A 72,089-nucleotide genomic window follows, 5' to 3' on the forward strand; every position below is an offset into this window, starting at 1 on the left:
GCTCCTGCACTGCTGGGGGGTGGGGGTGGTGGGAGACATGGGTGGGGGCCTGGTGGAAGCTGCCCCTGGTGACTGGGGGTGGGGGTGGTGGGAGACATGGGTGGGGGCCTGGTGGAGGCTGCCCCTGGTGACTGGGGGGTGAAGGTGGTGGGAGACATGGGTGGGGGCCTGGCGGAGGCTGCCCCTGCACTGCTGGGGGTGGGGGTGGTGGGAGACATGGGTGGGGGCCTGGTGGTGGGTGCCCCTGGTGGCTGGGGGGTGGCGGGGGTGGGAAACATGGGTGGGGGCCTGGTAAAGGCTGCTCCTGCACTGCTGGGGGGTGGGGGTGGTGTGAGACATGGGTGGGGGCCTGGTGGTGGGTGCCCCTGGTGGCTGGGGGGTGGGGGGGTGGGAGACATGGGTGGAGGCCTGGTAGAGGCTGCTCCTGCACTGCTGGGGGGTGGTGGGAGACATGGGTGGGGGCCTGGTGGAGGCTGCCCCTGGTGACTGGGGGGTGGGGGTGGTGGGAGACATGGGTGGGGGCCTGGTGGAGGCTGCCCCTGCACTGCTGGGGGGTGGGGGTGGTGGGAGACATGGGTGGGGGCCTGGTGGTGGGTGCCCCTGGTGGCTGGGGGGGTGGGAGACATGGGTGGGGGCCTGGTAGAGGCTGCTCCTGCACTGCTGGGGGGTGGGGGGGTGGGAGACATGGGTGGGGGCCTGGTGGAGGCTGCTCCTGCACTGCTGGGGGGTGGGGGTGGTGGGAGACATGGGTGGGGGCCTGGTGGAGGCTGCCCCTGGTGGCTGGGGCGTGGGGGTGGTGTGAGACATTGGTGGGGGCCTGGTGGAGGCTGCCCCTGGTGGCTGGGGGATGGGGGTGGTGGGGAACATGAGTTGGACATGGGTGGGGGCCTGCTGGCAGGTGCCCCACAGTGCTGGGGGGTGGGGGTGGTGGGGAACATGAGTTGGACATGGGTGGGGGCCTGCTGGCAGGTGCCCCACAGTGCTGGGGGGTGGGGGTGGTGGGGAACATGAGTTGGACATGGGTTGGGGCCTGCTGGCAGGTGCCCCACTGTGCTGGGGGGTGGGGGTGCAGGGGTACATGAGTTGGACATGAGTGGGGGCCTGCTGGCAGGTGCCCCACATTGCTGGGGGGGTGGGGGTGGTGGGGAACATAAGTTGGACATGGGTGGGGGCCTGCTGGCAGGTGCCCCACAGTGCTGGGGGGTGGGGGTGCAGGGGTACATGAGATGCACATGGGTGGGGGCCTGCTGGCAGGTGCCCCACAGTGCTGGGGGGTGGGGGTGCTGGGAGACATGGGTGGGGGCCTGGTGGAGGCTGCCCCTGGTGGCTGGGGGGTGGGGGTGGTGGGAGACATGGGTGGGGGCCTGGTGGTGGGTGCCCCTGCACTGCTGGGGGGTGGGGGTCGTGGGAGACATGGGTGGGGGCCTGGTGGAGGCTGCCCCTGGTGGCTGGGGGGTGGGGGTGGTGGGAGACATGGGTGGGGGCCTGGTGGAGGCTGCCCCTGGTGGCTGGGGGGTGGGGGTGGTGGGAGACATGGGTGGGGGCCTGGTGGTGGGTGCCCCTGCACTGCTGGGGGTGGGGGTGGTGGGAGACATGGGTGGGGGCCTGGTGGAGGCTGCCCCTGGTGGCTGGGGGGTGGGGGTAGTGGGAGACATGGGTGGGGGCCTGGTGGAGGCTGCCCCTGGTGGCTGGGGCGTGGGGGTGGTGTGAGACATGGGTGGGGGCCTGGTGGAGGCTGCCCCTGGTGGCTGGGGGATGGGGGTGGTGGGGAACATGAGTTGGACATGGGTTTGGGCCTGCTGGCAGGTGCCCCACAGTGCTGGGGGGTGGGGGTGGTGGGGAACATGAGTTGGACATGGGTGGGGGCCTGCTGGCAGGTGCCCCACAGTGCTGGGGGGTGGGGGTGCAGGGGTACATGAGTTGGACATGAGTGGGGGCCTGCTGGCAGGTGCCCCACAGTGCTGGGGGGTGGGGGTGGTGGGGAACATGAGTTGGACATGGGTGGGGGCCTGCTGGCAGGTGCCCCACAGTGCTGGGGGGTGGGGGTGCAGGGGTACATGAGTTGGACATGAGTGGGGGCCTGCTGGCAGGTGCCCCACAGTGCTGGGGGGTGGCGGTGGTGGGGAACATGAGTTGGACATGGGTGGGGGCCTGCTGGCAGGTGCCCCACAGTGCTGGGGGGTGGGGGTGCAGGGGTACATGAGTTGCACATGGGTGGGGGCCTGCTGGCAGGTGCCCCACAGTGCTGGGGGGTGGGGGTGCTGGGAGACATGGGTGGGGGCCTGGTGGAGGCTGCCCCTGGTGGCTGGGGGGTGGGGGTGGTGGGAGACATGGGTGGGGGCCTGGTGGTGGGTGCCCCTGCACTGCTGGGGGGTGGGGGTGGTGGGAGACATGGGTGGGGGCCTGGTGGAGGCTGCCCCTGGTGGCTGGGGGGTGGGGGTGGTGGGAGACATGGGTGGGGGCCTGGTGGAGGCTGCCCCTGGTGGCTGGGGGGTGGGGGTGGTGGGAGACATGGGTGGGGGCCTGGTGGTGGGTGCCCCTGCACTGCTGGGGGGTGGGGGTGGTGGGAGACATGGGTGGGGGCCTGGTGGAGGCTGCCCCTGGTGGCTGGGGGGTGGGGGTGGTGGGAGACATGGGTGGGGGCCTGGTGGTGGGTGCCCCTGCACTGCTGGGGGGTGGGGGTGGTGGGAGACATGGGTGTGGGCCTGGTGGAGGCTGCCCCTGGTGGCTGGGGGGTGGGGGTGGTGGGAGACATGGGTGGGGGCCTGGTGGAGGCTGCCCCTGGTGGCTGGGGGGTGGGGTGCTGGGAGACATGGGTGGGGGCCTGGTGGAGGCTGCCCCTGGTGGCTGGGGGGTGGGGGTGGTGGGAGACATGGGTGGGGGCCTGGTGGAGGGTGCCCCTGCACTGCTGGGGGGTGGTGGGAGACATGGGTGGGGGTCTGTGGAGGGTGCCCCTGGTGGCTGGGGGATGGGGGTGGTGGGGAACATGAGTTGGACATGGGTGGGGGCCTGCTGGCAGGTGCCCCACAGTGCTGGGGGGTGGGGGTGGTGGGAGACATGGGTGGGGGCCTGGTGGAGGCTGCCCCTGGTGGCTGGGGGTGGGGGTGGTGGGAGACATGGGTGGGGGCCTGGTGGAGGCTGCCCCTGGTGGCTGGGGGGTGGGGGTGGTGGGAGACATGGGTGGGGGCCTGGTGGAGGGTGCCCCTGCACTGCTGGGGGGTGGTGGGAGACATGGGTGGGGGTCTGTGGAGGGTGCCCCTGGTGGCTGGGGGTGCAGGGGGACATGCGTTGGTGGGCAGTAGTGCAAGTTGACATGTGGGTTGGCTGGGGGGCATGGCCATGGTGGATGGGGTGCCTGCAGGATATGTGCAGGGTAGGCCCCTGTGGTGTGAGCCACCTGCAGGGGCCGTGGAGGGTGTAGAAGGAACACCTGGGAGGGCCCACACGTGCAATTCACGTGTGGTGCTCCCCGCGCACTCCTGTAATACACGTACCCTTATGGAATCACGTGTTGAACTTCCCCCGCACCCCGAAATACACGTACCCTGATGGAATTGCATCTGGAACTTCCTGCGCACCCCTGGAATACACGTACCCTGCTGATATCGCCTGTGGAACTTCACGCGCACCCCTGAAAAACACGTACCCTGCGGAAGTCACGTGTGTAACTTCCCCTGCACCCTGAAATACAAGTACCCTGCTGATGTCTCATGTGGAACTTCACGCGCACCCCGAAATACACGTACCCTGATGAGATTGTGTGTGTGACTTCCCGCGCACCCCTGAAATACACGTACCCTGCTGAAATCGCATGTGTAACTTCCCCTGCACCCTGAAATACACGTACCCTGATGGAATCGCGTGTGGAACTTCCCGCGCACCCCTGGAATACACGTACCCTGCTGATTTTGCGTGTGTAACTTCCCCTGCACCCTGAAATACAGGTACCCTGATGGAATCGCGTGTGGAACTTCCCGCGCACCCCTGGAATACACGTACCCTGCTGATTTCGCGTGTGAAACTTCCCCCGCACCCTGAAATACACGTACCCTGATGGAATCGCGTGTGGAACTTCCCGCGCACCCCTGAGTTACGCGTACCCTGCTCGCACGGGCCCAATCGCGTGTGGAAATTCCCGCGCACCCCTGAAATACACATACCCTGCTGGAATCGCGTGTGTAACTTCCCCTGCACCCTGAAATACACGTACCCTGCTGATATCGCGTGTGGAACTTCACGTGCACCCCTGAAATACACGTACCCTGTGGAAATCGCGTGTGTAACTTCCCCTGCACCCTGAAATACACGTACCCTGCTGATATCGCATGTGGAACTTCACGTGCACCCCGAAATACACGTACCCTGATGGAATCGCGTGTGGAACTTCCCGCGCACCCCTGAGATACGCGTACCCTGCTCGCACGGGCCCAATCGCGTGTGGAAATTCCCGCGCACCCCTGAAATACACGTACCATGATGAAATCGCGTGTGGAACTTCCCGCGCACCCCTGAAATACACGTACCCTGATGGAATCGCGTGTGGAACTTCCCGCGCACCCCTGGAATACACGTACCCTGCTGATTTCGCGTGTGAAACTTCCCCCGCACCCTGAAATACACGTACCCTGATGGAATCGCATGTGGAACTTCCCGCGCACCCCTGAGACACGCGTACCCTGCTCGCACGGGCCCAATCGCGTGTGGAAATTCCCGCGCACCCCTGAAATACACGTACCATGATGAAATTGCATGTGGAACTTCCCGCGCACACCTGAAATACGCGTAACCTGCTCGGACGGGGCCAATCGCGTGAGGTACTTCCCGCGCACCCCAGTGATACACGTAGCCCGCTTGCTGTGCTGGTACAGGGTTAGCGCAGCCCTTTGCGCTGGATTGGGTATGTTGATGGCTTTTCCCTGCGCGAGAGGCGTTCTTGGGGGCGTAACTGGCGCTGCTGCAGGGTCGCTGCGCCACTGTGCGCCACGGCTGGTTTTGGTGGCTGGAATCCATGAATACGCTGTGCGCGGAAATGGATTTTGGCGCACGCGGCTGGCGCAGGGATTCGCACGCGCACACTGTGCGCCAGCCGCGTGCGCCACTTGTGCGCTGAATTCTATGAATTACCCACTAAGTGGTTCTGATTGGCTCTCCGAAGTGAATCCCTTTTCCCAAACCTCTGGGCAGCTTCGAGTGCTGGTTTGGGCTGGCCGGTGAGTACTCGCTTGATCCCACAAAAACACTGAAACCATAGAGCAGGATCTGTTCAGACTATATCACAGTTACACAAGACAACATGTTTTACTGAGGCCAGGTGTGTTTGATAATGTAATAATGTATACTTTTTTAATCATAACATCTAGATCTAAGAAGGGAGAAACAGTTAATGCAAGGGAATTTATGGTTCAGCTAGCAAAGACTCACTTGCTCCAAAATGTGAATCTATGCCCTAAATTGTAGAAGTACCTTAAAAAATAAGCCAATTGCATCACCAAGCCAAGTCACAGCGCGTTCTTTCTCTAGTGAATTTCTTAATAACTTTTATTAGCTGTCAACAAAACGTAATGTTATTTATTTTTTCCCAGCGTGATCAGAATTTTCTGAATTCATAATTGCAGCCTAAAGAGAAATGGTGCCTATAAAGAGAAGGCTTGCAGTAATCAGTCATTGCAAAGGGTGCACCCACTCGAAAGACGCGTCATGGAGTCAGTTTCCAGCTGTACGGAAGAGCAAGAGGCAGGCTACAATCCAAACATTTTCTTAGAGACATATTTTTCAGACAAAACTGTTCTTAACAAGCACGAGATCTTCTGGTTCCCACTCCACAACCTACAACAGGTATTCAAACCAGGTAAGTGTGGCGCAGATATTTTAAAATCAGTAGATTTAATTAAGGGTTTCGCATATTCATCATTGTAAAATTTTCAGTGTCATTTGCTTTTACCGTCTCCCGTCTCAGAACTGGTGATTCCATCGGAGTCTGGAGGAATTACTGCTGCTGCCAATTCCGGCATTGATCATTTTCTCCATGTTTTGGTGGTAAGGTGGACGAGAAAGCATCAGTAAGGGGCCTCAATACATATTTGGTCGGATTGTGGTGGTAAATCTGCCAAAATACCACTTAAGCGAATTACTGTGACCACTACTTGGTCCTGGGGACTTACTGTGTGGTTGCAAGCGGTGGTAGGTGGTGTAATTCCCCATTTTCTTGAGTCTATAGGACTCCATAGGGATTTCAGCTGAATTACAGCCATCAGTAATTCTGCCGATGTTGCCAATTTTTGGCAGTAAGGTGGTGGACTTACCTCCAGCATTTTGCTGGAGTAAAATCCTCCACCTTAACACCAAAGTTGTGGTATGGCAGTATGGGAATACAGCAGATTGCAGTAGCATCAGTTATACCACTGTATTACAACCATGTTGTCACACATTGCCAAACTCAATATGAGGACCAAAGTGATGGAGAGTTTTCCTCCATGCTCCCTCCAAACTCTGAATTTGGTGGTGCGACAAAAAAATGCAGCAATTCTATTACCACCACTTTTGTACCTCACCACCATATTCGTAATTTGGCCCGGTTTGTTTGTTAGTCCATCATTTCTACCCCTGAGAATAAGGACTGTGAACGTGCTCAGTTCTCAATGGTATGAGCGCTGTATGTTGTCATGAAAGAAAGAAATTATCTGGTGGACACCAAAGCTTTATGCGCTTTGAAGCTGCTGCTTTTCAATAAGGTGTTTTATTAAAGAATTAAAATATATAATAATGAGGATATGTCTCTTTGTCTAACTGGGTTTCTGTCAACTCGTCTCTGTTCTTGCCAGTGTATCTATGCTTGAGCCCAAAGGCAATATGTTATGTTGGATGCTTGTATAGTTCGTGTACTGTGTCAAAATGTTTTCGAAGTGTTGAAGGAGAAGAACTACGTCAGAAGGGACTGGACGGGTGTGCTGGAAAAAGTGCCCAGAAGTGGGAAATATTCAAAGTGTTTTCAACTGATATCTAGTTATATAGTGCTTTGGTCACCTCAAGCACTTTGAAGCACTTAGAAGTATCAGTGGAAAGACAGTAACAGACCGTTGAGAGGATAGAGGCACGCAGTGGGCCTGTTAGGGAATAGTTAGGGAGTGTGCATGTTTGCTGAGGGTGTACACGGCTCTGTAGTGAGCAATCTGATGGTTGTGAGCCTCTGGGTGTATGCAAAGCTCTGCTGGATGTCCTGTGTGGGTGTGGTGTTTTTGGTTATGTTATTGTGCTTACTTGTTGCCCTTGTGAAACAACGTGAATATCTACAAGTGCCCGCCCTTGGAGGAGACGCTTGGGGTTCGGGTTGGGGGGTGTGCAGGACAAAGACCTGAAGAGCCATGAGATGAAATAAGATTGAGGGTTTTCAATGAAGCATATAGAGAAAAAGTGGAGAAGTTGACAGGTTTCTGGGTGCAGACTCTATTTATTATTTACTATTTAGTAGCAGCCAAAAGGGCATTATAATCAATAAATTTCAGTTTCCACAAATAAACGCGGTGGCGCAGTTCTTCGAGTGTGGAGCATTTTTTCTTCAACTGTTTCCTCAAGGGGTAGGGGTCAAAAGCCCCTTTGTTGCCCCACATCAACTGCAACATCTTTTTGAATTGTAATACTTAACCAGGCGCATGGAAACGTTTTCGTAGTTGGTACAAAGTAAAACCCCACCAGTGCGGCATAATCTATTTAGTAGAGAGCACGTTTAAAGTAATCCAGAAGATGTTGGGCTATGCTATGCTATATTATGCTATGTTGTCTCGCTGTGATTTATACCCCGCACAACTGTCATTTGCTCTGCAGTTGCAGGTGCTCATAAACTCTTTACCTAGCATTTTTTTTTGCATTAACATGTTTTTCTTAAAGGCCTTGATCAGTACAGATATAGCATAGTCCAGAGTACTATAATACGTTTTAACCATTTTGTATGAAATTTCATCCAAATAACATAGATTACTGACATAAGGTATGATGTATTGGGTTTGGACCCTGCAAGAGTAAAAGTGAAAAGAGTAAGACTAGCCTTTATAAAATAGGGGGGGCATGTAACATACATGACAAACAAAAAGGACCTCATCACAAGTTTGGTGGTAACCCTTAAATGTGGCGGTAGCGCTATTACCGCCGCATTTAAGGGTCTGCCAAATCACGGCTTCGGCTGATTTCCCCCCCAGCTCTTAGCTGTGGGAAATCCACCAGAATTTCGCCCTCATACCGCCGGCGGGAAATCCGCCGGCGGTAAGAGCGCAAAATGTCCCCATTGAGCCCAATGGGGAATGGGGCATTCCTGAATGGACTCAATGGGGAATGGGGATTTCCAGTTCCGCCAAATCCGTGATCCGGCACTAATAGCGCCGGTGGGTTTGGCAGTAGGGCAGATAACGCCAGCGCTATTAGCGCCGGCGTTACCGCCCAACTCGTGATGAAGCCCAAAGTGAGGTAGTGGGAAGGGTCAGGGGGTAGGGGAAGAAGGATTTGTTAAGGGTACTGTTTTGAACCAGTCTAAATATATCATTTTAAAGAGTATAATTCTTTGATGTTAGAAAATCAGAAAACATTTCCCATTGCAATTCAAATGTATGATGTAATGATGGGGTTGAAGCAATACATCCTCTAGTCGATGAATGCTGCATAAGGAATTCCACCATATTTTGTGATTAATCTCGTCAAACTTCTTCCAATTAGTTGTGATAACTTGAACAACAATAAAAAAAACAGATCAAATACATGTGAAGTATGTATGTCTAAATGAAGTGTAAAAAGAGCACTTCCCTGATATAGAATCTTAAAATGAAAAGGTTCATCTACTTTAAAAATACATTTATTAATGCGCCATACATTATCCCAACATTTTTCTATATACTTACATTCCGAAAACACATGTTTGAAGCAACCTTCAGAGTCATGACAGTTACAGCATTTGTTATCAAAGGATATCTTACACTTAAAAGGCATAAGGTAATAAAGATTCTGGGCCTCATCACGAGTTTGGAGGTAACCCTTAAATCCGGCGGCCGCGCTATTACTGCCGGATTTAAGGTCCCTGAAATCAGGGCTTCGGAGGATTTCTCATCAGCACTGAAGGGGCGGAAATCCACCAAAAATGTGCGCTATTACCGCCGGCGGGAAATCTGCCGGTGGTAAGAGCGCGAAGATTCCCCATTGAGCCCAATGTGGAATGGGGCATTCCCGAATGGGCTCAGTGGGGAATGGGGAATTCCATTACCGCCAAACCCGTGATCTGGCGCTAATAGCGCTGGGGGTTTGGCGGTAGGGCTAACACCGCCCAACACGTGATGAGGCCCTCTGTCATGAAAAAAGAAAAGAGTTTGGGTAAGTTTAGCTGACACGGGTATGGTTATGGTCGAGATTCTTTTCCAGAATAATGGCCAACTATAATCTTCCAAAGAGAGCAGTCTTGTTGCCATTTTTGCAGCATTTTGCTCTGAGGATTTTCCACCATATCATTTGTAAGTTCTTTGTAAAAGAGAGAGGCTGAGAGCTATTAATTGTACATAGGATTCTGTTGGACCACACATGTTAGTTTGAGGTATTCCATCAGTAGTTCCAAATTCTCTATAATAGCATCCATTTATAGAGTATTGGTGATAGAAGGACTTATGAATGATGAATTTATCTCTGAATTCAAGGAATGTCAATGGTGTCTCTTGATTAAAAAGTGAATGTACATATTTAATTCCTTTAAGTATCAAATTTTTCCAACAAAAAACCTTTCTGTTAATCCGTATGAGATTGTAAACCATATGAATGGTACTATGAATTTGGAGGGATTTGTAGAAGTAAAATACCTTCTAATCTGTTTGGCCGTAAAGTGAACATTCTTACATTTAATAAATCTATATTTAATATCAAATACATTACAGTCATGGCTTTTCTCCATACCATGTTTGAGCGGGACCTGCGGATGCGTTATTGAGAATATTATTGCAAACCGTGCATTTTAAAATCTGCTTGGTAAGCCACACTGGCTAAAACGACCACCTACACAGTGTGCTAAGATATTGATCAGGTCCACATTGACCCACAAGCCTGGCCCATACTGCCCTCCCAGGCCAGCCTTCTGGTCATAGTTCTGTGCACCACGCTGGACCTGCAATCACCATTCCAGCAATAACGTTACCACTACTAAGCATTCAGCGCATAATGGATAACAGGCATGAGTCGTAGACAATCTCTCCACTCATAGGCAGCCATTGATATCACCGGAATCCAATGTGTCCCGAGTATGCTACACCATTTGGGATTTTAATGAGAGTAATTAAATCAGTTCCCTAAAATGTCCTTTGCCACTTGGCCTGCTGCTTACCTTTGGTGAGTATGGCCTACTGGTACAGTGCCTATGAAAGCCTGATTCTGGCACGAGTGCGTGTTCCAGTCCCCTTTATGTCCGTACCTAATGTTCTCCTAATTGAAGGGCATACAAATCGAAGACAGTATCATGATGATGGTAAAGGAATGAGATGGCACATCGGCTCAGCACAGGAATGGCACTGAAAATCCATGGCCTAATCTTATACATAGTTCCCAATCGCATGCACCATCCTTCTGCCACCATTGCTGTGGTCCCCATACAGAACATTTCTTCTTCACTGCTGAACCAACATGCACTAATCTACTCATGTGGACATGGCTGAGCGTACTGGCAATATGAAGAATGACTGTGGCCATCTTGTTTTTTCTTTTTGTTTTATGGGCGATTGGCCATGAGCAAGAAGTGCACACCCCATCGCCCAAACAAAACAAAAAGATTTAAACTCTTCTCATCCCAGACAAAGCAATTTGCTTACACCCCCTTATGTGTAGGCATGTAGAGCCGGTAACGGCACTGAGGGACTCATTATGAGTTTAGCGGTGTGGCCAAAAATACTGGCAATGCAGGTGTAACAGAGTTACCGCTGCATTACCGTTCCATTAATGCACCTCTGAACAATGGGTTTAGAGGCAAAATGTGTCAATTTTGGCAGAATTACTGCCGGCGGTAAATTCCCACCAAAAAATCCCAAAGAAGGGCTATGGACTCCATAAATGGGGATTAACAATGCATACTGCCACTTGTAATCCGGTGGTACATGTCAGTAAAGTAAAATCCGTTTGGTGGTATCTCGTTAGATTTACTGCCAAGATACCACAAAACTTATATGAAGCCCTGAGGGCCTCATTACGAGTTTGGGGGTGTGGTCAAAAACAGTGGTAATGCAGTGATAAAAGAATTACCACTGTATTACCACAGCATTCCCGCACCGCAAAACTATGGGTTTGGAGGTTATGTGGAGGCAAATCCTCCAGCAAAATGCTGGAGGTAATACCTCCACCATACTCACATAAAATATTCATTTCGGCAGAATTACTGCAGGCAGGATTACCGCCAGTGGAAATTCCACCAAAATCCCCACACAAATGGCGACTAACACCACCATACAACCACTTGTAATCCGTCTGTAATTCTGCAGGACCAAGTGGGGGTAACAGTAAATCTGCGTGGAAGTTTCTAAGCAGATTTACAGCTGACATATCACCAAACTCATAATGAGGGCCCCAGGTGGGTCCTCACTTAGGCTCTTACTTCATTTGGGCTTCCTTAGGCTGGGGCGGGAGGGCCTTTACCAGGCGTGTACGTACCCCAAACTGGGGGTGATTGCTATAAAGTGCTTAATAGGATTCACTGCAAGTCTGTCTCAGGCCAACTCCATCAAACTATTTCACCAAGTCCAGAAATAATGAAACAAAGTTAATGAGTGGCTGTGTAAAGCACTTTTAAAACAATTTCCATATATTTCTGAGACCATTACGTAAGAACAATATAAAGTGTTCATGCCACACTATTACTCCCCATATCTACTTATAGCAACACAATGCTGTGCCCTTACAAGTGGACCAACGGTGGGAAATGATACATTAACACTTGCTAAATGTTCTACTGGCATGCCACGAAGAAATGATCCTTATGCTCTGTGTAGATTTCTTGGATATGGTGGTTCTTGACATAATCCCAGTAATCTCGGCCCTTTGTGCCAATGAGTCAGAGCCCAACTTTTGCAAGTAGTTTTTGCCTTGCAATGAAGTGTGCATGACATGCTTGAAATATGTTTTCTAGGGGGTATGTTCATGTCTGTGCATACCAAAACACGCATGTGAATACGAGCAAGTCAGTTATAGACTTGCATAGATTTTAGATTGTATAATATGTCAATTCTAGAGGAGGATCTTCAGAGGTATTCCTAAACTGGGAACCATGAATTTTCCCTTGAGTATCTCCCCACTCCCATTACAGAGATTGGGACTCTTGCCAATCGGATCACCTGCTATGCTTCCTGTCCTGCTTTTAGACTTCAAGAACAAGAAGAAAATGTATTCTATTTGGATCTTTCCCAAATAAAAAGGATACAGTTGGAATAATTTAGAATTCAAAACAAATTGAATGCCTTCCAGATTTCTAGACATGCAATATTATGAGGTCTTCTTCCAAAGGCTTGCTGGACGTGCTGTCTTTAGGGGTCATACGGCATGGCTCTGAGTTGCAAGAGGTGTGGGAGGCAGCTTGGCATGCAGTGGGTCATTGGAACCTGATCGAGCATCATCATGGCAGAATTAAGAATATTGTCAAACCAGAGCTATGCGTTATTGTGAAAGGTCCTTTGTCCATAGGGTGCATGAGTTGCCACACATTTGGGAAACATGAGCGAGAAAAAGACTTCATTCTTGTGAAAACAGAAGATGAACTACAGGAACAAATGGATAAATAAACCTTGGCCAATTAACTTTAATCGTAAGAGTTTTGTTCAGTCTCAGTACTAAGGCTGCGTGTATTGTTCTTATTTCCTTTGCCAATGTTAAATGCAGATCAAAGTTAGCATATTTGCAGATATACCTCTTTGAAATTTGGACTAAAATGGATCTTCTTCGTTCCAGTCAGACAAATCTTCTGCTCAACCCTGTTTGGGAATTGGATTTAATTTCACGTGTGGGGAAAAATGAAAGAAAAACACCTGACCCCTGTGTTTGTTTCTTTCTTTCGTACCAGGTTTCATTAAACGGAAGGTCCTGGTCAGCATTGGCTTTGGTCCTGTGCTCTACCAACTCTTTTCCAGTTGTGAATTCTTTGAAGAAGTCTACATAGGAACAGCCACCGAGCTTGATGTTACGGAATGCAAGAAGTGGCTTACGAAGGAGCCTGGGTGCTTCGACTGGACCCCGGCTGAGAGGGAAGTTTGTACCTCGGAAGGTGACTTGTATGTATAGATTTAATTATACATTGTTTTCTCTTCTAGAAGATACACTCATATTTTATTCATGATTTTATCATTACACTTTTTAAGTCCACCGTCAAAACAATAGTCATAGTCATTCCAACGCAAATAGACTGGGCAGCAAGAAATCCATTTCTTTAGCTTTGATAAATGGCCATTCACAATCACACTGGCACTTGGGGATGTTCGTGTGAGATGAACTCGTTATGAAATTTACCTCTGCGGATTCACTGCGAGGACCATCATGGCTATATCATTCCAGTGAATAGGATGAGTGGCGTTCAAAAGCACAGAACAAAAGAATCCCTCCCACACCCCCGACTGGGTAGAAGACGCCCTGCCTCTAGTTGAAACATGTGATTACTACCTTATTTCTACTTCATATAAATGAGGTGTGCCAATTTCCATAATATGCCCAACCTCGCATTGCTGGTTTACGCCGCCAACGGTCAGCCCCCCTGCCAGAAACTAAAGTTTAATTGTAACCATGTTATAATGAGGTACCATGAAGAAACAACTATCTTTAAAATTACAACAATCCACTCAGAGCGCGTCAACTAACCCCTCTGCAATGCCAATGTGCTACAACACTACTTTTACCTGCCAGGATTTACCATCTAACAGGCTCCATCGAGGGATGATTTTGGGGTGTGGCCCCTAAGGCTTGTTGCTTGATCACTCTTTCACTTCTTTTTGATCGGGGTGTGCAGGTATGTATCTGCCCACAAAGACAACCATAACAAGGGGGTGAGGGGCATCACCATGAACTGACTATCAATTCCACTATTGCCAATAAAGTATCACAATTCTGAGTTGGACCAGCAGGTAAAAAAGGTCCTGCCTGGACTTACCAACTTACCATTATCAGGGCTCAAGCCGAGGGTACATGCGGGTGGACAGAGTCCCCCCACTTTTTTCATGGGGCACCTTGATATGCTAATTTCTGGTGACCCCACATTCAATTGGTATGTTAATGAGTTCCCCCACTTTTATATTTAGGACTTGACCCTGAACCCGCTGTGGAGCACCTTTTCATAATGGCAGGACGCGAGCGTTGCTTGCTTCTGTAGTGCGGTCGATTTGTTGATCTGCTCAAAAGATCAAAAAAGGCTCAGTGACGTTCCTGTGTGTTGGGGTTGCCAATATTGCAGCACATGCACTATTGTATGACATGCTGGTTGCATTATTAAACTTATCAGTATCACCAGATCATCAAAAATCATGTTTGATTGCTGCCACGAGATGCCGGTCGGCGTTGTGAACACAGAAACCTGCATGATCTATAGCCTTTTAAAACTAGCCTGCATGATTAGGTGGATTATACAGGGAGCGCGTGCCACGCTGCGGCTCCCCACCACATTGAAGGTACTGATGCCAGGGTCCATATTTGTAGAGTGCCATATTAAAAAGGAATGATTCCCGAGGCATAGCAGTGGATGTTACTGTTAACTGCATGTGTGTGAAAATAAAACAGGGGGTGACTATTAAGTAATTGCAACAATTATTTTAAGAACAATATTACAAGTGCTCGCTTGGCCAAGGCTGGTTAAATATCCAGAAACTGATCAAATACGTGCAAATATCCTATCATTTATTTGAGTAAGAGGGCCAATGGAGTTCCTCGTTTAGGCCAATGTTATCCGTGTGAAGGAGTCAAATCCACACCGGCTATAATGTATGCAATCTGTTTGCCAGTGTAAAATTAAAATGGTCTGGTTTCGATTGATCAATGACCGTCCAGGTCATGTCATCACCGCAGTGATTTAATTGGGGGTAATGCTGCACTATCAGGGCTGCTTGTGTGCGATTTTGAATTCGAGAACAGTGTTCATTGTTTCTGTCCAATACCTTGTGGGTTGTCATGCTAATATGTAGCAGAGCACGAGAGCATTTAATGGCACAGATAACGTTCTCGCTGAATTACAATTGTTGAACTGTTGCACATTCAAGTTGAAGGAATTATACGTGAGCACAGTACTCTTAATGGTGAATACACAGACACTGTAACACCCACGTGGATGGTTTCCAGCAATTGTAAGGGGTTCATGCCCAGGCTGCCTGTAGTGAATTCTGGAATGTGTGGGAAAGGTTTTGGTGAAGCTTGAATGAATCAATGCATCACAAAGATTGGTTCCTCTTTTGAGAGCAAATAAGGGGACCTTAGAGGTGCACCCCGCGCTCAACACTAGATTTCAGTGTTTTTAATGAGTTTCTTAATCTGAGCCATGTGTTTGGAACACGTGGTGACACAAACCACCTGGTGCTGTTCCTCAGGGGTTTCTCTTAGAGTTAGCAGTTCCTCTAATTTTAGCCGCGCATTTGACGATTTTCCGTGGATACCCTCCTGCTAGCAATTTATCGGACATCCTTTGTGCCTGGTTTTCAGAGTCTTCTAACCAGGTGCAATTCTGTCTGATACACAGACATTGGCTGTATGGTAAGTTGTCTGGCAAGGCCCTGGGGTGCTGACTAGTATGTAATAACAATGTGTGGCGATCCATACTCTTGCGGTGTAATGTGGTATATAGGTGGCCATCCCGATGGCATATACATAGATCCAGGAATGGCATCCTGTTTTTGTTGAGTTGACATGTGAATTTAAGATTGACATTACATTGTATTAGCCATTCCACACATAGTTCTAGTTCTCCCATATTGCCTGTCCATACACAGAAAACGTTGTCTATGTTACGTTTCCCGTGAGTCAGGTATTCATTAAAAGGATCTGTGGAAGAAATGAATTTTTCTTCAAAGTCCAACATGTAAATGTTAGCCAGACTTGGTGTGAATGAAGCACCCACTGCCGCCACTTGTTTCTGAAGGAACAGTGCTGCATCGAAAGTGAAGAAATGTTTGCTCAATGCAATTTGCAAAGGTTCCATGATATAATTGGTGGGGACATTGTGTGAAATTACATGGTTGTTTAATTTTTTTCAATAATACTGAGAGCTTTATCCTGCGTTGTAATTGTATACAGCACAGCTATGTCCAATGTGACCATGATGTTGTTGTCTCTGTCATAAGCAAGCCCCTCAGAGGTGGTAATTGCTGCCATAGTGTCTTTCACAAAAAGAGTGTGTAACATAGGCCTGGGGCTGTAGGAAGTTATCGATGTACTGTCCGCATGGTTCCAAAAACGAACCACATATGGGTCTTTCCTGGAGGTTTTTGCAGATCTTTGTGAATTTTGGTTAATGCGCAAATAGCCGGTACCCAGCAGTCCCTGGGAGATAGACACATTGCCTCATTAATGGCAAGAAAACCTGCATCAATGCCTGATTGGCATAGATTCTGTAACTGCACCATGAGCCTGTAATTAGTAGATATGCAGGATGACAAATGGCCTTATTACGAGTCTGCCGGTCGGGAAAAAAAGGTGCCGGTAAGTTACCGGCACCGTTGTTACCGGACCGGCAGACTCTGAGTTCTGCGGGCGGGCACCCTCCCGCCCGCCAGGTCTGACATGGCAGACGGAACAGCACCCACCCGCAGACACTGACGCAGCACTGGCACCATTATGAATGGTGCCGGTGCTACCGTCCTCCCCATTCCAATTGAGTCCTACGGTACTCAAATGGGAATGGGGAGTCATTTATTCTGGTGCCCGGCAAAGTAGGCTGTAATGCCTGGGTAATTGCCCATTGGCGGTCGTCAGTAAAAAAATGACTCCGGCGGCAGCCATGCCATTTTTACCAGCACAGCTACGCCGGACTCGTAATGAGGCCCAATGTCTACCTAGCTTGTAATACAGACATTTTCATGACCTGATTCTGGACACATTGGGCCTCATTACAACATTGGAGGAAGCCATGCCGCTATTCGCGGCATGGCTACCCCCATTCCGGGTACCGGGTCCGGGTTCCCTGAATGGGGAAATACCGGGCCATTCCGACCTTGGAGGGCCCGGTATTTCCCCATTCAGTGAACCCGGACCCTGTACATCCCCATTCCCATTCGAGCCTCCATAGGGCTTAATGGGAATGGGGAGCATGCTAACAACGGGCCCGTTAATGACGGGCCCGTTGTTAGCATGCAGGACCACTCGCAGGACCCGCTAAGGACGCCTGGTTTTACCAGGCGTCCTTAGCGGGTCCCGTGAGCGGAACTTGTAATGAGGCGGTAGGGGGTTAACGCGGCTGGCAGCTCTACTGGCCCCATTAACCCCCTACTGCCTTCCCCGTAATGATGCCCATTGTCATAAGGAAGAATGCAAATATCTGCAGCAAGGGCTGCTGTTATCAAATTTGGTTGTTTGTGAATTATAATGCATCAGACGCCCAACTGAAAGGTCTTACCCTCTTTTCACTGCATGCAGTATGTTTGTTTTAATGAAAGACACGTTCTTAATGAGTAAAAGCCATGTGCAAGTGGTACATGATTGATCAGTAGATGATATAATAATCTCAGACCATGCTCTACTCTACCTGGCTCTTTGGTCAGCCAACATATCACTATGAAGAAGAAAAGAGTCCTTCCACAACTTCTTGCTCATGGGTGACAGGCTCACTGTGGAAATGGGCTTGGCTATTGACGTGGTCATCAAAAACAACAAAGGGAGCATGAACTCGGGGGGGTATAATTTGGGATGACATAAATGCATATTTGGGGGCTGCAATATATCCTGCATCTCGGAAAGAAGGAACGAGAAAGAGAAAAATGTGGCTAACTCAGAGAAGAAGCACACGTATTGGCTGTGAACAAATGAAAATGGTCCACCGGATGTATGAAACATAAAATTAATCGAGCCTGCTCTATGAGTGTAGTGGGGGAATGTCAGAGCCAGAGTTAGGATTCCTGGGACAACGTAGAGAAATTGTCCAAACTTGTGGCACATTGGCTGAAGGCACAGAGGACTTGCAACCAGGTCAACATCCTTTTCTGTTTGACTTTAGAGGTGATACTTAGTTTTGATGGAATCTGTCAGGAGTTCAGAAACTTTTATGAAGACCTCTATACAAGCAAAATTTTTCTAAAATGACTGACTTAAAACTTACTTTGGCAAGCTGAACCAGGGAACAATTGATACCAAGGAAGGGACAAAGCTACAGAAACTAATTGAGAAAGTTGATTTTGCTGTGGAATTGTACAAGCATGTTAATGGTCACCCCCTGAAGGTTCTCCAGAGGCTGTTCACTGAAGTTGCTGTAAAAAGTAAAATGCCAGAGTCAGACGGATTGGGGTTGGAAGCCTGTGGCTGAAATGTTTGAGGGAAAAAAGACTGAAAGCTATTTTTCCAGAAATAACTTTCAGTCTTCTCTCCCCTGAAGATTTCAGCCTTTGCCGTTGCCCCCAACCCCCTGCTTACCTTGTGGCTGACTCACTGTGTCCCTGCAATGCCTGTTCCCTTTCACTTCCGTGATTGGGAACCGGCGCTGCAGGGTCCTTTCCTTTTTTCTTTTTTTAAACCTTTTTACGGACTGGCTGCGGGGGACTCCCCCACAACCCCCACTCACAGAATAGTGAACAAGGGTGTGGGGGACACCCCAGCAGCCCCCACAGCCCTTGCCAACGAATGGGAGATTAGGCTGAACTTTTCAGCCATTCGGAATTTTCAAACGGCCGAAATTCGGCCAAATGTCCCATTCGGTCTTTTATTTTCAGACTTTTCCAAGTCAGACCACACGTGATAGTTAAAGTGATCCATCAAAAGGGTAGGCCTGAGGCAAACATCGATATCTATGTGGAATGTCGCTGTAGAATGTTGATAAATAGATATGTACAAAGGTACTGGTGACTGTCTGCAGGATGTAGTAAAAGCGTGAACCAATCCTGATCAAATAGGGTTCATTCAGGCAATGGAGGGCATTCACAGCACCCCACTACACATAGACCTACAAACAGACAGTGCGAAAATAGGCCTGAGCTGAGACGAGACAACATACCTGATGATGAGGAGGTATTTGACTGCCCGTGCTGCAGTTCCTATTTGCCAGCTTGCACACACGGAGTTTCAGACAAGGCATTTTTAATAGAATACATGAATTGGACAAAGACCCGGCGGCTTGTGCGGCAGTCAGTGGCTGTCAATCAGTTCTGTTCAAGATGAGTAGGGGTGCAAGGCCAGGGTGCCTGTTTTCACTCCTGCTCTTCAGTGTATAGATTGGAAGCGATAATGAAGGGCATCAACTCCAAACCCATGCAACATAAGGTTGCTCTCTAAGCTGATGATGTTCTGTTTTTTCTGATCTTGACATCACTTTTTGAGCCCTGTTCGTAACTCACAAACAATACGGGCAAGTCTATGGATATAAGGTGAACCAGGCAAAGACTGGGGCATTGCCTCTGTCGAACAGCTGCTGTAGAATTTGTTTGTAGAGCTGACTTATGAAGTGGGAGACAGACCATTGCAAGCATCTTGAACTATAAGTCTCATATGAGTTGTCAAAGACATTGGGAGTGAAACTAACCGCACGTCCTGGTAATCAGATGTGAGAGACTGTCCCTCCGACTTTGGGGGAAAGTGAACTGTTTTAAAATGCAAGCTTTACAAATTGCGAGTTTCACCTCTACATGTACCAGAGCGTTGCTGCATCAGAATTACGAAGCTGCAACTAAAGCTCTTACTGGGGCAAAGGAGCAGCTCAATGCTGAGCACGAGGAAGATGCAGGATCAAATTGATGCAATAGAAGACTGTCTTCACTGTATATTGGTGAATGACATATAGTTTGGTTGGTTGACTATGTCTTTAAAACCCAATAAACCTAATAAATGTATCTTTTGATAAAAATAAATAAAGTTTAAGATAGTTTTAAAATTGTCAAATGAATGTTGCTATTGTGCTGACATGTATGAAATGTAGCATGTGTTAGTTATGGTATAATTATCATAAAATCGTTCTTGGGTCTTTTTGGTTTAACCAGGCTCACCTTGATCATTAGTTATATAAAGGTTGTGCTGGGTTCTACATGGTTTCAGCAACAGAAATTATTGTGTTTTTTTTTTCCTTTTAATGGGGGGGGTCCTCCCGCTCCATCCTTGCCATCCCCTTTCCACTGTGAGAAACCTGAGGGTATGCTCGCTTCTACTCCCCCTGCATCCTCTTCTCAGGTGTCAAGGGAAAGGCCATCGCTTTTGGATCCTGACTCTGGGGGTAGAGAAGCGATGGAGGATCAAGGATATCACATGGGTGAAGGGGCCTTGAGGATTGGGAGTGAGGTACCTAAGGCAAGACATGGTATCCCTCTTTCCCTATTGAAAACCAACCTAAACCTCCCCCGACCTTTGTGGGCTATATTAAGGTATATCCCCTTATTTTCCCACACTTTACCTTTGACAGTACTGGGACGAGGAAGAGGCGTCTAGTTGTAATGAACACTAGTAACTCCTTTTACCACTCTGGTACTGGGACGAGGAAGATGCCTGCAAAGTAATGGGAAAGTCTGGCATGTCCCTCTAACTAGAATCAGGCAAATCCAATTGAGAAAGCACACCTGCAACCTGTCAAGCGGTTGCAGGTGTATAAAAGGATAGGCAGAGAACAGCATGGCAACGACCAACAGGAAGGCCTGTGTGGGAGAGACCAGCAGGGGACCCTGAGCATGAGCAGGCAGCCGTGGTGGCACCTGAGAAGAAGCCAGGATGCCGGCAGAAGTTCCATAGGACCTGTGGAACCTAGGGCAAGTTGGGCTTTTAGGCTTCCACAGGTGTGGGAGCCTCCCTGATTGCAAGGGAGCAGTGGGAGTTGCAGAGATAGAAGAAAGAATAAAGGATGCCATCCATGTCCGTGAAAGAGGAGCAAAGCTGCCGGCGTGCAGAGGGAAGCATCCAGAGTGCGCACAGGGCTAGCAGTGACCAGCCGCCACCCGGAAAATCAGAAAGGAAGCAGCAAGGCCACCGGAGAGGAATGTTGAGAACCGGTGATTGCGGGGAGGTGACACACAAAACCGGAGTGCTCCTAGGGGCTATGCATAAGAAACAAAATACTGAATGAAAACTTGAAGTAAAGCAAAATGATGCACATTGAATACCGAACTGAATGAAAACTTTAAATCAAGCATATTGAATATTGAACTGCATAACATCTTTGAGGGCAAAGCTATTAGTTGATGAAAGTGTAAAGGGAAAGTGTCCTTCTGAAAACAATCTATGAAATTGGAGTACACATATGAAAGAGTATAAAAAAAGGTGGGTAACAAAAGACACCACAACAGTGTGAACATTATGAATGGAAACGGTGCGGTAAGGCCGAAGACTGTTATGAGATGTGTGACACGTAATGGCAAAGTCAAGAGGCTAACCAGAAGAAGCCATGAGCGTGTTGACCTGCAAATAATGGCAAGAGGCCGACAAGAAGAGCTAAGTGAATGTGTGCACTAGGGCAAATACAGAAGAACCTTTGTGGGCTGACGAGCCTAGGGTTCCTGGTTGCGCGACCTGTGATGGGTGGACCATATGGTTTGACAACTGCACCTAGACCAGGGAGCACTAAAATTGTGAAAGTCAGAGACATTGTGAAACAAACCAAGAAGGAGCAAAATAGGTGAACCATTGATGCAATCCAGAAGGAGGGTCAAGTTGACCTGGAGTTGTGTTGCTGGAGTTGTGTTGAACCTTGAGAGACTGAAACAGTACAAGTTGCACTATGAAAACCTAGTAATCAGGGGCACTCCTAGATGTTATATGTAGTTCATTAAATTTAAATTAGGGGGATGCAAATGAGAATGACCGTCCCTGGCAGTTGGCGGTTACGTCTATGCAAATACAACAGATGTCCACCAACTCGTGGAACTCTCCGATCCCTCGCACACCCAGGTTGTGTATAATAACTACAAATGGATTTGTAAGAGTAATCGTTTTTTTATACATAAAAAATTGAGTTTTTTTAAATATACAAAATTATATGTACAGAACAAATCAAAAATTCTGTTTTCAAAGTGCATTCAGATTCACAGTCATCAAATTTCATACATTTAAGTGCTAAAAAATGAAAATAAATTCATAAATTCATAAATGCATAAATCAAGTAATGATACTATCATTTGATTATTGAACTTACATTTTTTGAAGTTAGTTCTATGCGTTTCGGGACTTTATTCCATTCTTCAGGAGCATAACATTCCTTTTGTTCAGTATTAGTCTTCATACTGGTTTGTATCTATAAAAATTTTAAAAAATAGCGATCAATTGCATGGTCTTACTTTTTAAATAAAATATATAACACTACACTGTCATCATCATTAATATATAATCACCTGGACGGTGTTCCTGTCTTCGTTCCTGTCGTAGAACAGGATACATTTAGAGGGTAATTCATAGAATTCAGCGCACAAGTGGCGCACGCGGCTGGCGCACAGTGTGCGCGTGCGAATCCCTGTACCAGCCGCGTGCCCCAAAACCCATTTCCACGCACAGCGTATTCATCGATACCAGCCACCAAAACCAGCCGTGGCGCACAGCGGCGCAGCGACCCTGCAGCAGAGCCAGTTACGCCCCCAAGAACGCCTCTCGCGCAGGGAAAAGCCATCAAAATCCCCAATCCAGTGCAAAGGGCTGCGCTAACCCTGTACCAGCACGGCAAGCGGGCTACGTGTATCACTGGGGTGCGCGGGAAGTACCTCAAGTCATTTCAGCACAGTACGTGCATTTCAGGGGTGCGCGGGAAGTTCCACACGCGAATGTCCTGGCTACGTGTATTTCGGGGTGCGCGGGAAGTTTCACATGCGATATCAGCAGCGTACGTGCATTCCAGGGGTGCGCGGGAAGTTCCACACGCGAATGTCCTGACTATGTGTATTTCGGGGTGCGCGGGAAGTTTCACACGCGATATCAGCAGGGTACGTGTATTCCAGGGGTGCGCGGGAAGTTCCACACTTGAATGACCAGGCCACGTGTATTTCGGGGTGCGCAGGAAGTTTCACACGCGATATCAGCAGGGTACATGCATTCCAGGGGTGCGCGGGAAGTTCCACACGCGAATGTCCAGGCCACGTGTATTTCGGGGTGCGCGGGAATTTTCACACGAAAAATTCAGCAGGGTACGTGTATATCAGGGGTGCGCGGGAAGTTCCACACGCGAATGTCCTGGCTACGTGTATTTCAGGGTGCGCGGGAAGTTTCACACGCGATATCAGCAGGGTACGTGTATATCAGGGGTGCGCGGGAAGTTCCACACGCGAATGTCCTGGCTATGTGTATTTCGGGGTGCGCGGGAAGTTTCACACGCGATATCAGCAGGGTATGTGTATTCCAGGGGTGCGCGGGAAGTCACACACGCAAAGTCATCAGGGTACGTGTATTCCCGGGGTGCGCGGGAAGTTCCACACGCGATTTCAGCAGGGTACGTGTATCACAGGGGTGCGCTTGAAGTTCCACACTCGATTCCATCAGGGTACATGTATTACAGGGGTGCGCGGGGAGCACCACACGTGAATTGCACGTGTGGGTCCTCCCAGGTGTTCCCTCTACACCCTCCACGGCCCCTGCAGGTGGCTCACACCACAGGGGCCTACCCTGCACATGTCCTGCAGGCACCCCATCCACCATGGCCATGCCCCCCAGCCAACCCACATGTCAACTTGCACTACTGCCCACCAACGCATGTCCCCTTGCACCTCCAGCCACCAGGGGCACCCTCCACCAGGCCCCCACCCATGTCTCCCACCATCCCCACCCCCCAGCAGTGCAGGGGCACCCTCCACCAGGCCCCCACCCATGCCTCCCACCACCCCAACCCCCAGCAGTGCAGGGGCACCCTCCACCAGGCCCCCACCCATGTCTCCCACCCCCCCACACCTCAGCACTGTGGGGCACCTGCCACCAGGCCCCCACCCATGTCCAACTCATGTTCCCCACCACCCCCACCCCCCAGCACTTTGGGGCACCTGCCAGCAGGCCCCCACCCATGTCCAACTCATGTTCCCCACCACCCCCATCCCCCAGCAGTGCAGGGGCACCCTCCACCAGGCCCCCACCCATGTCTCCCACCACTCCCACCCCCCAGCACTGTGGGGCGCCTGCCAGCAGGCCCCCACCCATGTCCAACTCATGTTCCCCACCACCCCCACCACCCCCACACCCCAGCACTGTGGGGCACCTGCCAGCAGGCCCCCACCCATGTCCAACTCATGTTCCCCACCACCCCCATCTCCCAGCAGTGCAGGGGCACCCTCCACCAGGCCCCCACCCATGTCTCCCACCACCCCCACCCCCCAGCACGGTGGGGCACCTGCCAGCAGGCCCCCACCCATGTCCAACTCATGTTCCCCACCACCCCCACCCCCAGCACTGTGGGGCACCTGCCAGCAGGCCCCCACCCATGTCCAACTCATGTTCCCCACCACCACCATCCCCCAGCAGTGCAGGGGCACCCTCCACCAGGCCCCACCCATGTCTCCCACCACCCCCACCCCCCAGCACTGTGGGGCACCTGCCAGCAGGCCCCCACCCATGTCCAACTCATGTTCCCCACCACCCCCACCCCCCAGCACTGTGGGGCACCTGCCTGCAGGCCCCCACCCATGTCCAACTCATGTTCCCCACCACCCCCATCCCCAGGCAGTGCAGGGGCACCCTCCACCAGGCCCCCACCCATGTCTCCCACCACCCCCACCCCCCAGCACTGTGGGGCACCTGCCAGCAGGCCCCCACCCATGTCTAACTCATGTTCCCCACCACCCCCACCCCCCAGCACTGTGGGGCACCTGCCAGCAGGCCCCCACCCATGTCCAACTCATGTTCCCCACCACCCCCACCCCCAGCACTGTGGGGCACCTGCCAGCAGGCCCCCACCCATGTCCAACTCATGTTCCCCACCACCCCCACCCCCCAGCACTGTGGGGCACCTGCCAGCAGGCCCCCACCCATGTCCAACTCATGTTCCCCACCACCCCCACCCCCCAGCACTGTGGGGCACCTGCCAGCAGGCCCCCACCCATGTCTAACGCATGTTCCCCACCACCCCCACCCCCCAGCACTGTGGGGCACCTGCCAGCAGGCCCCCACCCATGTCCAACTCATGTTCCCCACCACCCCCATCCCCAGCACTGTGGGGCACCTGCCAGCAGGCCCCCACCCATGTCCAACTCATGTTCCCCACCACCCCCACCCCCCAGCACTGTGGGGCACCTGCCAGCAGGCCACCACCCATGTCCAACTCATGTTCCCCACCACCCCCACCCCCAGCACTGTGGGGCACCTGGCAGCAGGCCCCCACCCATGTTCCCCAGCCAACATGTCATCACAATCTAGATCCCTGGTCCCTATGGTCAGCCTCCAAATGCAAAACACCCACCCGAGTATTGCATCCACCCACTCATAATTGGCAATTACATGGCAGAACACCAATAGCAAGTTTAGAAACAAACCCATTTCCCTCACATACACCCAATGGGTGTCAGTGAATCTCAAAACCCATATCATGATATGCATGAAACCAATGAGATACTACACATTGAAGTTCGATAAAAAAAATGTATTAAAGGGAACATAAATAGAATAAAAAATAAAGAAACAGAAATGGGAATGTACAAAAATGAAAAGAAGCATGTCCGTGAAAAAAAGCAAAACCAAAAATCATAATCCAAAGTAATGGTGTCCAAAGTCACTGTCCACAAAGGAAAATCCAATGGGAAATAATAATTGAAAGCAATTGCTCCATGGGTAAATTGGGAAAGAAAAATAAAATCCAACAGTGAACTATGTACAGACGAACAAGCCAGGGTCCATTATCCCAACAAAAGAAATGAAACCTATCTAACTACACCAACTAATAAAATAAACTATATACAAAAATGTGGCCAATGTCCAAAAGGTCCAAAATAATTTTTTAAAAAAAGGAAACCTAACACTACCTACATAACTATGTACAAGGGCAGCGGGCTAGTCTGACGGCTCACTTTTGGATGTCCCGGGCCAGGGCATTATCGAACTCCTGCTCTATATCCCGGAGGCGGTCCTCCTCCATGGCCCCGAGGGTCCGCAGGGCCGTCGACGTGTCCACCTCCAACCCCCTGCGGATTGCCTCGAGGCACTCGGCCCTCCTCAGGGCCCTCCGCATGGAGTTCTCCGCCCTGACCATTGTGAGCCGTGCCTCTTCCGCCCGCTGCCGCTCTGCATATATGGCGTGGCCCAACTGCTGCCACACGGAAGACCCTCTCTGTCCTGGGTCCTCCTGCCCTCCGGCCGATGCCTGCCCCTCCGATGTTGAAGGCCCGAGCATTCATGGCTCCCACCACGTTGCTGCTGCTGCTGTGCCTCTGCCCGTGCACTGCCTCCTGCTGCCTGCACATCCTCCGCTGGCTGGGGTGCAGTCATTGATGTGGCCACCCCTGCTGGACGTCCGACTCCCGACTGTGGCAGGGATGCCTCCTCCACCAGCCTGGCCGCACCGTCAGAGGCAGCTCCACAGGGCACCCAGGTGACTGATGGGTGGGAAGATGGCACGGAGGACGACTGGCGCGTAAGGGGTTCAGTTGAGGAGGGGGTCGTAGCAAGCCCCATCAAATGGAGGAATCCGGCCTGGGTGACCTGTCCCAGCAGGCTGACATGGTCAACGAGCCATTCGAGATGACGTGCAGTCTCCTCATGAAAAGACTGCAGGTCACCTCGCATGGCCCATTGACGCAACGCCACACCAGTCAGGACAGGCTCAACCCGGACCCGGATAGCCACGTCCGCAGGCAGAGGAAGGCCAGTTGTCATTTGCTCATCCCCTGCCTGAAAACGGGTCTGGAGGTAGGCATCCCTGCTGGTGCAAGATGATGCAGGGACAGGATCAGGGACAGGATTGCACACAGGCACCTCCGCGGTGGCCTCTGCTGCCTCCTGTCCCTGGTCCTGCACTGCACCACTAGCACCAGTGGGATCCCCACCTCCAGACCCCGTCTCTGTTGCTTGCACGGGCTCCTCCTCCACCAAACCCCCCACCAACCTGGATGACTCTGTGCCATCTTCCCCCATTGGGCCCTGTGGGGTCCCAGCTGCCCCTTCTTCTGCCGAGGAGTCCAACTCCAACCTCCGCCTCTTGGACCTCCCCCTGGCAGCTGCGGCCTGGGACGCGGCACCGGACTCCTCGCTCCCCGACCAGATGACAACATGGGAGGGGAGCCGGGCCTTGCGTCTCCGGCTGTCGGTGGGATCCCCGCCGCTGTGCTCCACAGCACCTTCTCCGCCCTCTTCATCAGTTGACGCTGCAGACAGGGAGAAACAAAACACAGGCATCAGGGCACTGTACAATGGGCACATACACACATGACAGTTGCACATGAGTGGCATTGGCAAACCTCAGACATGCCATCACAATCCCCAACACACATGTCATTTCAACTCCCACACATGAGCCATACCACAGCCATATCGCAACTGCCAGCACCATCCATACCCATACAACAGCATGAGCAGGCAAAGCTGAGCCAGACATCACATGCAACACAGGAAGTGCACCACACATGTACACACACCACCACACTTGCATGCATGTGTACACCTCTGCCAAGTGTCGCAGTGTTCAGATGGGCATCCATGTCACATCTGCCTATCAGGCTTCCACATCCGGCTGTCACATGCATCCATGTTGCATCACTGTTGCACCCTTGTCAAATACACACAAATGCACATGTACACAGTGCTGATACATGCAGCTGAAAACAACATACATGCGTGACATCACGGACATGTCTACTTACATACACATTCATCCAAACATGTGTGCCCACACAACTGCATTTGGCATGCAAGCCTACACACACAAGCACCATCCATGTCTCACACATTCCAGCCCTCGCATGTGTTAGCACCACAGCCCTGTACACCCCCACCCATACTCGACCCCATACAAACAGATGTGCAACCTGCACACTACTGAAACATCACCACACGCAGAGCTCACAATCAGGATGCATGTACACTTACCGCTCAACTCCAGACGGGTCTGCCTCTCAAGGACCTGGACGTGGAGCGCTGGGGATATGCGTTCCAGGACCCTCATCTGATCTTCCGACAAGTGGCCCCGGTGCCCCTTGGCATCCGCTGCCTTCAAGAGGCACCGGGCCTTGTTCAGGGTCCTGGACCTGAAGTCCTCCCAGCGCTTCTTGACATGTTGGAAGTCGCGGACTGCCACCCCCTCCGCGTTGATGGCAGTCACGATGTCAGTCCAGATCCGAGTCCGTCCTTCCTTTTCGGCGAGGGAACTTCGGAAGAGGGCATCATACTGCCCCAGGACTTGCTCCACCAGGACACCAACTTCGGTGGCACTGAAGCTGGTGCCCCTCTGCCTCTCTGGCCGGGGGTTGTCAGTGGTCTCAGATGGTGTTTGCCCCGACATGACAACCCCAGAGGCAGGAGTGGGTGGGCAACTGGGTCCTGGGGCTGGGCTGTGGAGCGATGGAATCCCAGTAGGGAGTCTTCGGTTCCAGCAGGGGTGGTCACAGCAACAGCACCCCTGGCTGATGTGCAGGCAGCAAATGGCAGGGCACGTGGGCAGCAGGCAGTCAGGCAGCAGCAGATGGCAGGTGGGAGCGTGCTCGGGGCTTGGGGGGCAGTAGTTCGGCCTTCTGGGCAGGAGCGTGGTCTTCCGTGTGCTTATGCGTGGCCAGCTTGATACGGAGTGATTTGGCACGTGAAAATTCGGCACGTCAGCGTGTAATTCGAGGAAAGACCCTTAGCGCGTAAGCGCGTCTGCACGCATACGCAATTTCATTGGACAGAAGGCCCCTGAAGCGCAAGCGCCCCTGTGACATGACGCGCACAGGCGTGCATGGGCATTTCAGCGCGCGTGAAAAACTGCACGTCCACGTGTAATACGAGGAAAGGGCCCATGCGCGTAAGTGACGTGACGCGCGCGTGCGTTTCCCTCAGCACGGGTTAAAGGTGAGCGGGCCCAGCAGTTCGCTGTATGTGCCTTTCGTGGAGACCGACGTGTGTTGCTGCTTCCTGTTGTTTCGCGCGCCATCACAACTTCACAGCTATCAAGGACGTAGCTCTTCTTTTGGCGGGGGTATTGGCTACGCGTGTTTTTCTGCATCGCGCTAGTCAGACGGTGAGTCGCACACGCTCTTTTTCCCACTGCGGGTGCCCCTGTGTATCGCACCCATTTTTGATGTCATAGTAGCCTGCGTGTCCCACGCGTATGCGTTATTCGTGTTACTGGGTGCCACCGCGTACTGCGGGAGGTTGAATCCACACACGTAGGCTGCAGGGTTGCATGCACGGTTTTTCTGCAGTTTTGGGGTGCCTGAGCATTGCGTGACCCGTCACCACATCACCGGGGTCATATACAGCCCTGCAGGTGCAGGGGGGCTGTTAACATCTTGCTTCCCACCCCCTTCACCCCAATTGCCCAGGTCAATTGAGGTGTACACCTCCCATTGGCACCACTCCATCTGTGCCAGCACCACTACATCTGTGCCATGGTTGGGAGGGCACCAAAGGTGAGGGGCGCCTCAGCTGGGCATCCTCCTCGTGGCGGGCGTGGTCAGGGACGTGGCCGTGGTGACCAGGGAGTAGGGGGACTCCAGGGTGTCCAGGGCGGCCACAGAGGGGGAAGAGGCAGGGGTGCGCCACTTGAGCACAATGTTGTGCCATGTGTTGGTGCAGTCATGCCACCACCCCCTGTGGTTCCGGGGGATGCAGCTTCTGCATCTGGCACTGGCGCCCGTGTGACCCGGCAGTCCGTTCCATCGACTGCCACGGGCCCAAGGGTAGTGGTAGTTGCAGGTGCAGCTGTGGACACCGCCACCCAGGCTCGGGGTCTGCCAGCGCAGGCTGCGTTGGCACTTGAAGAGCCTTTGGTAGATCTCCAACAGGCCAGGGGGGAAACCATAGGGGCAGGCCGGGCTGCTCAGACCAAGACACGTGTCCCTGGGGCAGTCATGTCATCTGCTGCCCCGAACAGCCGGGTGTTGGCAAGTGCAGGGGCAGATGCACCCAGCAGCACCCCGGTTGTGAGTCTGCCAACCAGGACTGTTGCGGTCAATGACCCTGCCACAGCTGATGTTGCTGCGCATGGTCCATTAGTTGGCACCCAGCTGCCACTGACACAAGTCAGGCCCTTGGTCATCCCTCCACCTGCCACTCCCTTGGCTCAATCCACCAAACCCACTGGCCATACTGGTCAGGGCGGCATTAGCCAGCCAGGGTCTGCGCCACAGTCCAAGAGGAGGAAGGTTGCACCTGCAGCACAGGCTGGGACCCCACACACAGCCACGACCTCCTGCACATCGAGGAAGAAGCCTTTCTGTAAGCAGGACCTGGACTTCCTCGTGGACTACGTGCGCGGCCACAGCCGTGACATGCTAGTGGGTGCCAATAGTCAGACTACGGCTGCCCAGCGTGACACCCACTGGAAGCATGTTGCGGAACATGTCAGTTCATTCGGCCATGAGGTGCGCACGGCGGAAGAGTGCAAAAAGCGTTGGAATGACATCAAACGCAGCACTAAGGCAAAGCGTGCCTCTAATTACAACTTGACTCTGGTGACTGTTGGTGGGCCTGCACCAGAGGAGGAAGAGCTCACTCCGCATGAGGCACTCGTTGCGGAGTTCATACCACCTGAATTGGTCGAAGGAGTGGGAGAGATACTGGACTTTGATGCCCAGTACAGTGAGTGTTGATGCGTGTTTGTTGAGGACGTGTGTGTTTCACTTGTGGGATGTGTTGTGCATGATTGCCGCTACATGTGACGTGTACATGGTTCTGATGTGTAAGTAATGCAATGCTTCCGTCATGCATGTCTCCTCTGCCTGCATGCGGGGACTCCATGTAGGCATGCTCCCTTGCCGCTCCTCCGCCACTCTGCACCCCAGTTCCACCTTTGCACTGATGTTCTTCAATCTTGCCAATGTGTACTTTCTTGTTCATGCGTCCTGTGTAGATGCTAACTTCCAGCGTAGAATCTGCCAAACATATGCCATGTGGTACAGCCTTAGTACTTGATGCAGGGTATCTCACTTGTACTGTGCATAGGTCAGATCTCCCACAGAGACATGAGTGCCCATTCATGCTCCATGTGCATTGCACGCAAGCCCCTATGTGTCCTTGACTGGATGATCACTGTAATACAAGTCCTTGGTTACATACATTGCCTGCCATCTCATCAGCCTTCCCATGTCAACTATGGCTCAGTCCTGCGTTGCACACATGTTTAGGGTCTGACAATCTGTGTGGCTCACAGGCCTCAGCCTGTTCAATGGCCAATGACTCTGTCCAACTGTTGTTGTGTCTTCTTCACACATGGGCGGAATCCAGAATTTTCATCATGTGTCCTGCTTACTGTCCCTGCATCATTTGCAGTGTTGTCACTTGAATCACATTCAGCTGTTGATGCCAGTCAACACTGCCTGTCAATGCACAGGTGTATGGTCAGCCTTTTGATACCATGCTAGGCATCCCTGCTTTGGTACTGGGGTGGAGGGGTGCTTGGCTTCTAGATATGGTACACATTGAATGCACAATGCACGTGATGTCTGAATTTGACATTGCACTGCCTTCACATTTCCTGGCACACACCATGGAGTCCTTGTACATGTAGGTAGTGAGTGGCGTACACATTTTCTGCACTGCATAGACCCACTTCCATGGAAACTGCCACCTTTCAACAGGTCTGATCACAGAAGCAATTCATAGTTGACCCAGCATGCATGGCAGGTTATATGTTGTGTGTCACATGTCTGCCTGATGCGTTTGCTGTCGGTGTGTGTGTGTGTGTGTGTGTTGTGTGCTTCTGACATGTGTAGTTACCTTTTTTCTCTCTATTTTTCAGGTGATGACGCAATGGAGGCGGAGGGTGGTGTTGTCATGCCAGACACAGGGTTGGTACCGCTACATCAACCCGGCACTAGTAGGGGTCGTGGGGTGGTGGGCCACGAAACCCCCCAAGTGCTACAGTCCATCTTGTCTCTGGCTGCCTATGAGTCCAGCCTTGATGACGACTCTGACGTCCATGTTGAGTTGGATGAGAATCAAGTCCATGTGTCAGGGGTGAGTGATTCTGATGTGGACACTCCTCTGTCTGCGACACCTGCACTGAGGGATCAGACAGTCTTGGTTCCTCCGCCCGTGGCGGATCGTGACGCAGGGTCACCCTCCACACCAGTCACTGATGTGCCTGGGACATCACGTCGACGGGGGCATGTAGTCGTGCAGCCGCGGGCGGTGCCAACACAGCGAGGAGCCCCGGTCCTTGGGTCCTGCAGGGGTCAAGCCCGGCAATGCGGTCGCCGCGCGCAACCGCAGTATACTGAGTGGGAGCAAGACATGACTGCCAATTCAGAACGGCAGGGGACAGCAATGGAGAACATCGCTGAGAGCATGGAGCGTGTGGCCCGATCTGTGCTCCCCCCTGCTAGGCAGGTGCTTCTCCAGCAGCAGGCAGCAAGGTCCACGGCCCGCTCGCTCAGGCTGGGCATGGCGGCCTCAGACAGGGCACACCAGGCGGAAATGTCGTCTCTGTGTCAAGCAATTGCTGCTCACACAGAGGCGCACATGGATGCCCTGAGGGAGGAGTATGCTTCCCTCAGATCCACTCTGGGTGTCCTCATGATGTCCCAGAGGCAGCAGGCAGAGGAGAGGTTTTCACAGCTTGAGAGTACCATCTCGGCTGAGCTACAGGCTTGCTGGGAGGTGCAGCGGTTGTCCAGCCAGGCCTTGCAGGAGGAACTCCGTGTTACACGTGCTACCTTGCAAGAGTAAGCACGTGTATCACGTGAGGTTCTGCATGCATTCCTACGTCACATCGCCACACAGAACCAGGCTCACCTGCCCGGCAGACTTGCTGCCGATGAGGGGCAAGCTGTGGCTAGGCGTGGCCAGACTACTGTGCCATGTCCTCCTTTACAGGATGAGCAAGACTCGGACGACCATCTATCTCCCACATAGGTCGGGCTGTGCAGGCATTGAGCCCATGGAGGTTTTTTTTTTGGCTCAGCATCAACGCATGTGGATGTTGAGCAGCACCCTGTACCTCCCCCCTCCTGGGTGCCTCCCCTCCCCCCCGGGTCGTATGTGGCCATTTTTGATTTTTCTTTTAGTTTAGTTAGTTAAGTTTCTGTTTGATAGTTAGTTTAATTAGGTAATGTAGGTTTTCCATAGTTAGTGTAATTAGTTAATAGTTACTATAGTTTAAAATTGCCCGTCTATTGTGCTTTCATGTGACGGTGTGGTGCTTTGTGGCTTTTGAAGGCATCCACTGTCTGTTCCAGCTGGGCCCTTCAGGCTTGTCTTGTGTATGTGTTTGCTGCTTGGGGTCCTTGACTCACATATGCCACTCCTGCCTCCCTTATCCATGGGCTCGCAAGGATGGTTCGGTGTTACAAAATTTTACACATGGGCCTTGGACTGTCATATCTGTGGCATGTCTGGTGCTGTGTGACTTGTGTTTACACACCTAGTGGGGATGATTTTGGTGTTATTGTCCACTGTTCAGCTTTTGCTAGATGGTGTGTTTCATGATTAATGTGTACATTCATTGCTATGCATTGTGTAGTATGTTTCTTATATTTACTGTACACATGCTTGTTGCAATTCATGCTGTAGATAGTGTTACACACTTTGGATGTGAAAGACGGACTGATGGTGTGATTTATGCTGTGACGCTCTGACATGGTCAAGTAATGAGATGCCTGAAGAGACACACACAGATGACTTTGAAGCATTAATCATGTGTTTCATGCCCTTTCTGCAGGGGGATGAGCCTCCAGAGCACCTTAGCCAGCAGACATGGCCCATTGGACGACGGAATTCTGGACACGTTTGTTGGTGCCCACATGCACATGTGTGCACAAGCAGAGGCACAGGGATTGCAGACCTACATCCTAGAACTGCTGACGTGTTCCAAGGAACTCCAGGCAAGGTGAGCAGCACAGGGGGGCCACTACACAGCAAAGCTTGCACCAGGCGAGTTGCACATGCAGGCTTAGTCACAGCACTGAGGGTGAGCTTGGACGAATATTGGTTTTGAAGCACACAATGCAGCTCAGATGTGTTGGTGGACTGATGGCTGTTGATTGTAGGGTTGTCTGGGACACCTGCAGGGGCAGTGGCACATGCCCTCCGCTACACCAAGGTCCATTGAGGCACTTGTATCAACCATGTAGCCTTCCGAGACATGGAAAGGGGCAGCTCACAGGGACATACAGCAAGGGACATACTCGGGTGCAGTGCATTTCATTTCCATGTACTTTATGATAAATGCACTGCCAACTTTGTTTCGGTCATGGTGGTACGCAACTTGCTCTGAAGTCATGGCTTGCTATATGAGTCTGTCTGCTTACCCAGGGAACTTTGCATGTTGTGTGACTTGTGACACATTGGTGTTCCATTTGCCATGCACCCACCGGCGGCTGACTTACTGCATTGACTGTGTATGACCCGTCACAGGGGTACTGTTATATATGGGTACGAAGCATCTACACCAGATTGTCTGTTTGTAGAGTAGTTTGTTGCTATGGGGCATGTTTGGTGGTGTGTTTTTGTGTAATTGGCACGTACAGGTTGTGGACTGTGGCTCTCTTTGCAGCATTGCAGTGCTCCTGTAACCGGACCTGAGAGTGCGCAGGCAGGAGGCCAGCACTCAAAACCAGAGCTAAGTGTCTTGTTGTTTTTCTTTCAAACTGCTCTGCATAGGCTTGCTGGGGGGTGCACTAATGCATGGATGTATGTGTGATTCAATTTGGTATGTTTTTTTCCCCCTAATCACCCAGAATCCTATGCAATTTTGAACCCTGTATCCTCTACCCGGTGTTCCTGCTTCCCGTACCTATCCAAGCAACGTTCCCTAACCCTCTTTCCCCGCTGGGGTTGCGGGTGCCTGTGTAAGCCCCGAAATTGCAGGCGCCAAAACCCTAGAGGGGGTGGTTGGTTTGTACCACTCCTAAGCCTGGACTACAGAAGGCCATGACAATGATGTGCAAGTTTGTTTGGATTGTGTATGTGTTCATGCAGGTAGTACATTTTCGTGCATTTCATGTGTCATTCCTCCTCCCCTCTCCTGCCACTCATTCCAGTTATCCAGTGTGCCAACACCTGTCCCGACTGCATATCCCTGAACCTCCTTCCCCACCAGGGTCTCAGGGGCCTGTGTGAGTTTGACCTTGCAGGCACCCGGGACACGGTGGGGGTGGTTGTTTCGTGACACTCCCGCGTCTGTACACGGGACCTGTGACAATACACATCCGTTCATGATGTATCATCCTATGTTATGTACCACACATGGTTCACATCCTGTTGTGACATTGTGTTACTGTGCTACCTTGGTTGTTGCATCATTGTGGTAGTACTTGGCCTTTGTGAGGTACTGCTACGTCAAGTCATCTACTGGAGGGTGTTCGGGTTTGTTTTTATTCCTTGTGATTTTGGAAATGAGTGTGGATTCTGAGGGTGCAGGCATCTTTTTACACACAAGGTGGGAGATGGTGACGAAGGGTAAAGGTGATCTTGTGGCCAGGTGGAATTGAGGGTTGAAGGCTCCATGACCCAGGTGCAGTTGTTCAGTGGGTCATGGTCATTTGTGAGGGAGGGGGGGTTGTTGTTGATAGTTGCCTTGCCCTGCAGTGTGATGGGAACTCTGACATTGTAATGGTGGTATCCTATGTACATGTTGTGTTCTGCTGATCAATGCCTGTTCATGTGTTGTGTTTAGCTTTCAGGTGCGAGGGGATAGTTGTGGTTTGACATGCTGGGGTGTACACATGGTGAATGTTCACATGTGATGTGTAGAGAACACTGATGGTCACTTGAGTGCACATGCATATGTTGAGTGCATGTCCTTGCAGACCCACACACTTGCACTCTGATGCACTACATGTACTCCCACCCTTGCATATCCACGTGTACACTGTTTGCCTTCTGGTGGCCACTGTGTCCCTACAGCACATGTTCTGTGACCAATTATGGATCCTGTACATGCCTAATTTGCTTTTTGATGTGGTCTGTCGCTTAGATGTGATGCTCAGGGTGTGCATCACACACAATGGCTGTTCACTGTGCTGTGCGCTGAGCAGTGTGTTGCAGGAGTAGGACACAGCACACAGAAGCTGCAGTGTTGATTTTGCAATGCACAATGTGCATGTAAACAGGCATTCATTGTTATGTTACGTGTACAACTCTTGTAATGCATTTGGAAATGACTTATTTTGGGTGGGAGGTTGTTGGTCTGTCATTTCATCTGATTCCTGGTTAGGCATCATTGTCTGATGCCACTGTACATTTTGGACATGGCAATGTGTACCTTATTGTTGCTTTGTTGGTGTATGGGTATTGCTTGCCATGTCATGTTGTGGTTTGGGAGGGTATGAGTGACATAACAGTGATGGCCATGGCCTGTTGTGCAGGTGTGTGTGATGCACACCTTGCATGTCATGGTCATCCGCTTCTCAGAGCAACTAGCTGGGGGTAGATCTCTCTCCGCGGCAGAGCCCTTCCTCTGGAACAGCCTTCCTGCCTCACTTGAACTTGAGGGGAACCATCTCCGGTTCAGGAAGCACCTCAAGACCTTCCTCTTTGCTTCTGCTTTCTCTCTGCCTCTCCCTTGCTGAATTCTTCACTGGAACTGCACTGGGGCTGCAACTGGACCACTCTCACCGTCCTCGGTCCCTGGCCCAGCCACTCTCCACTTGCACTGCCTCCCTGGCAACCCCTGCACTGCGGTACTGTCTCTCTATCCCTACAGCCCACCCTTCCCAGCACTTGTCTGCACTTACCTTTGCAGTTGCCACCAGCCGACCTATGTATTTGTTTTTTGGTCTACTTCCACTGTACTGCACTCCCCCCCTCCCCTTCCCCTTGCACTTTTCCCTTCCCCCTACCCCTGCACTTGCACAATCTAAATGACACCTGGCCTAGTAGTACCGTTGTCTGTCTTCCCTTGTTCCCCCCTCCCTGCCTCATCGCACCTTGAAATACTTGTGTATAGGTCATATCATGTCATATGTCATATGTGTGCCTTTTGGTCACACGGGATAGCTTGTGTTTAAGTAGCTAGGGATGCAGACGATGTGGCACTTCCATGGCAACTCTCTCAGGGTGGTAGGGTTGTGACAGTTGACTGTCTCTTTGTCATCATCGATTGTCACCTGGTGTGTGCCAGGCCTGTGTGCACTCCGCAGGGGTGGGAGTTTAGGTGAAAAATGTGGCCACAAGCTGGGTCCGGGCTTCCTCGCCACGTGCCCTGTCCCCTCCCATGGGCAGCGCCTGTGCCTGTGGTTGGGGATGTGGGGGCACCACCATGTCCACCGGGACGCCCTGCCGTGTTGCAACATTGTGCAGGACACATGCTGCCACAATGATCCTGCACACTACTGGTGGTGCATAGAGTAGTTGCCCGCCAGAGCGGTCAAGGGAGCGGAAACGTGACTTGAGCACTCCGAATGTGCGCTCCACTATGGCCCTGGTTGCAATATGGGCGGCGTTGTATCTTACCTGGGGTGGTGTGGTGGGGTTCCGGATTGGCGTCATCATGTGGTTGCTCAGAGGGTAGGCACTGTCCCCTGGGGAGGTGATAATAGTTGAGATTATTAGGGTTTGGGTATTTGTCTGTGTGTGACTTGCATGCATGTGCAAGGGCATTTGTACTCACCTAGGAGCCATGTGTCGCCATGCTGCCCAGCTTCCAGGGCCCGGCTCAGGGCGGACATTCTGTATATGAAACTGTCATGGGTGGAGCCAGGGTAGTTTGCATAGACAGAGGTGATGATTCCCTTTGCATGGCATACCACCTGTACATTGATGGAATGCCAGTGCTTGCGGTTTCGGTAGATGTGCTCAGTGGCCCTAGGTGGACGTAGGGCCACATGGGTGCAATCTATGGCACCGAGCACTTTGGGGAAGTGTGCCACCCTGAAAAAATCCAGGACAACAGCCTGCCTTTCTGCGGGTGTTCTGGGCATGTATATGTGCCTGCGGACTGAGGGGTGCGCTGTCATGATTGCCAGTACCTGGTGTAGGCAGCGTGACTGCGTGGCCTGTGAGACCCCCCCACTATGGCAGTAGTCCGCTGAAATGAACCAGTGGCCAAAAAATGCAGGACATTGAGCAGCTTCTCCAAGGGGCTCAATGCTTGGGAGCAAAGGGTGGGGGATGTTAGGTCATCTTCCCACTTCCTGACCAGGTCTAGGATGATATGGGGTGGAAACCTATACCTGCCATAGACCTGGTCGTCAGGCATCCCAAAAAGGCTTGTCCGTGTTGCGAAAATGCGTTCCCTGGCTATTCTCCTCCTTCTGCGGTGTCCCACGATCAGTGCTGCGACAAATCGGGCATTCATCGTAGCTGTATAAACGTGTTTGTTGTTTGCGCGCACTTTTGTACTGTGCGCGGGGATGCTTCCGCCTGCCTTCGTGTGGCGGACGCGTTGACGCCTGTGCGCGTCTTTTGCCATGCGCGTGTTTCCCGTATTCGTATCCATGAATACGGGTTGTTCGCGTGCGTGTGGGCGATCCGTGTAGTTCCCTGCAGTACTTCCCCAATTCCGCCTACTTTTTCACGCGTTGTTCCCCATTCCGCGTGTTACGCCCACTGTTCCGCCCACTTTGGTTGTGTGCGCCGCGATATGTGTGCTTTTGCTGTGCGCGTAGCGCACGCCGTGTATGCCTGCGTGCGCCATGGCTGGATTTGGCGCACGGACAGCGGGAAACACGCGCAGCGTCTTCCTTGAATCGCACGCTCCCTTGCGCCTGCTTGCACATGGATTTTCGGCGCACGTTTGTTCCATGAATCAGCCCCTAAATGTCAGCAATGGATTGGTCACATTGGAACTTTATATATGCTATAGAGGAACAGGCAAATCACTCTATATGAGGGGTTCTGAGAGCTGTGACCTGTGCCCAATGAGCAATAATCTTGCAAGAGATGACCACATGTGAAGACATAGCTGCCTGCCCTTCTGAGGGTGGTCCCTCTAGGAAGAAGATTAGCTTTGACAGGGGGTCAACTTGATAGAATAAGCTGTGGCTCTATTTCGTAGAGCTACATTCAACCTAGTTTTGGCTGCCACTCTGGAACATGACACTGCTTGGCACCTCAACACGGATGATACTCAGATTTCATCTCCTTTTTGTCATTGTCTGACTCCCTACATTCTTCCCTTTCTTCCTGTCTTTCTGCTCTTCATTGCTGGATGCTATGGCACCCACTACATCTTAACCCATCTAAAACAGAGCTTTCTTTTTTCCTTCTTCCTCTCCCTCTACCTCTTGCTACCTAATCTGACTTTCTTCGCACTTTCTTTTCTTCCCTTTTCTTTATCAGCTAGGAATCTTGAGGTCACTTTTGACCCCTCTCACTCTCCTTTTCTTCTCATATTCAAATTAATTCTGGCTAAATCTTCTCGCTTTGCTTTATACAACTTTTCAAAATGGGCCCCTTATTAACGCTTCATGTGTTCTACTCCAATAAGTCCAGAAACATTAACGAAAAGCACAAATTGCAGATAGACAGCTCTTTAATGCACGCAATTATCGTCCCGGAGGTCAGTCATTCTCAAATGACCAAAAGGTGAAGGACTCTCGAAACTGCCTTCATCAGGCTACAATATTTATAGACAAAAACACAAAATTACAAAATATTCCTGAAATTTAGTAATTGCAATTCCATATTCTGATAGGGCAATTAATAAAAAGTGAAATCAGCAGGTTGCGGCAACAATGGTAGATAGACTAACATTTTCACATGACACCAGACATCTCTGCACCCCAGACCATTCCAAGACCTTGCAGCGTCCCCACTGTGAAACACATCTTTGCCACTACCACATTGATACATGTTGCTGTCTCTTTTACTCATGCTTCTAGCTAGGCCAAGGACAGAAACTGTTAGTTTGCAGGACATTTATCTCCCTTGGGAAAGGGAGATCTTCATAGAAAAACATGTAACAGAGGCCCCAATTTCGAGGTAATTTCTTGTATTTTTTGTGATACCAATCCACTCCAACACGAACAAGACAGCCTAAACCTTCACTAAAGGTCAGTAGATCCAAAGCCTGATTCAGTATTTTGGTAGTGCCTGAACCCGGGGCCTAGTTCACATCCGGACACGTCTTTTGCAACTATTGTATTTCCGTCGGATTCATTCTAAAGACATAAATCGTTACTATTCCATGTGCTCAGATTCCCACAGAAAAGCTTGATGAAAAAGGATAACAGGAACCTCATCTTTCAAAAAGTAACTTACATGATTAATATTTGCACTGCCTTGCTATCCAGCCACGTACTCTGCAACTTAAAATGTTCTCTTTGATGTGGCAGAAACAAGGCCTAATCAAAATGGCTAAGATACTAGAACAACATGACAACAATACCTGCATTAACCTCTTTAGTGTCAAGGATGAGGTATCTTGTCCTTGACACTGCGTTCACAGTGCCAAGGACAAGATAGTTTGTCCTTTCTGGCGCTCTGTTTTGTGCAATCCCTGCAAAGCAGGGACCGCACAAAACTTAAATCCAACCCCTGGGCTATGTGAGGGGGAGGTCCCCCGTCACCGCCCGGCGGTTGGTTTTCCTTCAGTTTCACATCAGCGTGCGTAACGCACGCTGACGTGAAACTGAAAGTCATTTTCACTGCGGCAGCCGAAATGGCTGCCGCTGTGAAAATGAATGGTGAGTCTCCACCTTTCCAAACTTCGATCTGTGGCACTATTGTGCCATTCAGATCGAGGGAGGTGTTGTTGGAAAGGGGAGACTCTCACCTTTCCAACAACAGCTTTTTTGAAGAATTGCTGGGAGCGGATCGCTTGATCCTCGCCCAGCAATGCCCACTAGACCACCAGGGATCTATGCGTAAAGTGGGGGGGAGAAGGAGCTGCTTACAATGTAAGCGGCCCTCTTCCCCCCAGCCCCCAAAGGATGGGGCAACATGTTCTGCCCCCCACTGGAGGCAGATGGGCCCTTATCGCCCCCTAGGGAGGGGGAAAAAAGATTATTTTAAAACAAATAATAAATACATGTGGGGGTGGGGGGTGTATTTATATTTATGAAAGGGGGTGGCCCTCTCCCCCCACCTTAGTGGGGGGAGAAATCTGCCCCCAGGGAGGGCTTCATGAGGTGTCCCTCATCCATTTGGGGTGGGGGCGAGGGCCACCAGAAAGCCCCTGAAAGCATGGGGCTGCAGGTTAGGGTCCCCTGGGGGCAGATGGGTGCCCATCTGCCCCTAGGGAAGGGGCCCAAACAAAGAAAATAATAAACGTTTTGTTTTATTGGGAGGAGTTGGGGCCAATAGACCAAGAGGAATAGTTTTGTTATGAAAGGGGAGTGGCCCTCTCCCCCTACCCCAAGCGGATGTGGGGGCACCTCATGTAGCCCTCCCTGTGGGCACATTTCTGCCCCTAGGATGGGGCATCTGCCCCCAGGGAGGGCTACATGAGATGCCCCCCATCCATTTGTGGTGGGGGGAAAGGTCACCAGAAATATTTGCACAGTCCCCCCAAGCCTCGGGCAGTACGTTTTGCAACCCCCTTGGGGCAGATGGGCATACAGATGTTGCCTTTTTCCTTTGTGCTCTGGTAGGTGCACTCATATATGTGAGGTACCGTTTTCGTCGGGACGCCTTTGGGTACGCGGGAAGGTAGGCCATGTGTTGTTGGCAGCATGTTTTGGTGGGTGAGCGGAGTGACATTTCAGATTTTGCCAGGGGTTGTGGGTAATAGATTCTGGGCCAATTCACGCAGGTCAGACCGCTGTGGATTCCCACGGTGTCATCTTTTGGGAAATGCATGTGGTTCCCTGTTTTCCTTGGTGACAACCCTGTAGGTTGTCCACAAGAGCAAAATTCCTGAAAATCTGCTGTGCCGAAAGACTTGGGGTTACCAGTATATTAGTCTTTTTCCTTTGCACCCAGGTAGGTGCACCCACACATGCGAGGTACTGTTTTCATCGGGACACCTATGGGAACGCGGGAAGGTATGACATTTGTGGTGTTTGTGTGGTTTTCATAACGTTTCAACCCATTTGCTGCTGCCATTTGTCACACAACCCTTTCAGTTCCCAAATGTGACCTACATTTAGTCGCTGCTTTAGGCACTATACACTTTTGTAACCTGCACAAGTCACCTACCCTTCATAAGATCTGCTGAGCTCTTTCAAAAAATGTATGCTTGCCCTTTCTCACCACACATGCTAAGTATGTCTGTTTAGGCCGTAAGCATAAAACTCCTATGAAACATTACAAAAAATTTGTGATTTCCTAACTGGAAGAGTCGGGGAAATGTAGCGGAGCATTGTTTTTCTCAAAATTCACAGAAGCCATTGCCTTACCGGGCCAACCATGTCCACCACATACCTTTTTTTCTGTCATTTTCCTGATTTTTCCCCAAACTATGTAATTTTTCCATACATAGTTGTTGCCTGACCTGTGCAAATCGCCCCTTCCTTACCTTGGAATTTTGTCTACTTTTCAGAAATGTATGCATTTCTGTCTTCCCTTTCAGCTTTCCTACCCTTCTCTTCCATTCCGTCCACGCATGTCCTATTGGAAAAAAAGGCCAAAATTGCCCATCTCTCAAAAAACGATTGGTAACCATATTAAAATATGTTTTTTTGGTTTCCACTCAACCTGTTCCTTGAAGCCTGGAACATGGGGAATTCAGCACAGCAAACCATTTGTTTCTAGCACTTACAAGCAAAAAAACACAGGCTTCTTTGTACATCATTGTGTTGGCATTTTCTCAAAAAAACCAACATTTTCCCGCTTTTTGGTTATTTTCTCTCACCCCCCCTTCAGCAAACTAGGATTCCTTGGTGGAGTTACGACCGCCTACATGTGGGAAAAAAGGAGCCATATTTGACAGAGATATCTCATGTAACAAAAAAGTTACAAGGCATTGAATGGTGACTTACTGAAATCACCAAAAAAGGCCTTGGCACTGGGGGGGAAGGGGACCATGGCAGTTAAGGGGTTAAATGGCAGAAACCCTCACGCTGTTAGTATTCTCACAGCCTGTATTTCCCTTTACATTTAGGGTGTTGCATTTGCATATTAACACATGCTACAAAAATGTTGATTTCTTCTCTTTTTTTTCTGTATTGGGTTACTGTTCTGCACTCTTGGTAGGGCTCTGGCTTATGCCCTAATTCCTCTTGAATCTATTTCAAAGGCTTCTATTTGTCAGCCTTTTCATCTTCCTCCCTGTTCCTCTATCTTAGCCTGTTTTACTTGGCTCTGCTGGCTCACAACCCGCTTTTGGATCTAATTTCATTTCTTATATATTGCTTATGAATGCTCACATGGTCCTGCCCATCTTTTATATTTGCTTCTTTCCTTCCATATTCCATCTCATTCCCTGTGTTCTGCCTCTTAATGTCTTCAATCTGTACCTCGGCTGCCCTGTGTCCAATCCTGTTTCCGAGCTTTGTCTTTGTTGACCCCTAAACATTGAAAAACTCTTTCACTGCATGACCGTTCTGCTTCCACTACTGCAATTTTCCACACCCTACTTATAGGCCATTTCCTTTCTCTTTCTACATCCTTGTGATTCTTTTGTTTTCTTTATTTCATATGCATAATGTATTTTTGTACTAGTGTATTGCTTTGTAATAGCGCTTTGGCAAAAGTGCTTAACAAATAAGTACATACAAATACATGTTTTTGGCAGGTGAGGCTCCAACCCACTGCCCGTTGTGGTGGCCTCTTTCTTTGTCTGTCCTTCTCCTGCAGATTGAATATGTGTGATGTCTGTGTTATCGCTTACCCTTCTCTTTGTGTGATTTCTTGTTCAGTGTGAGGAATTTGCATTTTAAGATTATGTTTATGCCAATTGTGTATAATTAGCCAATTCTAAAATGTTAACATTAAATCATGATGGGTTATAACAGTTGGTAGTTGTTTGCATTGATACAGTGTTGCAGTACAAAAACTGTCGGCTAAAATGTATATAGTTGGAGGCTGTATTATAACAAGATTGGAAAAGTTGTTCCAAGATCAAAAAAAGCCTAAGATACAAACAAAATGTGTTGTCATTTTAAACAGTAAAACTAAGCACGAATAACTCCTTATTAACTGTACTTATTGTTAAAGGCATTGCAACAACAAAGACAGGTTAGTACATCTAATAATTAATGAGGAAAAACATAACATCATCCAATGCTTATTTGGTTACGATGCCATTGGTGACATCACATGCACATTTAAACAACTTTCCTACCACAGAGAAATGCTATATTGTTTTCTTGGTATTGGTTTATGTGTCATTGTTGATAATTCTACATGTAAGCACGTGTTTACATGTAGCATGCCTTTGTTCACACAGTATAACAATGCAACATGATGCATTACATGTTCAATTAGGGAAGGGAGCCATTAGGTATCAGCAGGTATTTTAGCACTTATAGAGACTGGTTGCCTCTTTCCACATCCTACAAATTAGTGTGAACTCATGATCCTGTAACTGCATTCCCAAGTGATGATGTTATAGAACATGAGGAATACAGACTAGATGCCTGTAACAAAGTGGGGGAGCAGTGGAATATCTAGTTTCAAGAGGAAGGACGTTGTACCCTGAATCTTCGGATGAAATGCCACATTCAAGCTCAGCCTGACTTATTCATGAAAGCTAAAATAATGATTGTTTAGGGATTGGTACAAAAGGACAGATGGAGCATGCTTAGGAGTATGCCAGTGACTGAGAAGAGGGACTATTACCATGGCCCTGCCCAGAAGAGCCCATGGGAGCATAAGGGCTGTTGGTATTGTTCCTCACTAACACTATTCTAGTCGCCTCCCTCCTTTTCCCAAGGCCCAGAAGTTTGCTCTATTAACAGTATCCATGACGTGCTCCTAAATATATAATTATGCACTTAGGGGACTGTGAAGCCCTGATAAATATTGCAGGATCTAAATATCAGGTTTAATGAGGCCCTCTGAATGCCCCACAGAGGTGTTCCACTTTGACTTAAGTAGGGCCTCCGGGGATCCAGGGAGCAAATTCAGTCCTCTGAGTTGCTGAAGAAAAACACTTAAAACACTGTGGGCCTCATTATGACCCTGGCGGTATGAGGTTAACGGCGCTGGTAGAGCTGCCGGCGCCATTAACCCCATACCGCCTCATTACGAGGTCCACTCGCGGGACCCGCTCAGGACGCCTGGTTTTACCAGATGTCCTTATCGGGTCCCGCGAGGGGGCCAGCATGCTAACAACGGGCCCGTCATTAACGGGCCCGTTGTTAGCATGTTCCCCATTCCCGTTGAGCCCTATTAGGGTTCAAATGGGAATGGGGATGTACCGGGTCCGGGTTCCTTGAATGGGGAAATACCGGGGCCCTCTTAGGTCGGAATGGCCCGGTAGTTCCCCATTGAAGGAACCCGGACCCAAGTTTCGGGGTAGCCATGCCCTACCTCCAAAGTCGTAACGAGGCCCTATGACTGTTATATTTCTTTTTTGTTTAAAGAAAGCTTCCCAAAAGCAGGCTTTGGAGGATCTAGGGGGACAATTATGGCAATGGATAGAAAGAGATTGTGTTCTTCTTTAGCTGCTTGGGATATGACACAAAGTGACCTTGGAATCGAGAAGAAGAATGAAGCCACTCTTCACCTGTTCTTGATTTAAACTCAAGAATATAAGGTGCACTCAAACTTAAAGACAACACCTTCAGTGACCCCTTTCCTCACAAGGCTTATCCTTGGCCTCTCTGATATGTCGGCCGGTGGTAATTCCTCCAAGACTTGTAGGCCCTCATTCCGAATATAGCGCTAGTTTGGTGGAATTACAGGTGAATTACCGCCAAGTGGAACTGCCATTACTGCCACTTGGTCCCATGGGTTTACCACAGGGCTACAAGTGGCGGTTGGAAGAGTAAATCCCCAATTGCTGGTGTCCATAGGACACTGTGTGGGTTTTGTTGGAAGTACCATGAGCAGTAGTTCCACCGGCAGTAATTCTGCTGATTTTGCGGCATTAAGGAGTTACCTCCAGCATTTTTCTCGAGGTAAATTCTCCACTTCAAGCTCAAACTTGGTATTTGGTGGAGAGGAAAAAGTGGAAGTAAAGCTGTTACCACCACTATTTTCCCACTCCACCACACTTGGATGTGGTCTGAAATTTTGTGGTGCGAGAAAAAAAAGAGGTAATTCTGTTACTGCTCAAAAAAGTGGCAGTGCCGGAATTACTGCCACTTATTTCCTGCACTGTAAAAACTCTGAATGAAGCCCTAAGCCAAGTCTCTTACACTGGCACTTAAATCCATCACTGGTTTCATCAGATGCCAGGGCAGGAGCTAGAAGGACAGGGAACCAGCTCTACTTAATGGAATGTGAAGAAAGGGAGTTAGCCAAATCTTCAATTAAGTAGTCCATGACATTCAAATGTGCAGAGAGCATCGCTGAAGTCTATGCCCCTTTTAGGTTGACATAGGCCTTTTCCATAAACGCAGGGGGGTGGCAATGTTTAGAAACAAGGAGATTTAAGTGTATGCATGACAAGCTATGAATGGAAAGGCAACTCTACTTTCTTCTAATGCTACTTCCTCAACTTCAGTACTCTACCCAAAAGGCGAGAATTCTATATTGAATTATCAGTTTCAGTTTACGTTTATTTTAATATACTTAATAGCCTCATGGCTTTGTACATACAACACATGAATGATCACTCTCTACACAATGTTTGGATTGGCTCCGTAAATCAGGGAGCAGAATACCAAAGATATTCCTTTCTTTCTTGTCAGGTATTTGCTTGGAATCCTTGTCATATCCTGCTGTGCCAAACCCGAATTTCATTGGTGTCCGTGACCTGGTTTCCCCACAGAGTCCTTTGTCCCCCACGCCCCGCCTCACCATCCTTCCCACACCTGTCAGAAGCTCCTCCTGCTCTTGTGGGCTGAAGGTGGAGGCGGGCTCTGCTTCCTCCACCCGAGCACCGCCCACTTCTCCACGGCACGTGAGCCGGCCTCTGCTGCGCAAGCGCCCCTTGTGTTCTCTGTGCGTGGCGTCCCCTCAGCTACTTCCGTTGCCAAGGACACAGAGCAGTGCAGGGAAGCTGTGTCCCAGGCCACGCTGGCTGATTATCTGTGTCGGGGTGCACAACCCAACCCCCGCCCCCAAGCCATGGGAGATTATAGCATTGCCACCACGGAGAGACAGGTGCCCTAAGCCTACTTTAATGGCCCTTGCTTTGCTCACGACCATTAAGTTAGGGTTGTGGGCCCCCAGTGGCTGTGAATGCAGGAGTTAAGGCTAGAATAGCTGTGCGAATCAGGGTGAAAGTTTGGGGTGCACAGTGCCCAAGGGTTGCTATGGCACCTTTCTAGCCATCATGTTTTGCATATTATATGCTATAATGTAATGCTCTTAACCCTATTTTAATCATCTAAACTAAGTGACATGGCAGCTTATTTCCCTGTTTATAGAACGACATTGAAAGGTACTATTGCTGTGCCTCAATGGTGCCACCTTTACTAGAGTGCATGCTGTGTCTGTCTCTGCGCGCCTTCGTGGAGCGCGACTGGCGGTAATTAAATTTGCACCCCACAGGTCTCCTCGTTCACTACCTTCATGCGAAGATACTGGGTTTGTTTTGAGGCTGGCAGATGGGAGGGCAGTCTGTTACATGGCTCCAACCAGTAAACTACAAGCCATGTGATGTAGGTGCTGGTCCGCAGTTCTGGTGAACAAAGGATAAAGACTGATTGCACTTCTCCCAGCTTCTCCATGTAGCAAATGTGCCCACATAGCCACCGGCATGGAATGCTCATGCTGGCAGAGATTCTGGCGCCCATATAGTGTTCCACCCATGTTCCAGAAGGATTAACGTAAAAGCAGCCCTCCATACACTTCCCTAAAGTACACGTCACTGTATTTAAAGAACATTCAACAGGGAAGTGTTAGCATAAGATGTCTTTGTTGTGCTACTAACATGATGGGTAAAATGACCCCAACATTCACATCTTCCACTAAGTGGCCACCATCTTCATGGTCCATTTCACATCACCAGGTGCATATCATGGATCGCTGCTTAATACCTGCCAGTACTTGACTAAATGTGTTTTCATTGCTCCCTATCCTGTAGCATGTAATGACAATACATACTGACATTCAGACGCATGCATGAAGCAATCTGTGGGAAGTGTGCCTCTCTATGGAACAGCTCACTCTTGATTGCCTTGCAGAAGACACACAGGTGTAGAGCGGCCATTTTGTATTGGAATATGTTGCAAAGACTCAGTGAGAACCCTTAGTTGCAATGCCCCGTCCAACCTTTTATGAAACATACACAGAAGTACATATAAGTGTAGTGTACGCTTCATGACATTCTTGTACAGTAAGGCTTGTTTTGCTTCTTTTGACAGGGAAAAATGGGCAGAGAAGGAAAGAAGACTTCGCGAATCTGTCAAGCAGTGTCTGACATTTGACTTCAGCCAGAGCAACCCTTTTGACCCAGTGGTTTTGCCAGCTGCAGATTGCCTGATCCTTTATTTCTTTTTGGCATCTTCCTCGAGGGATGGGGAGAGCTTTGTCGATAACCTGAAGAAGTGTGTTGCCCAATTAAAGGATGGTGGGAATTTGGTCATTTTGGGGGCCATGGGCATGACATATTTCACAATTGGCCAACATCACTTCCCTTGCTTCTCTTATAATGAACAGCTTTTGAGGGAGACCCTTGATAATGTAGGCTGTGACATACAGGTGTTTAACACAATTCCTAGAGCTGATTTAACCAACACTACCTATACAGATCACAAAGGTTTTGTATGTGTTGTGGCAAGCAAGAAAGGCACAGCATAGGTGTGTCAGGCTGGCTTCTTAATGGAGCACACCAATACAAGAGATTCCCCAAATTATTTGTCAGCTTGAAATTACTTATATCTATTCAGCATCATTTCCCCTAAGATTTGGGGGTTGTGGAAGTAACAGCATGCACCCTTTGACCCAATGAGGACCCCATAGAATGTGAATTCACATGACGCTTGACCGCTGTTACTACACACACAGAAGAATCAGATACAAATCAGTCTTAAGACTGTGCTAAGAACTTCGGGTGAATAACTCATAGATGCTCACAACTATTTCCATCTGGACACATCTAGCTTAAACCAGGGTTGTTACACAATACAGCAGATCTGTCGAGTAGTCATCATTTTCTGATTAAAGTTGTGACTTTTAAGGAAGACTTTTTAACAGATACATTGGACTTCATTACAAGTATGGCAGTGCGTGAACAAATGGTGGTAAAGCATTGGTGACTCTGTTACCACTGCATTAGTGCTGCATTACCGCACCGTTGTACTACAAGTTGGGCAGTGAGATGCAGGTATATCTGCCACCTTACCAGCAAAAATTGTTAAATCCGTGGAGTAAATGCCAACAAAATACCCATGCCTACCACCACTTGCAATCCTGCTGCAAATCCTCGGGGCCAAGTGGCAGTAACAGTAAATCCATTTAGCGGTAATTCAGCTGTTTTACCACCGAAATACCACCAAACTTGTAATGAGGCCCATTGTTTTTCTTTTTACCATCACTTCCATACTTTTCTTTTTTTAACATACTAATGAAAGATTTCAAAATAGGTATTTAGGAATGCATGTTGGTGAAGGGAGTTGATAAAAGGGGTCCCAAATATATATTTTTTCATTTTACATTTCAATAAGCAAAATAGTCTTTTTGCTAAATGTATAGAGCAAGATAGCCAAGCAATGTTGTCAAATTAAAAATAAAAATGTTTGGGTAATTCATCCTTGTGTTGTGAGTGTTAATCGCCTTGGGGCAGGCAAGCACTGAAGTTGGTCTACTGGAATTGTCGATGCAAACCATAGTCCAGTGCAGCTCTAGTGCAGTATAAGGGTGACTGGTCAGTCGGAAATTATCTGTTTCCTGTGATCGTCCTTGTTGGTGTTGTTTTTAAACACCAAAATGGGGAGGTTATCTGAACAGAGGGGCATGTGCACACATACTTAAAAATAACGCATAACCATGTTAAAGAGTTACTAAAACAGAGTTTCCAAAAATACTAGCGCCCCCTTTCCCCAAGTTCCTTCTATGGTTAAGTACTGCAGGAAACTGTAGTGACTTAGGAATGTGCAAATTGCAACTAATTCACCAAAAAAAGCATATACCGGACTCGCTGAAGAATTGACTCCTGGGGGAAATGCCTACACATTGGATTAGTAGTGCACAGTTGCATAACTTAAGCAAGCATGAAAAGACCATTGCATGTCTACATCTTCACTTTGTGATCACGGTAATCGGTATAAATCAACTACTTCAAGGGTTTTTGCAGGTGGAAGGTCTTCTGATTCCCGAGCCAACCAAAGCTTCACTTCTTGCAGTGATGGCCAATCAAAGCTTCACTTCTTAGGGCGCTCGATCACAGCTTATAACACAACTCTGATGATCTGTATAGTGCTCCAGGTGGATCGCTTTTAAGTGCTGCAATAACCAAAGCGTCTATTATTACTCGCTCATGGTACTACATTGATGGACCTGAGGAGGATGAAAGGCTGGGTCAGGCTGACATCTGTATTGAACCAATCCTGCACAGCATTTCATGATCCAGAGGTGGGTGCGCTGAGCTTGGGCACTCTTCTTCCCAGCCTGGATTTAAAAATCAATGTTTCTGTAATATGTGCTTGATGCCAGAGGTGCAAAGCAGGACTATGTTATGCACAATGAAAATGTGAAGAGTGTGTTGCGGTGTATGTCTGATCCGTCTTTGCTTGTCTTTCTTGTACTGCCTCAGAGTTTACCACATTACTGAACATGCTGCCAGAGATGCCAGGAAAATGTTATTTTAAACAAAACATCTATGAATACAATTTAAATGGTGAATGTAAGTGAAACTGTTCTTTCTTTCAGTGCCATGTTTTTCTTTCATGACATGCTTGACCAATGCTCGTAAGTGGGTATGTGAATGGCCTGAGAAGGGCTCATTGCAGTCCTAGTACTTCGAGGAACTTTGGTTAGACAGCCGCCCATTATCAAAAACAGATGGATGCAGGTGTCATGACACCGAGGTGGGGGCCACAAAAAGGCTATACACAACTTGCAGGTGCAAAATAACTTTTATGTACACAAACCAGTTCTCGTCACAGGCCTATAATTAAAAACAATAAAAATGCATCACTGGTTTCAAAGGTATCTTCTCCACTCCCGCAGATGTTAGGCAGTAGTACCGTTACTTCTCAATGTCATGTCCCAGGCTTAAGGGTTTCCCCCGTCCTCTGATGGTCTTAGTGGTGTCTCCCTGCTCTGTGAGTCCCAGGCCCAGCCTTTACATCATGAAGCTCAGTACTAGGCTTAAGGGTTTCCCCAGCCCTCTGATGGTCTTAGTGGTGTCTCCCTGCTCTATGAGTCTCAGCCCCCAGCCTTTGCATCATGAATCTCAGTACTAGGCTTAAGGGTTTCCCGCACCATATCATCATTTGTTCCACCAGTGACTCGTTCCAAGGGCCTCTGATGCCTCTTCACTCAGGGTCTGGCTTCTACTCTCAGCCCCATCTCACTAATCCTGTTCTTGTCGTCCTCCTTGTCATCACCATGCCATGAACTCGTACATCATCCCACTACTGGCTCTTGAGCATATTTCCGATCACAGGAGTGATTTGCACTGGCTCCCGGTTTGTGCACAAATCCATTTCAAGATGGCTATGCTAGTCCACAGGTGCCTATATGGCCAGGCTCCTGTTTTTCTTAAACCTCTAGTATCTAGCTATACCCCGGCCCGAACACTCCACTCCTCTGACTTAGCTCTGGTTAATTGTGGAGGATTTAAATGCAAGACTGGGCAGTTCCTTTCGTATCTGTGCAGCAAACACTTGGAACTCGTTGCCAATGAGTCTTAGACCGGATCAAAACCCTACTGAAAAAATGTTTATTTAATTAGAGCAATCCCCCTCTCTCTGGCACCTTTGCAGTTCAGGGCTTGGCCCTTTCTCATCTTTTACGTCCACTGTGTTAATGCCTGTGGGCTAATGCCTGTGGGTTACCGGCGCGTTATTAGTAAATAAATAAAACCCATTTTCAGATTGGGGATATGAACCTACTGACTAAATAGGAAAACGCATGCTCATACAGAGCATCCTGGTATTACTAACTATGGCCTGCAGTGGTTCAACAAACTTCTTCTGATTACTCTCACCAACCTCATCCAGATGTGCACCAATTGGGTCCTGATTGTACTCCTACAACTCTTCCAGATGATTCCCCAAATTCTCCTGATTTTTATCTCCCTCTTTTCGCCACACTCTCCTAAATCTCTCTCTTCGTCCCACCTGCGGAAAGCTCATACTCCAGAAGCACAGCCTGCCTTCCTGAGGCCTGGACTTGTACAGCCCGGTGCCCCATTTACTGGGGCTTGGCTCCCTGTGAGGGTCAGGAATCCACAAAAATAGAACCAAGTTAAGGGATCTAATACTCAAATCTTGCCTTAATAGTCATCATAACACAACTAGATTCAAGTAAATTCTATTCAGATATTGCTTTTTTTCGGAATTCAATCCTGTGATGGTCTCCGTCTGAGGTTGGGACTGATTGAGGGGCTAAGATTGACAGTCCCAGACTCAGACACTGTCTGAGGCTGGACCATGTCTTTAAGGAGCTTGACTGCCATTTTGGATTTGGGTCTCCTGCCTAATGGTGCCTAATGGTCTTTTGCTGCTTCTGTGATACCTCTAGGGGTTGGTTTGATGGTTTGCTTTGTGAAATGTAGTTATGTGCAAGTAGGTTGACACAAAGCCCTTTAAATATTACTGGTGTTTCACCACTGCAGCTTTTTGCCAACAGGTTGCCATAAAACCGGTGCGGCATGATTATAGTGTTAAGCACCAAGATCTACAGTGAAGTCATTGGTCAAAGTGGGCAGCAGCGGTTGGGAGTGATGTCCCTCTACTTGTTTTACTTAGGCTTTAATGTTCCTATACTTTTATTTTAAAAAGAAACCATTGCAGAATGGTTGAGTTTTAAAATAAAAGTGGACAAAGAGGTTGTTGGCTGGAATTATCCGGCACCCCACCAGTAAAAATAGCCAGTAGTACTCCATTCCATGGAGTTCCATAGGACTAAATGGGCGGTGTTGCCGGTATTAGCAGCACCGGTAATACTGGCTAGTTTTGCTGCTGGGCTGTCGGAATTACCCCCAGCTTCTAGCTAGGTGTGCTACCAGCCACCCCCCAGGCAAAGAGTGTGGAAACATGCGGGTAAATAGATTTACTGGAATGCTAATTCTGCATGGGCAAACTCCTAATGAGGCCCATCGAGTAGTTAGTCATTAGCAGACGGGAGGGCATTGCTTTACCAAACCCTTGCAAAAGACACCATTTTTCACACTACAATGGCCCTCATTACGACCCTGGCGGAAAGTGACTGACCTGACCGCCATAGCGTAAATAGCGTTTCCGCCATCGCACGACGGAGCAAAGTGCGGCCAATTCCGACCCATCGGGCACGAGCACTACGCCATGGCGGAAGTGCAAAGTCCGCGATGGCGGAAATGTCCCCAAAACGCCCCTCACCGCTGTCGTACGGCGCCCTAGGTGCAATTCCGCCACCCATCTTAGCGGTCACCGTAATGAGCGGCAACCGGAAAGTACGGTGACCGTAAACATACGGAAACGGAAGTAAAAACATGGGCCCGGAACGGGAAACAGCACGCCGTACACCTATAAAATCAGAATTCCCACACAACCATTAAAAATACTACCCTGAGACACATCCCAACCCGTCATCCACCCCAGTGAAAGCAATAGAAATGGGAAAAGTAGCAAAAAAAGCGTGCGACCGCAAGCGGCAGGTCCACTTCTCCCGTGAGGAACTCACCGTGCTTACAGAGACCCTCCAGGAGAATGCTGCCGTCGTCTTCTCCACGCAAATGACCAGGACGGCACTTGCGAACAAGAAGGCCATATGGGCCCTGGTGGCACAGCGGGTAAGTGCGGTGGGGACCGCACCCCGCAACCCACAGCAATGCAGAAAGCGATGGGACGACCTGCGGATACGCGTACGGAGCATACTATCCGCCAATCGCAACATTGCCACAGCTACCGGGGGAGGATCGGAATCACCCATCAAGTTGACCCCCTGGGAAGAAATCTGTGCCTCCACCATTGGAATGGAGAGTATAGAGGGAGTCGGAGGGATGGAGAAAGGAGTGCAGACATCCGAAGAATCCGGTAGGTGGGCCAACTAATACAATGCCAAATCCACAATGTCCAATCATGTGAAGTACCATGTGTCCACATAGTGCAACAGTAACACATGTCCAGGAGAACGTCCACATACATTGGCCTGACAGCGCACTTTAAAACTCACATTAAATACATAAATAATTAAAAACCCTAAAAACACCGTCTACTCGTGCAGCAGGCACAACCTAACTGCAGGCTGCAAAACAACTGCATCCTCAATCCACACAAAAATGGAACCACCTCCAAGGCCCCGACCCAAATCACCCTCAGGTACCACCCCAATGCATGTGATACATTGCCATTCCAATTTCAACAGACCCATTAATAACGCTCGCCCTCCTTTACTCCACCACAGGGTCCGATTCAAACGACGAGCTCCAGGACACCCCTACCAGCACACCTGCAAAGAGGGCCAAGACCAACGGCCAAAGACCCTCCACCTCAGCTGCACGCATCAAGACACGGCAGCAGCACAAATCAAAGTGGCAGCACACAGGAGGGAACATCAACAGGCACCCCAGCAGCCAGCATGCCCACAACAGCACCACCACAGGTCCCCCCAATGGATGCCACAGAAGGCACTGCCTCTGGTGGCAGCAGCACCATAGGTGACACTCCATTAATGGCAGCATGCTCCGACACAGAAGACGGGGATGTCGAAGTAAGATCCATCCATGACCTGTCTCAATCCCCCTGTTTGTTTCATCCCGTACACCATGAGGATACCACGCAGGGGCACCCACAAGACGATGACTGGCCATCCCCCACAAGCCCTGTGGCAAGGCAAAATGAGGTGACCAGCCCCTCTGTGACACCACCGCAAATGGCCATGGCACAGCAGAGGCAACAGTCCCTCGACCAGGTCATCGTGCAACAGCAGCAACTGGCCACGCTCCTCAAGGACCATGCTGATGAATGTGGGGGTACTAAGGCAGCCATAGAAACAGCAACTGAGACGCTTAGGGCAGAAATGGAGAGAAGCACCGAGAGCCTGAGAGTACAAATGGAGAGAAGCACCGAGAGCCTGAGGGGGGAACTGCATGCGACGTCCAAAGACGTATGTGCTGAACTTGCCGCTGTGCGCCGTGTGCTCACTGAGCTCTAACAAACCCTTAGGGACATGCATGGACGTGAGCAGGCAGAGACATCATCCGTTGCAAGTTCCGTCCAGGGCAGCCCCCAACGTAGATCTGGGAGGAACCTGCGCTCCACAGGCAGGGGTGCCCCTGATACCCGCAGAGGGGGCTTGCAATAGCGTCTGCCCACTGACAATGAGCATCTTTGGACACTGGTGTTCGGGGGGGAGGTAGGAGGGTGGAGGGGGGGTGTTGGGCTCACTTGGGTGGCGGGTCGATGGGGTGTGTAACATAATTTCACATATGCTATAAACATTGCACAATCATCCAATGAGATGTGTGGACATTGATCTTTGTGTACGAGGCCTTTATAGGCGTACAGTCCATATTGTGCATGTTCCAGACACACACAGTGCCACAAGTCCCGTGTCCATGTAACAGCCACCAGGCGTGAGTGCTAGAAGCATGCATCTATGAGATTCTGACGAATTTCATGGCCCTCCTGTGCCTCGCGGACTCCTTGAGGTGCTGCCACATCCCCACCCTCATCATGACCATCTTCAGGTGCTTGCAGTTCTGCGTCAGGGGGCATGGGCACATTTCTACGTACGCACATGTTGTGTAGCATGACACATGCCATGACCATCTTTGCCACCTTCACATGGCGGTACAGGAGTGCCCCGCCAGACCTGCTGAGGCAGCGGAAACGAGTCTTCAGTAGGCCGAATGCCTGTTCTATGACTACACGGGTACGTGAGTGGGCATGGTTGTAGTCCTCCTCATGCTGGTTCTGTGGGTTCCGGAGTGGTGTAAGGAGCCATCTCTTCAGTGGATACCCGGCATCACCTGTATGTGGACAATAAAGGATGTTTGTGGAATGACATTGCTACGTACGCACCCCCCCCCTTCCTGCCAGGTCATTGCCGCATCACATACCCCACATTATCATGCATGAAATGAGACTCACCGAGTAGCCAGGATCTGTTCCCTGCGTGTCGCTCCATGTAGCGTGGTATTGTAGAGTTCCTCAAGACCATAGAATCATGGGTTGATCCAGGAAATCGGGCACAACAATGTGTAATGATCCTGTTGGAGTCACACACCATTTGTACATTAAGAGAATGATATTGTTTTCGGTTGCGGTACTGGGCCTCCATGGCATGTGGGACGACCAATTCCACATGGGTGCAGTCGATGGCACCAATGCAACCCGGTATGCCGCCAAGTGCATGGAATCCCACTTTTGTGTTCGTAATTTCCTGCTCCGAGCGTGGTAGAGAGATGTAGTCGTCTGCGTGCTTCAGGAGGGCATCGAGCACTTGCAATAGTGTCTGTGAGAACAGTGGCTGTGAAATGCCATGCAACTGTCCGACTGTGTGCTGGTAGGTGCCTGTGGCCAGGAAGTGGAGTACAGACACCACCTTCAGTAGGGGTGGGATGGCGGTTGGGCTATCTATCCTGCTGACAAGGTCAGCCTGTGTCATGTCCACAATGGCGGTTATGGTGTCCCGGTCCAAACGGTAGAGGGTGTGGATCTGCTCATCAGTGAGGTTGAACGGATGAGCTCGGTGGCGTGGGATTGCGGGCTGCTTGCGTGGTGGTAGTGGCTGTGCTGGTGGGCCTTGCTGGCCCTGCCTTGCCCTCCTCCTCCTCCTGCGTCTCCTCTGTGCGGCCGGTTGTTGTAGTAGTTGGTGTTCGTCTTCTTCTTGAAGTTGGAGTACTTGCAGTGCTATCAGGTCCCCCAGGGCCAACATCGCTAGTCCTGCCGGTAGCATTTTGGAGTGGGTGTGGTTGTGGGAGGGGGTTGGGTGTGCAATTTATGTGTTTTCAGGCTGTATAGCCTCCACCTGTGGTGATTCATTCCACCTGTGCCAGCTGCAATCCCCTTTGGGCGAGCACCGTACCGAGGTTCACCGACAGGCGGGGCGTCCCATTTGTGAGTGAAGCCAGTTGCCATTTTCACACACTGCCGCACTACATGGATGATTTTGTGATTTCAAGCGGTCACAGATGCCTTTTCGACGTGATGTTGCAAATGTGGAATTCGAAGGACAGCGCTTTCGGTTTTCAGCTAGCGGCGAGGAGACGCCCACAGGTCTGACTGCAAATATAACGTTCTATTGTTTAATGTCCTTGGGACAGGGGCCATGGCGAGAATGCTATGATTGATATGAATAGTATGGGATGCGCAATAGCGTAGTGGACAAAAAGGCAGGACAAATACATGTTACTTCACAACACTAGAATTCTGGGCTGGAGAACAGTGGATTTTGCAGACTGCATTACGCACAGACTCCATGGAAGTTTCGAATGTGATGTGAGTAAATAATCAGGCGTTTTCATACCGGGATGAGGGAATGATGTATGGATGCATGGATGCATGGACAGATGATTTGATGGAGAGTTTGCCATGTACAGGGCTTTTTGGAATCTATCCACCTCCCCTGCGCTATGTCATGCAGAGCTGCCATAGTGGGACCATCGTCTTTCTGCCCTTGTTGAACCCTCCCTGTCTCGACGCCCCTTCAGGCACTTGTGTCTATGCACGTTACTAATCCCATCTAATGGATTCTGTCTTCACAGACGCATGCACACAAACACTCGTTTGTAATGGTGTTTTCACCTCGATTTTTATGGTTGTGATTCGCAAGTGATTTTTGGGTGGGTATAATCCTTTTGAGTGGGCTAGCATGCATATGGCTGTGGATTTAGTGTGATCATTGAAGTGAGTTATACAAATGTAGTTCTGATGGCCATACTATTCTTTTTCATTTCATTTGGGTGACAGGTATCTCCTCCCCTTTTGCCGCTGCCATCTGTACGCCACTCCTGCAGATGGCTTTTACTCCCGACACCTGCTGCTTCGTGTCAATCAGTGGAGCACCATTACGATCTTATGGGACGATCGCCAATGGGCCACATGCCCTTACGCAGTGCTAGTGGCTAGGAGCAACATATCGTCCTTTCTGCTGGACTAGTGCCTACCTAATGGGACGGCCCTGCGGTTCTAGGCGCTTCCGTGTTGCCTTTTTGGACGTGAATGTAGCCCCTGTGTACCATGAAGGAACAGGGCGTCACACAAGAAGAAGCTGGTCATTTATTGCGGATGCAGCCCACAATACTGGAATGTATTTTGGAGTCATGACCTAATGGCTGTATGGCCCTTGGTGGTTTTGTGGTGCAGTAAATTTCTATTCTGTTTTTGTTTGTCTCATTTTTCTGCTCATGTTGCTGTACTTGGACCTTCACATGCCTGTGCTGCATCAGTGCGGCAATGGTGCCATGGCAGATATGGATGCCCACTCACAAGGCACTTGGAGCCCCTGGATTCATTTGTTCGTTGGCATGCATGGGTGACTTGTACATTTCACTGGTTGCATTGTGTGACTTCATTGCACCTACGAGGAGTTGTGCAATGTGGCCAGGGAGTGGTGTACAGGCACTCAGTAGGGCCGTTTACGGTTGATTCGCGATGCCGTACTTCTCACCATGGCGGAATGGCACTTTCCGCCATGCTTGATGGCGTTAGGTACATGTCTGCTAGGGTCGGAATTTGCGTACCGTTGCGCCATGGTGGTAATTACGGTTTGGCATGGCGCGCGTGCGCGTACTTGGTGCAGTTAGCGTTGGCGTTCACTACGGTGTCGCTAATGGCATCGTACTTTACGGTGACGGGTCATAATCGCACCGAGCGCTATTCGATGGCGGTATTGCATTTCCGCCATCGTTTTTCGATTTCCGCCAGGGTCGTAATGAGGGCCAATGTGTGAATGTCAACTTTCTTCAAAAGGGAAAACGATAGCGTTTCCTCTCTAAGGACAAAAGGTCCAGTACTTACGAGCCACAGGTGAATATTTCTTTTTTATTATCACCCAAATTGGCTACCTCTCCAACACATCTGGGCACCATTTTGGGCCCAATTTATCTCCAAAACACTTCAGACGCAGCCTTCTGAAATGCAGTTTTTCACTGCATCTAGATGTGGCTCCTCTCCATCCAATGGGGTGGAGGCTTTGGCACCTAAATCCACTAGCCCTGGCCCCAAACATGCTTTGAGCAGGATGCAAGTGTGATGCAAGCATATTTTCTATCATACATGCATCCATGCACCACTCATTAAGCTTATTAGTAGTCGTTGTTGTGAAGGGCCCCTGAGGGACCCTCAGATGTGGAAACAAGGCACAGTCACCACACACGAATATATACGGCAAACACGAGGTTCTGTTCCCAAAATCTAGGGTTTATTACAATGCAAAATAGTGCCAGTTGTCCAAGTGGTCCCACGCCCCGCAACGTGTGTCTAACAGACCTCGGGGGACGCAAGAGAGTGCGAGATGTACATCAGTTACATGTACACAAACGGAGCACCTTACAATCAGCAATGACACAGTATGACACATTCGATGCCACCCTCAATTCATTTCCCTTTGAATTAGAGGTGATGATTGACCATCGTGACAAATATGACACCTTAGGCCACCATATTAGGAACAGTTTGCAATCTCCAGTATTACAGACAACATTCTTTGTTTGCGAGAATTTGCGAGAACACAGCGTTTCTGTTTTCATGGGCAAGCTGCGCGTAGGAGACTGGCACATACCAGGCCTCACTATCTCTAAGTTTCGATTCTCGCTCTAGAAGTCAGCCCGCTCTCTGGGGCCTCACTGGGCTCAGAAATGGGGGCCATAAAGAAGTTCATAATTCGACTCTTTAAATGCCTTGCTCCCTGTCTTCAAGGGTACGTGAGGGAGGGAATCGGGCATTTCTGTCTGGCTCTCCAGTGTAATGTTTCAACATGTTTCTTAGACTTGGACCATTGAAGCGAAATAATATCTACAGCAAAGCAGTTTTACATGAGGCAAAGTGGCAACATTAGAGAGAGCAGAGAGAGAAAACAAAATGGTGATTCTGGCCATCTTAAAATGGCTTCACTCTAATAGCTACGTAATAACTAATGACTAATGAATATATATTCTTACACAGTAAATGAGGCGGTTGGTCTTCGGCCAACCAATTATCATTAATTTCCGGACCCTCAAGGGGTGTTTGGTTTTTCTGGACTGACAAACCCTCCTCTTGGCCGTAAGCCAAACGTCTCATCCATACATTGCATCCTCCTCCGACCAAGTATTTGGATTAGATTCGGAATCTGATTCAAATTCGGACTCATGTACACTTGTTGTCTCCTCGTTATTATTATCAATATCAATTGCCATGAATTATTTAATGGTTTCAGATTCGTTACTATGGCGAGTGCTTGGTTTAGTAATGTTTTTTTGTTTCATCATTTGTACACACTCTTCGCTAATTTCAGTAGATATTATGGGGAGACAATGTATAATACAACAACATGTCACGAATATTCCTAGGATTGCTAATAGGATTGCAAATAGTTTCCATCCCCAGGATCGCAACACTTCCCAACACCAGGAGCTTATGTTCAATTACCAACCGCCTTCAGGGGGGGTGAAGATCTGAACTTAACACATGCAATTTTCTTATCGCCTCAAAAATCGTGGGGGAGGAGTCACTTACAAATGCGCAACACGCTGATCCCACGATTTTGCAAACACCGCCGCGATCAACTAAGATTATATCAAGGGCTATTCTATTTTGTAGTGACATTAATCTAATTCCTTTTTCTTCAAGAGTCATATTATATAATATATCAGTGGTTCCATTTATTGTTTCTTCTAATATCCTAGACAGTTGTCTTATGTTATAAGAGTTTATCGCCTGGCCCCAAAATGGTATGAATGATTTTGCTAGGTCCTCTACAATCAACCCGTCTTCAATATTACGGCGAGGTCGTGACCTGGTCAATTTGGTTATGTCTGATGTTTTTAAAAGAAACACCCCAGGAAACAGAAATCCCAAATAACATGTACCTCCCCAGTACCTAGGTAACCAAGGATATGTTTTTTCTCCACATTTGAAACACACAGGATCTCCCACATATATTGGTTCCACTTCTTTATCAAGGAATGCTATATTCCTGCATCTGGTAAATGTTCCTACCTGGAAAGAACCCTTTTTCTTTAAAAAAAAATTTGACAGAATGAGGGTTATAATTCACTGTATATGTAGGGGGTTCCGCAACCTTATTCCCCTGTGGGTTCATGTGGAACGTGATCACAGAAGTTTTATAGGGTACAGACAATCTATCCTGTGGCATTATTGCTGGTGTAATTAATCGTCTTTTGAGGAACATGGAGCAACCCACCAGTTTCATAATTTCATAATCACTTCCTCGAATTCATTCATGTTTGTTTCATCTAGTTGACCAGTTTCACTTTCGTTCCATTTCCCATAATATAGGGCACTCAGAGAAGCATAACATGAGGAAGTTAAGGGCAGGGGCTGTACATACCATCCTATTCCCTGACCACCATGCTGCGGCAGGTGTGCACAAACCCAACAACTATTTTTTCTTAGGTTTGAGTGTGTCATATTCATTATTAACAGCAATGTGTTGTTCCCATATCCTTCCCTATGTTTCTCTTCCATTGGGGACAAGGTATAGGAAATCACATGGACTGGGCTTTCCATTGTGTAAATGTTCAACATAGGCAAAAGTACTTCAAGAGGGTGCATTTCTTCTAGGTACCATAACACTGTTATGGTTAACACTGGGGCTAATATACTCATTATGCACATTAATATGGTTAGACCCAGCATACAATTCTTTTTACCATGTCCTTTTTTCACCTTATTATGTACTACTTTTAACTCTCCATCAGCATTGGTGCAGGAGGGGGCATTCGCTGGTTCCGACATTCTTCTCTCGTCCTTCTCCTTCCGCTGTGCTTGTCGTGAATATTGTTTGTTCTTGTGCTTCTCCGGATGTTCAAACAGTTCAACCAATGTCTACAGTTTTTTTTTCTTTGCCAGTTTGCTATCTGCCTGGATTGATTTTTCACTTTGCAAGGTCTTCGTGCATTTTGCACATCGCTCTACAATTTCAGAGCAGTTGCCTTTGTACCACGTGCGCCCCGCTCGTTCAATCAGGTTCCTGACACATGGATTTAGCATGAGGAGTTGCGTTTCGTGAGCTGTCTAACTTGCACAACTCTTACGCCACCCTCCTCTAGGCCTCCGGTTCCCACTTCATCCGTAAATAGGAAACAGAGGCAAGAAATTCACCAAGAGAAAAAAAATGTGATCACCCCTTCTTTCTGCTACGCAGGTTGTACCGATTTGCTCCTGGTACCGTGTGATCAACAAATAGTGCGGGTGCACTTCCGGTCTCGAGCTTGGAGTCAGCCTGGGGCACAATGGCAGATGATGATGGGTGCCCAGGCGACAATGCAGGCTGTGGCGCAACAGAAGATGATGGGCGCCACAGATGTATGCGCTTGATGTCGGCCAGCAGAGATGCAGCATCTGCTGGACAACGTTGAGGCACTCTTTGCTCTTCCGTTTTTATGGCAATCTCATCAGGCTTTGTTTCAGGATCAGGCAGTTTCTGTGGCAAGGGACTGGCAATGGCATTTTTTGTTTCTGGAACTGCTGCTAGCTCTTTCTGGTCTTTGTCACGATCAGTTGACGTGTCGAATGGCGATGGGACTTTCTTGGCGTGCGTGGCATAAATCCACGCCTTGCTTCCATCCACGCGTAATGCTGTCTGCATGGTTAAAAGTACCTGGTAGGGCCCACGCCACCTGGGTGCCAGCGATGTTTTCCGCTCATAATTTCTGACGAGCACCCAGGTTCCGGGCTCTAATGCATGTCCTGGGCCAGTATACCGCACCGGTAATGCCTCCTGCACCTGCTGATGAATCAAATGCAGTTTTTTTTACTAACAAATTACAGTAAATGCTGAGTACAGGGTATTCTACCTCTCTCATTCTTTTAGGCTGATATGTGCACCACACATTCGCGGGTCTTCCCATTATGATCTCATAGGGGGAGAGTCCAGTTCTGGCCTGCACTGACGTTCGCATGCACAGTAACGCTATTGGTAATGCATCTACCCGGCTTAATTTGCTACCTGCAAAGATCTTACTGATTTTGGATTTCAAATTTCCGTTATGCCGTTCAATAAGACCGGCCGAACTCGGATGTCTCGAACAATGGAATCGTTTATCGATCTGCAATCCTGCACAAATCTGCATTATCACTGCACCCACAAAGTGCGGACCATTGTCCGACCATGTGACACGGGGCAGACCAAAGCGAGAGAAATACTATTTTAGCATTACCTTCTCCGTGCTCATGGCTCTGCAATCTTTCAAGGGATATGCTTCTACCCATTTGCTGAATGCACATATGATCACCAGAACGTATTTCAGATTTTGGCATCTCTCCATCTCTATGAAGTCAAAGTGAATCACTTCGAATGGCATAGAGGGAGGTCCGAAACTTCCTGTTGGAGTCGCTGTTCCTTTTCCCACATTATGTTGCATGCACGTGATGCAGTTTTGCACCAGCCTCTCGGCATTCTTTTTTATGAGTGGATTTTCCCAGACCGTGGCTAAATGTTGGACTATTTTCTTCGCACAGATGTGTGTGGGACTGTGAGCCATTGTGACCATTGCGTTTACATAAGCATTCGGCAACCTCCAATTTCCATTTTTTTTGTCCACCCAGCAACCCTCCAAATCCAGTCCCATCCCTGTATTTCGTTGGCGGTAGCTTCCCCCTGCATTTCTTTAACAGTCACAATTCCATTTTCTATCATGCAGGGCACTTCCTCCGATTGTACAGTCAACATTTTTGTACTCAAATCAGTGGCAGTCTGTTTCACAATCTTGTCTGAAAATGCGTTTCCTTCTCCCACTTTACATGTTACTTTTTTATGCGCGTCGCATTTCACTATTGCCGTGAGTGCAGACAGTAATCGCACAATCAGAGGGCCAGGTTGAATTCTAGCCCCATGCGATGTTAAGAAACCTCTCTCGTCCCATAATCGGCCAAAATTCTGAACTACACCAAAGGCGTACTGGCTATCAGTATAGATATTTACGCTCAAGTTCTCCGAATTTCACAAGCTCTTGTTAAGGCAATTATCTCTGCTGCTTGGGCGGAGTTATAAGGAATTCTTTCACTCTTCACACACTTTTTAATGTTGTAACAGCATATGCGGCAGTTGATGTGCCGTCAGGTAGTTTAAAACAGGAGCTGTCACAAACAGTTCCCCATCTGGTTCTTTTAGTGGTGTGTCACTCAAATCAATTCTCCCTTTTGTTTCTTCCTCAGTAACCATTAAGTAATCATGGGGAGGCAATTCAGTCCCACCACTGTTTTCACCGGGCATTGGCATTAATTCTGCTGGATTCAAAGCACTACACCTCATAATTTGGATGTTGGGCGCGAACAATACAATTTCATATCTAGTCAATCTAGCAGAGGTGAGGTGTTGCGTCTGTGTTCTATTGAGTAGAACATCTATGGCATGTAGCACCATCAAAATTAAGGTGTGCCCCAAAACCATCCCTTCTGTTTGTTTCACTGACGCAGCAGCCGCTGCAACAGCTCGCAAAGATCGTGGTAGTGCGCGCGCTACAGGGTCCAGCGCAGAAGAAAAATAGCCGCATGGCCTATTTCTTCCATCTTGTTCCTGTGTTAAGACAGACAACGTGCATCCTTCGTTCTCATGCACAAATAGCCTAAAAACCTTTTCATAATTCAGTGTGCCCAAAACTGGCGCAGAACTCAAAATGGTTTTTAGCAAATCAAATGCTTTCCTGGATTTCTTCATTCCACTGCAAAGGCATCACAGCATCCTATTTTGTTAATTCCACCATTGGTTTTACAATTAAAGCAAAGTTCATAACCCATTGACGGCAATAAGAAGCCATCCCTATTATCGCTCTCACACCTTTCTGTGTTGTTGGAATAGGCATACCAGAAATACTCTTTATTCTCTCTGGTGTTAATATTCTCCCTTTCTTTGAGAGTAGGTAACCCAAATAAGCTACTTCTTTCTGACAGTACTGGAATTTCTTCAGGCTTGCTTATGGCCATGCGTAGCTAGATGAGTCAATATTAGAACAATAACTTTTTTACATATCTCCTCCGTGTCAGCAGCGATTAGTAAATCGTCAATGTATTGTAACAATACACAGTCTGCTGGTAATTCTAACATGTCCAACTGCTCTTTCAACGCTCTACTGTATATGCACAGACTTTCAGTATAGCCTTGTGGAATGCGTGTGAATGTGAATGATCGTCCTCCTAAAGTGAAGGCAAATAAATACCTGCTTTCTTTGTGCACCGGAATGCTGAAGAAAGCGTTTTTCAAATCAATAACACTAAAGTATTCTGCCGAAGCAGGGATCATTGTCAAGATCGTAGTGACGTCTGACACTAACGGAAATTGGGGATCTACCACTTTGTTCAGTGCACGGAGATCAATTATGAAACGGTACGGTACCTCATTACCCCCTTTCTTGTATGCGGGAAGAATGGGGCTGTTACATACACTACCTGTAATCTCTTCAATCACTCCCAATTTCAACAAATCAGAAAGAATACTTTTCAATCCTTTTTCTCCTGCTGAAATTTTATACTGTGGAATACGCGGTAGCGTTATTCCTTCTTTCAATGTAATTTTTACTGGCTCTATTTTCAAACATCCCACATCATTGTCATTCACGGCCCAAATGCAAGTTGGCACTGTACTCAATTCCCCTGTTAAGGGTTCCGCCATAAATTCAGAAGTCGGCATACTCTGGGGAGAAATAGTCAAAAATACTGCATCTGGTGTACAATGGATAACTGCACTCAGCCTTTTCAATAGGTTTAATCCTAAAACATTTTCTCCACAATGCTCTGTTAAAAGAAATGGACAATGTTCAGTAAAAGGCCCTATTGTCACTGCCACTGATTTGGACTCAGGGTTTATTACTGGGGTACCTGCGAACCCTACTGAGATATTTTGTCGCCCTGACAGAGGTATGTCTGGAACCAAGTGATGATCTATCGAGCACTTTTGTGCCCCTGTATCTACAAGAAATCTATGCTCTTCATTCCCGATTTTCATCTCCACGTAGGGTCCTTTCTGATTCACGGGAATAGACACTGGTTCCGACCCCTGTCCTGGGCTGTCCTATTGGGGTAACAACACGTCATCCGATGTGTAGTCACCACTGTTATTATAGTATGCACCTTTCTGGTTATCAAAAATGTTCCCCCCTCTCCCTCTATTTCCCGTTTGTACAACCTGCTGATTTTGACTTTGCGTAATTTGATTCGAAGCCTGGCCTTGATTCTGTGCACCATTCCCTTGATTATTCTGATGCTGCTGCATATGATTTCTGTTGTGACCATTTGTTCCCATGTGCTCTCTGTGAGGCCTTCTCTGACTATATCCACCTCTATTTTGCAAATGCGGACATTGTGCCCGCCAGTGTCCTTCCTCTCTGCAGTATGCACATTGATTTAATCCAAAAGGCCCTCCATGCATATTCGAATTTCCCCTACTCTGTGCATTTCCCCTTCCACGGTGGTGTTTGCTATCTGCTGGAATAACACCCCTACTATCGTCCGCAGAGCTTCTATTCTTATTTGCAAAGGATACTCATTACATATCTCATTTATCTCCCCTACCGAAATCCTAGGGCTTGACATCCATCTCCTTGTTTCCCGCACACACACCTGCACTCTTTGTCTATCACCTATCTGTCCAGGTGGCGGCAAGGATTTCTGCATATACAGTGTTGACGCTCTCTTCCTGCCCCTCTCAATATTCCTTCTCCTATTCCCCGGTGTGGCGAGTACTTCAGAATACTCTTCATCCAATTCATTCTTTATTTCAAACAGTCACTTCACATGCTCTTCTATTTCTTCATCTCTCCCTCTACAACGGGCTAATGCATTAAATCCAACAATCGTTGCGGTGGTAACTTTCCAATTAACTTTTTCCATTGTCCTGACAAATATTCCCCCATGCATTCCAACCATACCTGTCTTTCGTTATTTCTTCTGAAGTCATATAGGGACACTAGCGTGGATACCTCATCATTATCATCTATATACATTTCCGCCTGTTCTTGCAGCTCACGATTTCTCTCCTTACTGATCGCGCTGCGGGTTACTCTCCTACATTCATTCTGCTCAATTCCACTCATGGGAGGGGCAGTCGGGACAGTGGCACCCTCTTGATCAGGAGGTGCAGAGGGGGCAGTGAGAGCGGGAAACGTCTGCTGGGGCTATGGCAGTTGCGAAAACACTCAGGGCTGGCTGGCTAGTGGGCAGTGCAGTGTCTGATGCAGTCTGTGGTTGTGCTGGTGTTGGGAGGGGCTGAGCAACGGGAGGAGGTTGAGCGGCAGCTACTGCCGTAGTCTTTTTAGTTACACTCCTTGGGCCCTATTTTGTTTCAGTTAAGATTCTGTTTATTAATTTGTCCGATGAGTGTAGCTCTCTTTGTGGATATATTTTTACTATGTTTAATTCATCGCGCCGTCTCGCCTTTCGCAAGTTATTACTCCACTCCTCCTCCTCCTTCTCCTCAGCTTTCTCTGTCTTTGACTTATGCCTGCGCGCATGTTTCTCTCCACTTCTAATTCGGAGCATTGCTTCCCTGCTCCTGTCCCTAAGGATATCAAGTGCTCCAGGGCGTGCTCTTTTACTTATCAACACCTTTTCCAGGTTATCTATACGTTCCATCTCAAAACTCCCATCCCTCGGCCACTGAAGATTTTACTGTTTTTTGGTTTGCTTAGGCCAAGTTTCACAAAACATTATCGCTCCCATACCATAGTTTATGTTCATATCATAAGCCTGCGTTCCTCCCAGAGGTGTTTCCTGGCCAGTTTCCAAAGATTGTTCACTGCAGCGGAAAAATCCTGCTAAGGTGGACAATACCCCAGGCATGTTTTAACCTTACCCTCGGCGAATCAAACTTACTCTGGGTGTTTGAATTTGCAAAATCAACTCTCAACCAATATCAGGATTACTTACAAATCGGGGCACGACTCACCTGATCAATAAATTTGTCTTTTCAAGACACAATTCGTCCGTATACTGACGCAACCAATGACGTTGTGTCTGCGTATCTCGGCTCTGCCTCGTTTCAGGACCCTCTCCTCCTTGTTCACTGGCCAGGGACGTCGATCAGAGATCAGCGGTGTGCAGATCTGCAGCAAGGAATCTCATCAATAACGCAGGGGCGCCCCGAACACCTCTCGATCCCGGCTCGATCGCTCCCGTCCTCGCCGTTCTTACCGCCTTCCTTATTTTGCAACGTACACGATGGAACAAGTGGGGGAGGGTCCCTATTCGGGCGCCATCTTGGAGGGGCCCCTGAGAGACCCTCGGATGTGGAAACAAGACACAGTTACCACACACAAATAGATACGCCAAACACGAGGTTCTGTTCCCAAAATCTAGGGTTTATTAAAATACAAAATAGTCCCAGTTGGCCAAGTGGTCCCACGCCTCGCAACGTGTGTCTAACAGAGCTTGGGGGACGCAAGAGAGGGCGAGATGTACATCAGTTACATACAAACAGAGCACCTTACAATCAGCGATGACACAGTATGACACATTCGATGCTGCCCTCAATTAATTTCCCTTTGAATTAGAGGCGATGATTGACAATTGTGACAAATATGACACCTTAGACCACCATATTTAGTAATAGTTTGCAATCTCCAGTTTTACAGACACCATTCTTTGTTTGCGAGAAAAACAGCATTTCTGTTTTTCATGGGCAAGCTGCGCGTAGAAGACTGGCACATGCCAGGCCTCACTATCTCTAAGTTTCGATTCTCTCTCTAGTAGTCAGCCCGCTCTCCAGGGCCTCACTGAGCTCAGAAAGGGGGGCCGTAAAGAAGAACATAATTCAATGATTAAATGCCTTGCTCCCTGTCTTCAAGGATACTTGAGGGAGGGAATCAGGCATTTCTGTCTGGCTCTCCAGTGTAATGTTTCAACATGTTTCTTAGCCTTGGACCATTGAAGCGAAATAATATCTACAGCATAGCAGTTTTACATGAGGCAAAGTGGCAACGTTAGAGAGAGCAGAGAGAGAAAACAAAATGGCGATTCTGGTCATCTTAAAATGGCTTCACTCTAGTTGAACTAATAGCTACGTAATAACTAATGATTGATGAATATATATTCTTACACTGTAAATGAGGCGGTTGGATTCGCCAACCAATTATCATTCATTTCCGGACCCTCAACTGGACTGACAGTTGAATTAAGGGCCTAACAAAAGCCCTTGCCATAGATTGGGGACCAGGATTTGATCCTGTGATGCACCATATCAACTGGTCAAATGCCTCATTAACAGGGGGACCCCTTAATCAACTGTGTCCAAGGTTTTGGTCTGCTCTGCCATTTTTATTTTGAATTCATTCAATAAATGGTGCATTTAACTCCCTTTATTTTTTGTTTTTATTTAACCGCTGGATGAACCCTTAATTAACTGGTCCCCAGGTTTCGATCAGCTTCACCATTTTAATTTTGAATGCATTCAGTAATGTTCATATGTAACACATGAGGTATCTACTTAACATATTTGTATTGTTTTGAATCATGCCCTGCATTTATTGCATATGTTTTTATATATTAGGTCGTCGGTTTGTGGAAAATAAGCCCCAGGTGTAAACACCTGTGAACCTGTGCAGTATATATAGTTACCTGTTTTTTATTTATTCTTTTCATTTATTCTGGAGTTTGTCATAGTACATGTTGTTATTGGTGTGTTTTGCGAGATGCAGATTCTCACAGCTGCATTTCTGTTTCTAGCAGAAGACAGCATGTCCCAGTGTGTATAGGGAATACACAGCATGCATCTTGAGGGTGGGCATTTGGGGCGGCATGGTGCACTGTGCAAAGAATCAAGCATCACTTGCTGATGAGCCGTGGCCCCATACATCCATCCTTGTCAAAAGTGCTGTTCAACTTGAAGCTGCCCTCTCCTCATTCCAACCCATCCGCTGCGGTTTCCCAACTGACTGAGTTATGTCTTCTCTTATAGAAAACACTGCAGAACTGACTGAGTTATGTCTTCTCTTATAGAACACACCGCAGAGTCCAGAGGAAGAGGAAACAACATCATAGCAGGCAAGCCGTGTCTTTGCCGGTGCTCACTGTTGAGCATGCAGTAACCCTAGCTGGCAGTTAGCTTGATATCAGGCTGTTGTGTAGCCATAATGAGAGAAATGTTCACAGAGCCTGTTCGCTAAGATAAACAATCGTGATTGTGGCAAAGGGTGCACAGTGTACAGTGTGTCTGCCAGCATTCACAGTGTTAATGACAAAGTACAGCATGATTGAAACCGGTATTGTACACTACATGCTTGCTTAAAAGTCAAGCTATCAATGGGAGAGATATGGGACAGTCAAGGGTCCCCTCATCATGTGTCTTGGGGCCACTTTGCAATGAATTCCCCTACCCACATAATCAGCTGCATCAGCCTTCCCCTTGCTGACCTCCACTCGCCCACACCTGTTAGAGTGGTGAGTGCCAAGGCTGACTGCGCTGTGGCCCTAAAATGCCTTCCTCTGTGGGTTATGAATCGACAACCAATAACCCGGGTACCCCCAATTCTCAAATCAACTTCCTGCCCACCCAAGTGCCCCCCCCCCCTGTGAAACTTATCTCCCAGATGCAACTCAACCTGGATGAAAACACACTTGTTTCAGCATGTATACGTATATTTATTACAGAGCAAAAGCTGTGATATAGCAAATAAACAAGACCTGGAGGGAATGGAAAAAGGGTTATGTTAAGTGACAACATTCAACATTACTAAACATGTTACAGTAGTACACAGTGTACATACTGTATGCATACCCAAACCAGGGACATAGAGTTTCAAGTTGTTGCATGTGAATCTCCTTTACAATACTAATATTAGAAAATGCAACTTCCTATCTTTACCTCCCTTGGTTAAACCCCTACAGGAGACCTCAACAAATATTTAACAATATGAGAAAACTACACTCCCTTTTCCTCTTGCCAATTACATCTAATGGTGGAGTAGGGGACACAGTCTCTCACATCTACTGCAAGTATTTTGCCTCGAGATATTTCAAAAACATATTCTGGTTCAGCCCATACTTTGAAGCTAAATGTTCAACTCTCAGTATTAAGACGTCCTCATACAAAAAAAAAAAATACAAAAAAAAACTGACCTGCATGCTGGAAAAGTGTGCCAGACCAAGATGTAACAAAAAGAAAAAAAACGATGAGCAGTACTATCTTGCAACATCACAACATAATTAATCTTCGTGCAGCACTACCAACCAATCAGTGGTTAGAATGCAAAATTACCCATTGCATTGGTGTAAAGAAAAGATTTGATTTTAATTTGAGAATTACACTTTACAGGAAGGAAGGATATTTATAGAAACTCAATTGCATGTTTTCTTGGCAAAATAAACTATTAAAAGGAAATAATGTTTCAGAATGTTGAATGTGTCTTACAGAGGAAAGCACATTATCAAACCATAGAATAAACCATATAAATCGTTTTCTAGTGTACTCTTTTGAAGTGTCACTATCAGAAGGGGGGCAAACAACACCAACGTGGGTTAATGGCTGCTTTGCGTAAAATGAACGGACAATTTGGGAAAAATAATGACCACAGGTTCATATTGCATTGTAATGAGCAAATCATGCTTTACAGGTGCATACACTCACTGTGCTAACCACACTGCATAGGCAGTTAGCCTTCTGCATTAGGTAATGGGGCTGATAGCTTATTCAAGGAGTGTATTGCATGCTGGCAATCTTAGAGCATG

At 48.8% G+C, this 72,089-nt stretch overlaps 1 protein-coding gene across 1 annotated transcript; it reads left to right on the top strand.

Moving 5' to 3' along the window:
• Window positions 1–5,688: 5,688 nt before the first annotated feature.
• Window positions 5,689–49,868, top strand: LOC138489586 (nicotinamide N-methyltransferase-like). Its single transcript, XM_069617294.1, has 3 exons — window positions 5,689–5,848; window positions 13,061–13,268; window positions 48,483–49,868. Exons 1-3 carry the CDS (start codon window positions 5,698–5,700, stop codon window positions 48,916–48,918), a joined length of 795 nt encoding a protein of 264 aa, XP_069473395.1. The 5' UTR covers window positions 5,689–5,697; the 3' UTR covers window positions 48,919–49,868.
• Window positions 49,869–72,089: the final 22,221 nt, after the last annotated feature.

This window comes from Ambystoma mexicanum, chromosome 9 (assembly GCF_040938575.1).
Source record: "Ambystoma mexicanum isolate Mex_15411 chromosome 9, UKY_AmexF1_1, whole genome shotgun sequence".
In the NCBI taxonomy this organism is placed as follows: Eukaryota; Metazoa; Chordata; class Amphibia; order Caudata; family Ambystomatidae; genus Ambystoma; species Ambystoma mexicanum.

What these genes read in the sequence shown, in the direction of transcription:
- LOC138489586 (XM_069617294.1), top strand. Translation starts at nt 5,698, where the DNA reads ATGGAGTCAGTTTCCAGCTGTACGGAAGAGCAAGAGGCAGGCTACAAT. An exon ending in ACAACAGGTATTCAAACCAG is followed by an intron (nt 5,849 to 13,060) that starts GTAAGTGTGGCG and finishes CTTTCGTACCAG; the next exon opens with GTTTCATTAAACGGAAGGTC. An exon ending in TGTACCTCGGAAGGTGACTT is followed by an intron (nt 13,269 to 48,482) that starts GTATGTATAGAT and finishes TTCTTTTGACAG; the next exon opens with GGAAAAATGGGCAGAGAAGG.